The sequence below is a fragment of the Helianthus annuus genome, chromosome 13, assembly GCF_002127325.2.
Source record: "Helianthus annuus cultivar XRQ/B chromosome 13, HanXRQr2.0-SUNRISE, whole genome shotgun sequence".
NCBI lineage: Eukaryota > Viridiplantae > Streptophyta > Magnoliopsida > Asterales > Asteraceae > Helianthus > Helianthus annuus.
The window spans coordinates 165159888-165231976 of NC_035445.2; the positions used below are offsets into that span (position 1 = coordinate 165159888).

At 36.6% G+C, this 72089-nt stretch overlaps 3 protein-coding genes across 3 annotated transcripts; 1 reads left to right on the top strand and 2 right to left on the bottom strand.

Moving 5' to 3' along the window:
- Positions 1-17473: 17473 nt before the first annotated feature.
- Positions 17474-17905, bottom strand: LOC110902330. The gene has a single exon (XM_022149018.1). The coding sequence runs from the start codon at positions 17903-17905 to the stop codon at positions 17474-17476; it is 432 nt and encodes a 143-aa protein (XP_022004710.1).
- A 15183-nt stretch (positions 17906-33088) lies between these two features.
- On the top strand, positions 33089-34878 carry LOC118485926. The gene is made up of 5 exons (XM_035982452.1): positions 33089-33291; positions 33366-33841; positions 34301-34525; positions 34595-34769; positions 34862-34878. The coding sequence occupies exons 1-5, from the start codon at positions 33093-33095 to the stop codon at positions 34876-34878; spliced, it is 1092 nt and encodes a 363-aa protein (XP_035838345.1). The 5' UTR covers positions 33089-33092.
- Positions 34879-44934: 10056 nt separating this feature from the next.
- Positions 44935-59696, bottom strand: LOC110902329. Its single transcript, XM_022149017.1, has 2 exons — positions 59609-59696; positions 44935-45371 (listed from the first exon to the last, which is right to left on the bottom strand). The coding sequence occupies exons 1-2, from the start codon at positions 59694-59696 to the stop codon at positions 44935-44937; spliced, it is 525 nt and encodes a 174-aa protein (XP_022004709.1).
- Positions 59697-72089: the final 12393 nt, after the last annotated feature.

Sequence of the window (72089 nt, forward strand, 5' to 3'; positions counted from 1 at the left end):
GCTTCGCTTCAAAAAGCTAGAACTTTAGCTGGAATAAGAAAAATGCAGAAACTATATATAGTTATATACACATTTTTTTAGTTTGTGTATGTTGAATATAATGACATTGCTAATCTATAGTCCTTTGGGTCATTCTGTAAGTTATTTCTTCTTGAAAAGCTAAATTATATTTTCTTAAAAAGAAACTCATCTTTATATTGTATTTCTATGGTGCAGCTATATGCGTAGGCATGTTCTGTTTCCACCACTTCACATCGTACAACACAAATTAGAGATGATCAAATACATAACACGTAACTAGACTTGGTAATAGATGATGCAGATGCATAACACTGGACTTGGACTTGATCAAATACATAACACCTAATTTGGAAATGTTTTTAAGTTTCTAGGTGGTGGAACTCTATTGTTTATATAGAGCATTCTGTTAAAACAACTTTGGATACTGGTTGTACGGTATGTTAACTTAGCAATCTATTCATCATCTGTTTCCACAAGTTCTTCCTACTGGTTTTGTTTTTGTCGTTATAACAATCCTGATTTTACAATCTTAACGTAGGTAGCAAGGTGCGTGCTTAATTGATGAAAAGAAACGTGTCATCAAGGGATAATCAAGGATGAGCTTGGTACCAACCGGTACCGGAAAATCCCAAAAAATGGGTACCGGTACCGACCGGTATTTGAAGGTAAAAACCGGTGCCGAACCGGTACCGAAAACACAAAATGTCGGTACCGAAAATCAAGTAGTTTGGGAAATTTGGTACCGGTTCTGAACGGGTACTGGTACCATTTGCTCATCCCTGCCTACGTGAAGCACAAGTGAAGTTTGCTATAGAACGTGTGACGTGCCTTCGGATAATATAACTTCCTTTTCGATCAGTTGATATGTTTAATACCATGGGAGAGAAAAGTGAGTACTATTTTTTTTATCTTTTTGTACCATTGTAGGTTTGTACCTGATTGTTGTTGGTTTAATTTGGTAATTGACTTTTTTTATATTAATTCAATCTAATAATTAGTGAAATTTATTTATTGTTACTTAAATAAAAAGAACATTATTGTATCATAAATTTACTGTGTATCACATAAATCATTTCTATAATAATATTTATATTATTATTTATAGATGTATACCTGAACCCATCATGATCCGAACCTGTTCTGGCTTATTTTAAAGCGACTCGATCTGACATGAACCTTTCTGACATGTCGCCCTGTCCAATCTGGCGCACCCTTTTTGTTAAGTTTAAAATATTCCACCCTGCAGTTGCTTATTCTTTCATGTTTACATCTAATACATTAATGTTGACGACTTGAATATGTACATATCCATATATATAGGACGTGAGCAAGCAGTTGTAATCATGGATGCTTATGCTTCATGCTGCAAGGTTGTAATCGTATTTGGTTTCCAAGACAAACCTCCACTTAAATAGGTCGTTTTTAGTACAAAGGCTTCAAAGTTACCTACTTGGAGGTGCATGATTTATTAGTGTAATGCTTTCACATATGACAAAAGTCTCAATAGTAAATAGAGCTTAAATAATATCGATATCAAACTCATGATCTATACATAATAAATAGTAATCATTTAATATTTTTTTTTCAAATATGTGTAATACACAGCTTTTTAACCCGGAGTATATGGTGATCCAACATTCATTATCGGGTGGAAAACAATGGTTGATGACCTCCACGTTCATATTATGTATTTGTGTTGTTTATTACCAATTATAACCCTTTTCATGGTGATTTGTTTTAGTTTATGTTTATGATATGTAAAAAGTTAGTTTTTGCTTATGATATATAACAACTTAGTTTTTGAACCAATAGGTTACACCTTTAATGTTTTAATTCATGTTTAAAGATTAATACGGTCTAACATAATGCATTGAATGTTACAAAAATCAGGACCTTTAATTCATAAATTTACATCCTAATTTTGGAATAAGGCGATCATGTATAAGCATTTTTAGACTAATTATTTGAAAAATTATTTCGTACCACAACTAATTTTGTAGTTCTTTTATTATTTCTGATACCTTATCAAAATTAAATTGTTCAACCCGTGTATCACACGGGTAGATAACCTAGTAACAATATAATTATAACACTCCCCCTTTGTTATCAACTTGATACGCTTGGAGATGTTTCCTCGTTAAAAACATTGCCAGGAAAACCCAGTGGGACAAAACCTTAGCTAAGGGAAAAAGAGTACAGCCCGTATTATCTCCCCCTGATATTCTGGATCATGTACGTTGACTCATTAAAAACCTTACTAAGAAAACGCAATGGGATAAAACTTAGTGAAAAGAAAAAGAGTGCAACTTGTGTAAAACTCCCCCTCATTATGATATGGTATCATTTAATTAACAGGTGCCAATCTTCTATGAAAGTTGCTGAAAACTTTTGTAGTAAGTAATTTCTCGCTTGATCTCTTGATACATTGATGTATGATCTTCATGTGAAAGTTTAATTGCCTCCTCTTGTAAGCAGATATTATAAGATCCATGGATGTGTTTTGCTATAATCTCCGCATTTACAAAACTAACCAAACTTGTTGATGGGTTAGTAAAATATGAACTCCTATCTTTCGTACCTTAAGGGTATAGAAAATATATGTTTTACCCATTACGCTATCTCATCACTGTACACAAGTTATATCTTGCAAATGAATTTAATGATATATGTTCATGTATAACTAGCAAGATATATTAATACAATTTGTATTGAACTATGGTACTTCAGGACCAAAGATCTTTGCTTCTTTGATAGAAGATGTTAAAATTCATTTTTTTATGTATCAAATATTTGGATATCATTAAATGTACTTACACCATAAGCTTGGTCCATATAAAAATGCCCACCATTTTCTAGATGTATTATGATTGATGGATATTAATAAATGTATGTTTTACATATCGAGCCATAAATTTGCAATACCATATTTCATTTGCAAATTCTTGCTTTAATTGAGCTCATTTTTTCTCTTAGGGAGATTCAGTGACATCATCAGCTTCATATAGTACGTTCTTGAGTTTTTAATATCAATGTTTTTGGCATCATCAATCCACGAGGGAATTTTTTCCATCTTACCTAAATATGCATGTGCGTTCACTCTTCAATGGTTTTGCTACATAAACTTGCTCATGTAACACATAGATTTCTATATCATATGCAAAAATGGCATGGACACTTGCTTTTATCTCCAAAATACATATTATACCATGCGTATACACTATTTATCGACATATCACAATCACTTGGTACAAGTTTTCTATGTATGTTTATTGGTGCACAAGAATTACATCGTTTTTCAATTCACCTTTAGGGAACTCAATTGCTTTAGGAAACTCATCAAGAGTTCAATCGTATTCAAAATGAATCTATATACAATGATCATATTGTTCTCAAGAACTTAACTTACATGATTTTAATCATTCAAATCCTTTGGGGACCTTTATGTATACTTTTAGTATCAAGAAATACATAACATTCATAAGACGCATGTCTATTCTCTCTCTATATTACCAGACAAATAAGATATTGGAAAGTCATTGCATCCACCACTAGAGAATGTGTTTCTTTAATATCAATCATTAGTTTTTGCGAAAATCCTTGTGCCACCAATTTTTCCTTATCTCATTTAGTTTCATTTTCACATGATTCGCATAAAAGACCCATTTGTATCCAACATACTTTACAAATTCAGTTGTATGGATTGTTGGTTCGCGAACTTTCCATTAGAGAATTCAACTCTGCCTTATTTTGGTCCTTTCGCTTTTGGCCAATCATTTATATGTATTAATTCATAGGCGTATCTTAAATTATGATCATCGTCATTTAACCATTTCAAGCGCTACATTATATACAAAAGTATAACGACGTCGATTTTAAAATTGCGATTCCATATATTTCTAGACATGATATAAACTATTGAGATCTCTTTCAGGTACCTGAGATCCTTCTTGAACCTTGATGTCTAATGTCTCTTAAGGAGACCCTTTTACATACCTCGACTTGACCATCTTCATTCCTTACTCCCTTTCTCAAGGATTTTATTTTTGGAATCGACTAGTTTACCATGCTTCAGGCATGCCATAGACTCATAACCAATATATGTTGTCCTTTTGAGACAATTATCTTAATCGGAGCATTAGTAGTTGGCATATATGACTCAACTAGTCATTCTTTCAGGTCAGTGAATGCGTCTGGTGTGACACCCCAGGAAAACCAGGAAACCAACGCAACTTAACTAGCTTCCTCAGTAACCACGTGCTAAATTTCGGGACGAAATTCTCTTAACAGGGGGAGAATGTGACAACCCTCATAATTTCATGTATCCGTACGATTTATTTATGTTAATTAAAGTGCTTGATGCCTGTGCTGAATTACTTAACTGCTTTCTGATTACTGTGTCATACTTACATGTGCTTGTTAACATACTAGTCTTGCGTAGAAAAGTTACTAAATAGTCTTGTATGCTTTCCTGAGTGTTGGGAATTAAAAGTGTTACAAAAAGTTACCTAAAAGACAATATATGGAATAACTTAGCACTTTAACGGAACGGCATTTAACCGAACAATCGGACATTACCCGGAACACTAAATTATTGTTAAAAACTTTTTTTTTTTATTTTTCTAAGCTAGTCTTGGTCCCCGAACACTTAAACACACTACATGATACGTGTAACACACTAAACATTAGATTTTTACATCTAACACCCCACTAATTATCATTTACCAAATAATTTTCATTTAACCCCCCCCTCTTTTATAACCGGCCCATGGAGGGGCCCCACTCCAAAATTTTCTAATCTTCTAAATCCTTCCAAAGTGATATGAGCTAGATTGTGTATGTACTCTTGTAGACACATGGACCAAAGGGTATTAGTGAAGTTGGAATATAAGATAAACTAGAGGTTCATCATTCTCATCACCACACCACTCCTTTCTTCTCCTCCATTCTCGGCCGCCCCCTCATCACCACACCACCACCATTTTCTTGCAAGCTCCATCCATTCCAAGTGTACTTCAAGGTGTTAGGAGGTTTAGTGTTCTCGGAACTTGAAGGACCACCTTCGTTTGCTTTTATCCTCTACATTTTCACTTGTTTCTTGGTGCAAACCGCCTACGGCGGTTTGGGTCATCGTCCGGGCCGAAAAAACGCTTATTTCTATTACTTATTTAAGTTTTTATGTTTTTTGAAGTATTTTGGGCATTTTGTTTGTGGGATTGTATTTGGCCCGTTATCTATTTTAGGCCCATTTCGAATTTCTGTCTCTATTTATGTGTTGTTCTAGTCATTTGAACAATCAGACTTGAATTTTGAAACTACTCAATTTTTCAGTTCAAATTTCGTGCCCTTTGGGTTGCAATTCGGCCCGGACGATGACCCAAACCGCCGTAGGCAGTTTGCAGCAAGATGGAGCTCGTTCTCACGTTCGTTTCGCCTGGTCGTACGCCCAAAACGGACCCCCGTAGCCCAAGTTAGAGCCATTTTAGTGAAGCTCCTTTTGTTACAAGATCTTGGGCCTCCAAATACAAAATGTCCCGCTCCTCCACACTTGGGCCCACATCAAATAGTCACTAACATAAATGCACAAAACTAATTTCTAACAAAGTAACTTTTCATTCCATTTTCAGGAACCTATTTTAGACCTTATAAAGATAACCAATTTGCACACTTTGGGTCTCTTTTAAGAAATACACACGTCTTTTGACAAATATTCATACAAAAAGCATTACTCATACTCAATCTATTATATATATTAAAACAATATATTTTGATGCCACTTGGCATAATTTTAATCCACTAATTGCCACTTGGCAAGTTAATACTCCTCTCAATGTTGATTTGGGCGGCAATATACATTTTAAGCTTTCTATATTTTCTCTCAATCAATCTCACACAAAACCCTAAATCTCAACCGTATGGACATCAGCTATTCATCTCGTATCGATGATGAATACTTTTCAACAGAGGATAGTAAATCACGTGCTCATCTGATTTTGAGGATGGCAATGTGACGAGGATGATGACGACAAATTACTTTCCAATTTCTCTCTTCAAACCCTAAATGCTTGAGCCGTTTTCCTCTGCAATATTCAAATCGACGATTTAGAGATCTGATTATCCACGATTCGAGGTAAGTTTGTGTTTCTAATTCGTTTTTGATTGCCCTTTAAAGCTCTGCGACCAGATTACTTTTTTCTTTCAAGAATTAGGGTTTCTAGGTGACGGGGCGATGGCAGCGATATGAGGGATGGTAGTGTTTATAGTTTCAATAAAGGTTTGTAGGGGCGGTTGTTGGTGGCGGCAATGATGGGTATTGTAGGCTAGGGTTAACGGCGCGAGCCTAACTCTTGTGACTCACTACCATTCGAACCTTTGGTGGTTGACAACAATGAGTATTCTGGGGTAAGCAACCAAGCGCTCTTCTTTTTTTCGCTGATTATGATTCTAATTTTCACTCATTTTGATTCTAATCTTTGGTGGTAGATTGATGAGTTAATTTGATAAATATCATGTGATACTTGACTTTGATCTTTGATACAGATTAATAAACTAATGGCTTTGAATAAGCTAAGTTTGCTGTTAATTTAATTGTTTTGATGGGGATACTTTATTTCAGATGTTATATAGTTTCTCGGATCTCTTGATAAAGTGTTTTGGCTAAGTAGCTTCTTAATTTTTAATCGTCTATCCATTTTTTTTTCTAAAAAAAGGAAAACCTTCTAGACATATTCTATTGTGCAATCGATTATACCAATGCGAACACATGGGCCATAATTTATGTCATCATAGCTCGTGGATATTTAAATATCAATAAAATCATGTTTTTATATATATTTTTTTGTTTATGCAATAGATACTTCCCATTTAGAGTAGATGGGATGCTTGCAGGTTCTTCTACAAATATATTATGAAATGGATCAGCCAACGGAATTTATGGGCTGTTACAAAAACACAAGAAGACCAGCCAAGTTAAGTTCTTGATTTTTTACTTTGCGCCTATGTTGTCAAAAGCGCAAAAAGTGCGCGCCTAGACGCCCGGGCGCACCAATAGGCTTAAAGTTGGTGATTCTGTTTTGTTTGTCAGGTATTCTTCTTTTCAAAATAGTCAAAATATGAATTCAAATTCATGTAGCAAGTTTGATTTTACATGTAATTTAATATAGCTTTTTTTCTAAATATTATAAAAATATCTAAAATGTTTATCTATGAAAACAAGGGGCAAAATGGTAATATTACATTTAAACAAAAGATTTATGGTGTACAGCAAGATATGATAATAATAGGTTTATAGCATTTTTTATACTTAATACTTTTATTAGAAAAGTAAAATGATGCAACATTCATAGACAAGAAACTACGTAAGATGACTAAGATCATGTGTTTTATCTTATTATTTGATAAACATAATAATTTTCTTTATAGTGTTTATAGATAAGTGAATCAGATTAGATCAATGTAGGTCGTTTTCAGTTTTAAGGGGTTAGAATATATTTATATCAACCCGTTTACGTAAGAATGAGTCAATTTGGGTTATGTTATGCACAACGGGTCAAATTGGTAAATTTTTTTAAAAAATAGCTAAAACTGTAACGGGTCAAATGGGACGATCCAGGTATGCTCTAATAGTAATGGGTCACACTCTGGTAAACTCTAAAATGAGCTAAATACTGAAATGGGTTACACGGGCAAAAGTTAGCTTCTGTTGTATGTGTGTCTTAGATCTCCAAAGATAATTTCAATTGCTGGTTAGAATTTTGGATTAGTAAAAGCTTTACATAGGTTTAATTGTGTGGCTTATTCAAATGTACTTATTTAAAGGATGATTGAAAGAATCGTATTTGCAGATATAACTCTTTTGATGTTATACGAATCGTTCGAAAATTTTGGTGGGCATCTGAATTGTTGATGAGATAATGGAAAAGTTTAAATCCAATTATTTGAATTTCACTATGTGATAGCGATAGCGATGCTGCCAACACAATAGTGAAATTAAGTTTCGGTAGTGCTTTATATTGATTTGATTATTGGACTTACTGAGATTTGTTTTGAACCAGGTCATCATGAGTATAGGTTGAAATGGGCCAGTCTGACTTTCAACCATGTTTTTTTTTTATTTTCATAAATATTTAAGTCTTAATTGTAACTACAAAAACAATATAATAATTATGCCCATGGCTTTGAATCTGTCAAGCATTATGCTGTCCTATCCACGACTGTGTCTCCCGTACGGTTTTTTCTTTCATAATTTGTAGGCTCTAATTGGAGATTTTGGGATGTATATTGTTTCATTTGATCCACCTGGTTATGGAGAGAGTGACCCGGATCCTAAACGGACGTTAAAGAGTTTTGCTTTAGATCTGAAGAAGTTGCTGATCAACTAGAACTCAGTCCCAAATTTTTTGTGGTCTGGTTTTCTATGGGCAGGCAAGTGATTGGTCTTATTTGATCTACATTCCTTACATGTATGTGTGTAAGTTAGCATTCTAAAGTATCATTAACGTCTCTATTATAGCATTATAAGTTTGAGTCAAGAATACAATACATTTGTTGCTGAATTCAAGAGGAATAGTGTGTGTAGAGGTGGAATTTCGGCCCATTTTGCTTATGAATAAATTTGGTTTTGTTGGATGTATTTTTTTTTACCTATAAGTTATAACCTCCTTAATCATTTTATATAGACTTTAGATTATGGTACAAAGATGATACTAGAAAAGGGGTACAATGGAGACGGTGTGCTTTAGCTCTTTAGTCGACTAACTTAGAACCGTTCTACCCTTCGATTGTTATAATAATGGTCATATTTTTAGGTTGAAAAAGGGTAAACCCCAATAGGTATGTTTGAGCCTACAAAAGAATGAGGCTTAATAGCCTGAGGGTGTGAAGAAAATAATTATCAAGGCTTTACTTTTCAGTTGTAGGTAGGTCATGTTTTGGTATGGTTGTAAACTAACAAATTAGAAATTTGATCATATGGCCATTGGTGCAAAGATTATTATATAACATTTCCCATAGTTAGGATACAAAGTGTTGCATATGTTCAGTACTTTAATTATTCTTTTATTTAAAAAAGAGTGTTCATATTTTATGCCCTCGATCTGTAGCAAAGACATAAAAACCTTGGGGTTCGTATTGGATTTTGTGCAGATGGTACTAAAAGGTAGTGATGGCTTGCATCGGGGGCTTATTTTCATCTAAAGGGTGGCAAATAGAATTGGGTTATGTTCATCTAAAGGGCTCAAGCACGTCAGTCAAGGTATTGTTTTCAAGGTTTTAAACAAGAGTTCAAGGGTTATGTTCGTTAAGTTTCATATATATTTAATGACTCTGAATCTCTGATGATGTTGTTAAAAGAGACTAAAGTGCAGTATATATGGCTCGATCAAATGAACAAGAATATCTGAACAAGTATTTTGAAAGTTTAGATCAAGAAACAATTGTGAATCTTGATAAACAAAAGTTGCAGACCCACTTGGAAGGTTATTATGCTATCTAATCAGGTAACCAGTTTAGAACTTGGTAAATAGAGAGTTCATGCTTATGTAATATAATGTAATGTGACTTAACTTAAAGTTTACTTATTTTATGTAATATTAATGTAACTTCATTTTTTTTATTATATGTAACATGTAATGTAATTCATATAGGGAATTATGAATTATAAAGTTTGTTGTTACTCAGTTCATGTTTTGCTGGGATATCAGAGATTCTTTCATTTCAAAATATCATGTACGGACTTCTAAATTATATAATTAGCATTGTGTAACATGTGTAGCATACGGGTACTTAACTATATATAATTAGCATGGGTTGAACTTGAAGCGATAACACGAAGGTATATTTTTGTCGTAGTGGGCCTTCGGGCGGCCTTTTGATAGTGGGCTTAGGCTACTCATTTATCCATAATTTTTTATTTTAGCATCATTTTTATACGTTTATATTTAAATGTTTTTTCATTACAAAGTTCATCTCAATGCCGGTAGATACTATATGTTTGTGTTAAGCCACCCGCGAAACTCGCGGGATCTTAAACTAGTTGAAACATATATTAACCCTTGTTTATAATTAATCTGATTAAGCATTTTACGCACACCATATTGACAACAAAAGAAAACGCTTTATCAAAATCTAAACCTCCCATGTCATCATAGCCTTCATTACTAATCTAGTTTCATTTTATCTATTTCACCTGATGACTTATAATTTATTCCAAAATTGCACTTACAACTAATAGTTCTTGTTCATTGGGAACATTAGTTAAGACCCAAGTATTATTTCTATTAAGTTTCATTCCCTCGTTCATTGTTCTTATCTAATTTTCATCACAAACAACTTCCTCTAAAGACTTAGATTAAGCATGTTTAATAAGAACAAAAGCAAAACAAAAATTATCAAGATTCAAATTACGATAGTTAACAACCATTTCAATATTATACTTTACGTCCCCCCTCAACAACGTTATCACTTAATTTCTTTATAAAAGATACAACTCCATATATGAATGAAATCCCCTATGAAACCCTCAGAGGGAACAATTGCTTCTAATAACTAATCAATAGATGTCACAAAGTGACAACTGATGTTTGTTGTTTTGACGATTACCAACATTTTATTTTATTAAGTATAATTTATAACATGAGAACCATATCCTTTCATTTATTTTTACACTATGAACTATAAATATCCTAATGTTAGTGTTAAGGAAATAATATATATGTTAAAAAGTTTGAAAATATATATTTGATATTATACTTTTATTTAGGTATATACAATTATGTACCAACTTTTGATTAGAATATATAAATTTGTCCCTTTTAAGGATGGGTCAAAACTACAAACTCATTGAGTATGAGTTATTAAGAAACAATATTGCTATTTGTTCCTTCATTTCAAATTTGAAAATAAGCGCATCACGCATGAGACCTTATCTAGTCTGAATGTTGTTTGGTGCAAATACATGTTTTAAAGTGAGAGTAATTAGGATGGCGAACTTGAATCAAGATTCATATGACAAAGATTTCCATGTAATGAGAGATCAAAATGCTTGAAGTCATAAGGAATGAAAACAATAAACAAAAAATGGAATGGAGTAATTCCAAGACTATCTGGCCCATTTGCAAGGGTTATTGAAAAAGCATGTAGCTTAAAGACCAAATTGATGTATATTATGGTTAGATAACCAAAAAAAAAAAAAATTGTATGAAGCAAACTCAAGATTGGAGGCATTAGTTTTATATTTATATTCATAAGTAGTGTGAGATTCATTGGGGAACACTAAAAAAGTGGGGAACAGTGGGGAACCGACTCAAACGAACTCCGATTGGACTCATTCCAGCGGCGTTGAAACCGTCTCGTCGAACCCTAACTAGGATCTCTTAACCCTAAATCATAACCCCTAAATATATTAGGGTTTGGCTTTTAGGGTTTAGCTTTAGGGTTTAGTGTTTAGCTTTAGGGTTTAGCTTTAGGGTTTAGTGTTTAGCTTTAGGGTTTAGGGTTTAGCTTTAGGGTTTAGCTATAAGGTTTAGCTTTAGGTTTAGCCTTTAGGGTTTAGTTTTTAGGGTTTATAGTTTAGATTTTACGGTTTAGCTTAGGTTTTAGCTTTAGGGTTTAGAGTTTAGGAGTTAGGATTTAGGGTTTTGGGTTAAGAGATCTTAGTTAAGGTTCGACGATCCGGTTCCAACGCCGCTAGAATGAGTCCAATCGGAGTTTGTTTGAGCTGGTTCCCCGCTGTTCCCCACTTTTTTAGTGTTCCCCAATGAACCTTACCCTTCATAAGTATATGTGATAAAAAAATTAAGTTCCTAGTTAAAGTTGAGATAAAGCTTGAATCATGTGATTTCAAATTATAATTGTTAAGGTTACTAGAAATATAACTCGTATGTTTGGAAAGTTCATATTAGGTTATAGTGTGTTGTAATCTAATACAAATGTTTTGGTGGTGACATTTAAGAAGCATACAACTGTTACGAGACTAACATATACGTGGAAATATGTCGTGTAGACATGATCATAGTCCATGTATATTATACACATGGTTGTAAAAGTCTCATCTAGGCTTCAAGAACTCCCTGTGTACTCGTTACAAGGTAGGCTGCCGAGGCCCGAGTACTGATTGTCTAGGTCGATAACTCCACGAGTAATTTCCGCCTAGGCCGAGTACTCTCAAATCCGACTAGGGAGCGCCTAGCGACTTTTGCAACCATGATGATCCATAGATCATACACAACCTTTTGTACATTTCATGAGTACCTTCATGCCAACATGTATCTTATCTTTGAATAAATGTGTAAAATCAACGATAACTCAAATTAACACGTGTTACGAATTTCAAATCCCATACGTAATGTGAATCAACAATTGGCTAATGGGAACGAAACTTTCATATACTATGTTGAAATGAGTCATAAATCCATGTTAGGTGTATTGAGATTGTTGGATCAGTTCTGTTTATACATGAAGGAAAACATGAAAACATACCTGATTGCATCAGCACAAGCCAACAGAGAATCCAGATGGAGATGTAGTAACAGTGTTTAACATAGTTGTCAGTTTGGTCTGGTTCCTCCTTAGGGTGCAATCTAATGATGGTGATGAAGAAACCGAATAAGGGAGTTCGGTTATGGAGATGAGGTCGATTTGATGTTATGAGTAATTAGGTTATATGTCTAACCCTAGAACCTCAACATAAGTCTCCTTATATATGCACACAGGAGGAAACCCTAATTAGTTAATAATAGTAATAAGGCCCATCAACAATTACCAACTAATTATTTAATGGATTGTTATATATTTTGATCCATATAATGTAAATGATTATAATGACCATATATGAATAAATATATTATTTATTTATTCTTACAGAGATACCTTAGTAAGGTGTTTTAAAATGTTATTAAAGTTCCATATCACATCTAGTGATTTGGTAAAACTATTAGCTGGATTGGAATATTTGCCATACTTTGTCAAATATAAAACCCAATATATGTTCACAAAATATGTAGTGTACTCCCTCAATTTAAACTTAGTTTTTTTTGTGAACATGGTTGTTAAAATTTGTTAACATTCTTAGAAAAAACTATCTTTTTGAAATTCTAGGATCCGATCTTGTTTATAATGTATAAGATGTTCAACCAATAACAATTGATTATATGCGGAAACTATAATCAATTCTTAGAAAGAACTTATTTCTGTTAGATTTCACAAGAGTTTGGTTACAATTTGATGATAACGAGATTTGAGTTTTATCTGGCAAAGTTGTGACAAATGAACGAGAAACTCTCTATTGGATACAACAATAATGGCAAATGAATGTAAATAAATGGCAATTTTGAAATTAAACTTTAAAAGAAAGGCAAACTTTTTACTGAGAGTGAAGATAGTTAGATAACCTCCAGATGCCAGTCATGAGTGACTTGGAAACTTGCAGTGTTGTTAACACTTCATCATTTGTCATTGTATAAAATTCTTAGAAAGAACTTATTTCTGTTAGATTTCGCAAGAGTTTGGTTACAATTTGATGATAACGAGATTTGAGTTTTGTCTGGCAAAGTTGTGACAAATGAACGAGAAACTCTCTATTGGATGGCACATTCTATTGAAAATTCAAAAGAATGGCATAATCCCTTGACTTTTCAAGAGAATGGCACAATCCCTTGAATTTTCTCATTAGTTTGACTTTTGAAAAGTCAAACAAATGACTCATTCATGTGTCTCAAATAACCAAACTCCAATATATAAACCACGAAATACAAACAAGACCAAAACATTATCTAATTAAGATATCTTAGGCGATTGGCACCTAAAATGCATTAACAATCTCCCATTTGACAAAAGCTAGAGATCTTTTATCTTTGGTCTTTATTTGTGATTACTTCATCATTTTGGAACGTTAGCCTCTAGATGTATCAACAGACTCCCCATAGGCTGATGCTTCCAAAAATTAATTATTTTTCAATCTTCCAAACTTGTTTGCTTCAAAAGACGTAAGACTGTAAGAGGAGGATCCTAACTCAGTATCTTTTGTTAATTGAGAAACATGTTCACGTTTGTACATTGTCAGTTGTTGTGAGGTGTTGAAGTATTTCATAATCTTCATGAGTTCTTTACTCTAGTGAATATCTCGAATTTCGCACCTCGTGCATTTTTCAGCAACTTAGCAACTTATCTGTTCACTACCACAAACAATTTCTTGAAAATCTCGTTAAACTCATTCACATTACAAGACAAACCCGTGTTTGTCTCAAATAATCAAACCATAATATCTAAAGAACCACAGAACACAAACAAGACCAAAACATTATCTAACTAAGTTCTCTGAGTTGATTGACACCTAAAATGCACTAACACTCCCACACACACATATATATCAAAACACATAGACAAGGTTTGATAATTGGGTTTGGATTTTGTTTATGGTCTTATGAGAGCCTCATGAGTTTGAATTAAAACAAGTAGTTAAGTTTATTGGTGTTTATCTCTATTTGATTTTCCGTAATTCGAGAGGATCATGTGGTATGAATCGGCTGTGATCATCATCCAACATTGAAGTGAGCTAGTATATTTTCAAGGGAAAAAAATGGGTACACACCAACATATTGTGTTTTTACACTTGCATGTTTTTTGCGCTTGAATTACAATTTGTTGTCTTTCGCGTACTTTTTGATAACGTTCGTACACACCTTTGATACTATGTTGTGTCGTAAAGAAACACTAGGTTAAACGGGCGGTGTTAGACTAGGTTCGATAAGTTGGAGATTCTTCCGATCACTGTGGGTTCTTGAGAATATTTTGATCTGTAAACTAAAACCACTGTTAGGCTCGTTACGGGAAAGGGAAGATGTGGGTTCTTCTTGTAACCACCATCCAACGTGAGCATTAATAGGAGAATTTGAAGGACTTTCGAAATATCCTTTTATAGCACTTATATAAAATTAATGAGCATTTACACTTCATATAAAATTAATGAGCATTAATAGGAGAATTTGAAGGGCTTTTGGTAAGACAATAATCGGAAACTCTATATATATGGAGACAAGACAACTAATATTGGTGTAGAAGACATCTTACATTTTACAGTTTCTGTTGCTATCTTTTAAAAATGGTGAAAACTTCATTGACGATGGTTTTCGTGATCGCCTTATATCTGTCCTTACCCGGTAAGCTTGGTTACATTCGTCCCTAATTGTTGTAACGTTGTGTTTTGAGTTTACACTAAAGAATTACGATTTGTAGGTTGGCAAGTCTCATGTGGTTTGGATGACAAAGGATTGGGAATGAGCCAGCAAGAAATTTATAAGAATGATGGTGTGACTTCCATGAAAAAACTTCAAAGCGTTGGTGATCCTTGTAAGTTGCCTGATGATTGCCAGATGTATTGCAAACGTGGCGTGCCAGCATGTTGTAACGAGCTATGCGCGTGTAGTTGTGACTTCTTTTGCAGCTGTCCTCCTAATTACTAGTTAGCCCACTGGGCATTAAGCTGTCCTCCTAATTACCATCAGCGTGTATTCTTACTTGCATGATCTTTATAGTTCAAGCACATTGAATAGTTGTGACGTGTTCAAGTGTGCTTTAATAACCCATGATGTGATTGAAATATGATATACAATCATTTGTGCGTCTTAAACTGACACTAATCAACTACTGTATTTAATCTCTGCTTATTAGAATAACCCTAATTAGTAACGACTTGTAAAAGATGTTTTTGCTCCAGTTTTAAAACTCACAACACATTTGTTTTGTATGACCAACTAGTAGATGCCCCGTCCGTGTTGCGGGACGATAGCCGAATAATTTTCAACCAATTAAAAAAAGACCATTATAATTTTGCTAGGGGAAAAAAAGAAAACAATGAGAAGACCGTAATTTTGAGGTCAGGGCAAAAGTGTATTTTTTCAGAACTAATGAGTCAGTGTTAGGCAACTCCTTGACACGAAAAAAAATAAAATCGAGTAAACCAATTAAAACAAAAAACCTTTATAGTTTTGGTAAAAAAAAAAAAAAAACTAAATTGATGGGGAAAACGTAATTTTTAACTGAGGGCGAAATCATAATTTTAATTCAGGGATAAATTGTAAACTAAATGGACCAACGGGCGAGTGCCAGGAAGTTGTCGGCACGACTGTGATTTTGCACTGGGGCAAACTTGTAATGTCACCAGGAAGGCAAAATGTTAATTTAAGTTGAGGGCAAAATCGTAACCTGGTTGTGAGAAAAAAAACTAACGGCGAAAGTATAAATTTATACGGGGCAAAATGGTAATTTTGAGCCGAGGGCAAAATTAGAATTTTTAGCCGGGAGAAAAAGCGTAAATTAATTTTTTAGCGTGGCCAAAAACATAACTTTGACCTGATGGCAAAATCGTATTTTTAAGGGGAAAAAACTAATGGCAAAACTGTAAATTGAAACCGGTCAAAATCGTAAATTTTAACCGGGGGCAAAATCGAAATATTTAGCCGGGAATAAAAGCGTAAATTTATTTTTAAGCGGGGGCGAAAACATAAATTTGAACTGATGGCAAAAGTGTAAATTTAAAGAAGGACAAAATCGTAATTTTATTGGACCAATAGGGAAGTGTCAGACAGCTGCTTGAAAAAAAAAACAAAATCTGCCGCCCTTTTTAGCCAATTGAGAGGAGAAACTATTAAATGATGATGTCATCATCTTATAAATGTAGTAGTTTAAATGTATGACCAATGGATAAAAAGAGATCAGTATTTTCATTTCCTTACAAAGTGGAGTCTCTCATGTGTATATGGAGTTTCAACCCCCATAAAGAGAAAAATGCTCGGATAGTTCCTGTGGTTTCGCCTTTTTTCACCTATAGTCTCCAACTTTCTAAAACTATCTGAATAGTCCCTAAGTTTTCATTTTTTGTTCCCGGATAGTCCCTGGGTCTAACTTCAGTTACTTTTCTCTGTTAAAATGATGTGAAATGACAAAAATACCCTTTCCTTAAAAGGCCAAACCACAGGGATTATCCGGATATCTTCTTCATTTTTATTTATAAAACCCCACCACCACACTTCATCTTCATCCTCCACCCACCATCACCCTCCTCCACCCTCCACCATCACCGCCACAGTCACGCTGCCTTACTCCCCTGCTTCTCCGGTCGGTACAATCGGAAGACGAAACCACAGTAATCTCAACGATAAGCATCTCCAATCTCAGACGACAAGCAACGGGAATTAAAGAAGAAAATAACTGAAATAAGTTCAAATTTGTTGAAGCATTTCATTCATTGAATCATTGCCACCACTCAAAAGTATCATAGAAACTAAACACGAATCCGAATATTTAAATTATATACAGTCCACTCATACATCACGCAAATATTAATTTCTTTTGCATTTTTTCTCCATATATTACCGTTTGAATTACGCCTCTATTAAATGTGTAATTGGTTTTTTCTTTATGTATTCACAGCACCAAAGTTGAGTTGTTTTTCCAACTGTTATTGCCAATTGCTCCCATTAGGAACAAGGCAAAACCTATTGGAATTTCGATAAGCGTAGCACGGAACCTTTCCAGCTGATTTGTTGTAGCACAACGGAAGATTTAAAGGCGATTTTGACGACGTATACACACACCGATTACTGACTGACAGAGGTGGTGATTTCGGTGATGCTTCGGGTGTACCAGTGGAGGAACTAGATCCACAAGTACTAGACCCAGAAGCGGTTGAATGAGCCGGTGAGCATTTCTTCGGATTTGATAGAAATGCTCGGATTTTAATCGATTGCAGCGAAGCTGTTCGATCATATTCCTGAATGAGATTCGTCAAATCCTCATCACATGTTATGGTAACAAGAGCATCTAGATCTTCTGTAGGCAACTGACACCTCAAACTCACTATCTTCCCGCACAATTCACCGAGTTTCGCCATCAATTCTGTAAATCACAAGTAAATCACAATTAGTTAACGATTACTCTCGTTTACCTGTCACCCGATTGTACCGACCGGAGAAGCAGGGGAGTAAGGCGGCGTGACTGTGGCGGTGATGGTGGAGGGTGGAGGAGGGTGATGGTGGGTGGAGGTTGAATATGAAGTGTGGTGGAGGGGTTTTATAAATAAAAATGAAGAAGATGCCCGGATAGTCCCTATGGTTTGGCCTTTTAAGGAAAGGGTATTTTTGTCATTTCACATCATTTTAACAAAGAAAAATAACTGAAGTTAGACCCAGGGACTATCCGTGAACAAAAAATGAAAACTTGAGAACTATTCAGGTAGTTTTAGAAAGTTGGGGACTATAGGTGAAAAAAGGCGAAACCACAGGGACTATCCGGGCATTTTTCTCCCCCATAAATTTAACTAGTTTAGAAAGAAATGAGAAATTATAAATTTATAAATGTTAGTAAGAATAATACCATAAAATTCTTTCCAAAAATCCCGTTAAAAACTATTACCTCATTTATAATGTTGACCGTATTTAATTTCCATCTCAATATCGATATTAGGCCACCTGGTATACTCTAACATCCGTTGGTGTTAATCCTAGTTGGCATCCGTTAACAGTTGTTAAACCGCTCCTGAAGGGTGTTAAGAGGCATTAAAAACTTCACATGTTAAGATGTTAACCAGGAGAGAGAGGGAGAGAATCAAGCATTGAAAAATTTGTACACACACAACAACATGCTAGATATATGTATTTTAATTAAGGAAAATTGGTATTTAATAAACCAACATTTAACCAGTTGGTAAATAATAATCCAACCTACAGAATTGGTATATAATAATCCTACCTATCAACATGTTGGTACTCAATGAACTTCCGTTAATTTTTTTTAACTGAAGTTAGTTTTTAAGTTTTATTTACTACACAAACAGTACCAGTAGTTGTAATTTACTAGTTTTAACTATTTTATAAACCTCAAATCGAGGAAAGGGGGGGATTTTCGAGTGTTTTTTTTTTTGTTTCATAAAAGAGTTAAAACTAGTAAATTACAACTACAGGGATTGTTTGTGTAGTAAATAAAACTTAAAAACTAACTTCAGTTAAAAAAATTAACGGGGGTTCATTGAGTACCAACATGTTGATAGGTAGGATTATTATATACCAATTCTGTAGGTTGGATTATTATTTACCAACTGCTTAAAGGTTGGTTTATTAAATACCAATTTTCCTTTAATTAAATTTAAGGGGAGTTAATGGGGTTAAACCATTTCCTTGGTGTGTTATGAAGGTGAAAGAGGATCAAGTAGGTGATGTGGTGCCTACACGTAGTTAAAGGGCGTTAAAGTATACCCAATAGCCTTAATTATGTTATCTTTGTTTTCCTATACTAATTAATAAAAATACACTTGTTGTAAAACTAGCCTAAAAACACAATAAGGGAAAACAATAGAGATAAAAGCTAGATTTCATTGAATGAGATGTTTTACATTGAGACACAATAGGGGTATATATATTAGTACAAAATTTGGAGAAGAAGCTAATTTATTTTTGGTGTTGATAATTATAATCTTATCTTACTATTATAATAAAGAGAAAAATGCCCGGATAGTCCCTGTGGTTTTGCATTTTTCACCTATAGTCCCCAACTTTCTAAAACTACCTGAATAGTCTCCAAATTTTCATTTTTTGTTCCCGGATAGTCCCTGGGTCTAACTTCAGTTTGTTTTCTCTGTTAAGTGGTGTAAAATGACCAATTTACCCTTTCCTTTAAAAGGCCAAACCACAGGGACTATCCGGGCATCTTCTTCATTTTTAGAGAAAAACCCCACCACCACACTTCATCTTCAACCTCCACCCACCATCACCCTCCTCCACCGTCACCGCCAACGACCTGCCATGTTCTCATCTTTCTTCCAGTCAGATTTAACCCACCTGTTCTCCCATCCATCTATTGAAAAATATTGAATTATATAGATAGATTAGCACAGCAAAAGTTCAACTGAAACACTAAAGTTTACACATGCATTATCAAATATGAATCTGCTGATGATAGTTTTTTTACTAAATTTGACAAATGATTGTCATCGTTGACCGATATTTACCACTCTACTGAGCTGATCTATGATATAAAAACAAACAGATCTATTCACAAATAATCCTAACATGAGAACAACTAGTAACAATACCACCATTAACGATTGCAATCAACATAAATCCTTCTCACAGAGCAAAAACCAAAATATTAAGCTAAAACCTCAGTGACTTATATCAACCTACCTCATATTCTAATCCACAACTACAATTTTACGCATCGATTAACAATCTAACCTAACCGAAACAGATCTGGATCGTAGGCAAATCTGAACAACCTAACAATAACCTAACTCAGACCAGCAAATGAAGATGAAGTGTGATGGTGGGGTTTTTCTCTAAAAATGAAGAAGATGCCCGGATAGTCCCTGTGGTTTGGCCTTTTAAAGGAAAGGGTAAATTGGTCATTTCACACCCACTTAACAGAGAAAACAAACTGAAGTTAGACACATGGACTATCCGGGAACAAAAAATGAAAAGTTGGGGACTATTCAGGTAGTTTTAGAAAGTTGGGGACTATAGATGAAAAAATGCGAAATCACAGGGACTATCCGGGCATTTTTCTCTATAATAAATGAAAGTGTTGGTGGGACACGTGTCTCATTCTCAAGCAATCTTTTTGATGGGTTTTCCGCTCGTATACCCGCCTATCAAATTCATTAAACTTCCTATATGACACAAAACTCTCCTATTTGCAAATCCATATTCAAACCCATCAAAAAAACACTGTAACTATCCTAACGATCCAGTTCTCCCTAATTCATATGCCTTTATTCCATCTGGTTTTCGATTCTTCCTCTTCAAGGTGAGCTTATCTTACTGTTAAGTTTCTTCGTTTCAATTTTGTTACACCGAATTGATGTTAGGATTAGGGTTTCATCGTTATGTTCACGTCAGGGTTTGATTTGGTTCAGATTTGTTTCGATTAGGCTTTTTTAGTCAAATTTATTCCGATTAGGATTTTTTAGTCAGATTTGTTAACACTATTGTTTTTTGTTTTGTTACAAAGATGTCATATTGTTCAAATTAGGGTTTTATTTTGGTGAGATGTTTTTCATCTTTTGATGTTTATCTTACTATTATCTTCCTGTCCATCAATTTTTTTGATCATTGTTAGCCATATTTGTTTATCTTGTGATTGTTTGTGTAGATAGACAAGACCAAAATTCAAAAGAAGATGGAAAAGGGTAAGGTATGATTTTAGATTTTTGTCCTTTTTTTCATGTTCAATACATTTATGGTGGCTAGATTTAGGTTGGTGAATTGTAAACTGGGCAGGCCTTCAAAGGGCTTAATGCTAAAGCTCAAGAGGGAGCTTTGGGAGGTACTTGTCTCAAAAAGAGTGGCAAGAAATGAGTCCTGCAATGGCAGAGGTAAAGTTATTGCATTTTCTTAATTCTTAATGAAATTATCCATGTTTGATAGATTAGAACAACATGATGTATGATGTATTTGTGATAACCCAAATTTATCCTCTTATGTGTTTTATTAAACGTTTCTTAGATGAATACATTTTTGAGTGCTTGATATCTAACATCATGTAGAGCAAATTTTCATAGTAATTGAAGTTAGCATACCGTTGGCAGCTTCGCTTCAAAAAGCTAGAACTTTAGCTGGAATAAGAAAAATGCAGAAACTATATATAGTTATATACACATTTTTTTAGTTTGTGTATGTTGAATATAATGACATTGCTAATCTATAGTCCTTTGGGTCATTCTGTAAGTTATTTCTTCTTAAAAAGCTAAATTATATTTTCTTAAAAAGAAACTCATCTTTATATTGTATTTCTATGGTGCAGCTATATGCGTAGGCATGTTCTGTTTCCACCACTTCACATCGTACAACACAAATTAGAGATGATCAAATACATAACACGTAACTAGACTTGGTAATAGATGATGCAGATGCATAACACTGGACTTGGACTTGATCAAATACATAACACCTAATTTGGAAATGTTTTTAAGTTTCTAGGTGGTGGAACTCTATTGTTTATATAGAGCATTCTGTTAAAACAACTTTGGATACTGGTTGTACGGTATGTTAACTTAGCAATCTATTCATCATCTGTTTCCACAAGTTCTTCCTACTGGTTTTGTTTTTGTCGTTATAACAATCCTGATTTTACAATCTTAACGTAGGTAGCAAGGTGCGTGCTTAATTGATGAAAAGAAACGTGTCCTCAAGGGATAATCAAGGATGAGCTTGGTACCAACCGGTACCGGAAAATCCCAAAAAATGGGTACCGGTACCGACCGGTATTTGAAGGTAAAAACCGGTGCCGAACCGGTACCGAAAACACAAAATGTCGGTACCGAAAATCAAGTAGTTTGGGAAATTCGGTACCGGTTCTGAACGGGTACCGGTACCATTTGCTCATCCCTGCCTACGTGAAGCACAAGTGAAGTTTGCTATAGAACGTGTGACGTGCCTTCGGATAATATAACTTCCTTTTCCATCAGTTGATATGTTTAATACCATGGGAGAGAAAAGTGAGTACTATTTTTTTATCTTTTTGTACCATTGCAGGTTTGTACCTGATTGTTGTTGGTTTAATTTGGTAATTGACTTTTTTTAAATTAATTCAATCTAATAATTAGTGAAATTTATTTATTGTTACTTAAATAAAAAGAACATTACTGTATCGTAAATTTACTGTGTATCACATAAATCATTTCTATAATAATATTTATATTATTATTTATAGATGTATACCTGAACCCATCATGATCCGAACCTGTTCTGGCTTATTTTAAAGCGACTCGATCTGACATGAACCTTTCTGACATGTCGCCCTGTCCAATCTGGCGCACCCTTTTTGTTAAGTTTAAAATATTCCACCCTGCAGTTGCTTATTCTTTCATGTTTACATCTAATACATTAATGTTGACGACTTGAATATGTACATATCCATATATAGGACGTGAGCAAGCAGTTGTAATCATGGATGCTTATGCTTCATGCTGCAAGGTTGTAATCGTATTTGGTTTCCAAGACAAACCTCCACTTAAATAGGTCGTTTTTAGTACAAAGGCTTCAAAGTTACCTACTTGGAGGTGCATGATTTATTAGTGTAATGCTTTCACATATGACAAAAGTCTCAATAGTAAATAGAGCTTAAATAATATCGATATCAAACTCATGATCTATACATAATAAATAGTAATCATTTAATATTTTTTTTCAAACATGTGTAATACACATCTTTTTAACCTGGAGTATATGGTGATCCAACATTCACTATCGGGTGGAAAACAATGGTTGATGACCTCCACGTTCATATTATGTATTTGTGTTGTTTATTACCAATTATAACCCTTTTCATGGTGATTTGTTTTAGTTTATGTTTATGATATGTAAAAAGTTAGTTTTTGCTTATGATATATAACAACTTAGTTTTTGAACCAATAGGTTACACCTTTAATGTTTTAATTCATGTTTAAAGATTAATACGGTCTAACATAATGCATTGAATGTTACAAAAATCAGGACCTTTAATTCATAAATTTACATCCTAATTTTGGAATAAGGTGATCATGTATAAGCATTTTTAGACTAATTATTTCGTACCACAACTAATTTTGTAGTTCTTTTATTATTTCTGATTCCTTATCAAAATTAAATTGTTCAACCCGTGTATCACACGGGTAGATAACCTAGTAACAATATAATTATAACACTCCCCCTTTGTTATCAACTTGATACGCTTGGAGATGTTTCCTCGTTAAAAACATTGCCAGGAAAACCCAGTGGGACAAAACCTTAGCTAAGGGAAAAAGAGTACAGCCCGTATTATCTCCCCCTGATATTCTGGATCATGTACGTTGACTCATTAAAAACCTTACTAAGAAAACGCAATGGGATAAAACTTTGTGAAAAGAAAAAGAGTGCAACTTGTGTAAAACTCCCCCTCATTATGATATGGTATCATTTAATTAACAGGTGCCAATCTTCTATGAAAGTTGCTGAAAACTTTTGTAGTAAGTAATTTCTCGCTTGATCTCTTGATACATTGATGTATGATCTTCATGTGAAAGTTTAATTGCCTCCTCTTGTAAGCAGATACTATAAGATCCATGGATGTGTTTTGCTATAATCTCCGCATTTACAAAACTAACCAAACTTGTTGATGGGTTAGTAAAATATGAACTCCTATCTTTCGTACCTTAAGGGTATAGAAAATATATGTTTTACCCATTACGCTATCTCATCACTGTACACAAGTTATATCTTGCAAATGAATTTAATGATATATGTTCATGTATAACTAGCAAGATATATTAATACAATTTGTATTGAACTATGGTACTTCAGGACCAAAGATCTTTGCTTCTTTGATAGAAGATGTTAAAATTCATTTTTTTTATGTATCGGATATCATTAAATGTACTTACACCATAAGCTTGGTCCATATAAAAATGTCCACCATTTTCTAGATGTATTATGATTGATGGATATTAATAAATGTATGTTTTACATATCGAGCCATAAATTTGCAATACCATATTTCATTTGCAAATTCTTGCTTTAATTGAGCTCATTTTTTCTCTTAGGGAGATTCAGTGACATCATCAGCTTCATATAGTACGTTCTTGAGTTTTTGATATCAATGCTTTTGGCATCATCAATCCACGAGGGAATTTTTTCCATCTTACCTAAATATGCATGTGCGTTCACTCTTCAATGGTTTTGCTACATAAACTTGCTCATGTAACACATAGATTTCTATATCATTTGCAAAAATGGCATGGACACTTGCTTTTATCTCCAAAATACATATTATACCATGCGTATACACTATTTATCGACATATCACAATCACTTGGTACAAGTTTTCTATGTATGTTTATTGGTTCACAAGAATTACATCGTTTTTCAATTCACCTTTAGGGAACTCAATTGCTTTAGGAAACTCATCAAGAGTTCAATCGTATTCAAAATGAATCTATATACAATGATCATATTGTTCTCAAGAACTTAACTTACATGATTTTAATCATTCAAATCCTTTGGGGACCTTTATGTATACTTTTAGTATCAAGAAATACATAACATTCATAAGATGCATGTCTATTCTCTCTCTATATTACCAGACAAATAAGATATTGGAAAGTCATTGCATCCACCACTAGAGAATGTGTTTCTTTAATATCAATCATTAGTTTTTGCGAAAATCCTTGTGCCACCAATTTTTCCTTATCTCATTTAGTTTCATTTTCACATGATTCGCATAAAAGACCCATTTGTATCCAACATACTTTACAAATTCAGTTGTATGGATTGTTGGTCCGCGAACTTTCCATTAGAGAATTCAACTCTGCCTTATTTTGGTCCTTTCGCTTTTGGCCAATCATTTATATGTATTAATTCATAGGCGTATCTTAAATTATGATCATCGTCATTTAACCATTTCAAGCGCTACATTATATACAAAAGTATAACGACGTCGATTTTAAAATTGCGATTCCATATATTTCTAGACATGATATAAATTATTGAGATCTCTTTCAGGTACCTGAGATCCTTCTTGAACCTTGATGTCTAATGTCTCTTAAGGAGACCCTTTTACATACCTCGACTTGACCATCTTCATTCCTTGCTCCCTTTCTCAAGGATTTTATTTTTGGAATCGACTAGTTTACCATGCTTCAGGCATGCCATAGACTCATAACCAATATATGTTGTCCTTTTGAGACAATTATCTTAACCGGAGCATTAGTAGTTGGCATATATGACTCAACTAGTCATTCTTTCAGGTCAGTGAATGCGTCTGGTGTGACACCCCAGGAAAACCAGGAAACCAACGCAACTTAACTAGCTTCCTCAGTAACCACGTGCTAAATTTCGGGACGAAATTCTCTTAACAGGGGGAGAATGTGACAACCCTCATAATTTCATGTATCCGTACGATTTATTTATGTTAATTAAAGTGCTTGATGACTGTGCTGAATTACTTAACTGCTTTCTGATTACTGTGTCATACTTACATGTGCTTGTTAACATACTAGTCTTGCGTAGAAAAGTTACTAAATAGTCTTGTATGCTTTCCTGAGTGTTGGGAATTAAAAGTGTTACAAAAAGTTACCTAAAAGACAATATATGGAATAACTTAGCACTTTAACGGAACGGCATTTAACCGAACAATCGGACATTACCCGGAACACTAAATTATTGTTAAAAACTTTTTTTTTTATTTTTCTAAGCTAGTCTTGGTCCCCGAACACTTAAACACACTACATGATACGTGTAACACACTAAACATTAGATTTTTACATCTAACACCCCACTAATTATCATTTACCAAATAATTTTCATTTAACCCCCCCCCCCCCCTTTTATAACCAGCCCATGGAGGGGCCCCACTCCAAAATTTTCTAATCTTCTAAATCCTTCCAAAGTGATATGAGCTAGATTGTGTATGTACTCTTGTAGACACATGGACCAAAGGGTATTAGTGAAGTTGGAATATAAGATAAACTAGAGGTTCATCATTCTCATCACCACACCACTCCTTTCTTCTCCTCCATTCTCGGCCGCCCCCTCATCACCACACCACCACCATTTTCTTGCAAGCTCCATCCATTCCAAGTGTACTTCAAGGTGTTAGGAGGTTTAGTGTTCTCGGAACTTGAAGGACCACATTCGTTTGCTTTTATCCTCTACATTTTCACTTGTTTCTTGGTGCAAACCGCCTACGGCGGTTTGGGTCATCGTCCGGGCCGAAAAAACGCTTATTTCTATTACTTATTTAAGTTTTTATGTTTTTTGAAGTATTTTGGGCATTTTGTTTGTGGGATTGTATTTGGCCCGTTATCTATTTTAGGCCCATTTTGAATTTCTGTCTCTATTTATGTGTTGCTCTAGTCATTTGAACAATCAGACTTGAATTTTGAAACTACTCAATTTTTCAGTTCAAATTTCGTGCCCTTTGGGTTGCAATTCAGCCCGGACGATGACCCAAACCGCCGTAGGCAGTTTGCAGTAAGATGGAGCTCGTTCTCACGTTCGTTTCGCCTGGTCGTACGCCCAAAATGGACCCCCGTAGACCAAGTTAGAGCCATTTTAGTGAAGCCCCTTTTGTTACAAGATCTTGGGCCTCCAAATACAAAATGGTCCGCTCCTCCACACTTGGGCCCACATCAAATAGTCACTAACATAAATGCACAAAACTAATTTCTAACAAAGTAACTTTTCATTCCATTTTCAGGAACCTATTTTAGACCTTATAAAGATAACCAATTTGCACACTTTGGGTCTCTTTTAAGAAATACACACGTCTTTTGACAAATATTCATACAAAAAGCATTACTCATACTCAATTGAAACATATATTAACCCTTGTTTATAATTAATCTGATTAAGCATTTTACGCACACCATATTGACAACAAAAGAAAACGCTTTATCAAAATCTAAACCTCCCATGTCATCATAGCCTTCATTACTAATCTAGTTTCATTTTATCTATTTCACCTGATGACTTATAATTTATTCCAAAATTGCACTTACAACTAATAGTTCTTGTTCATTGGGAACATTAGTTAAGACCCAAGTATTATTTCTATTAAGTTTCATTCCCTCGTTCATTGTTCTTATCTAATTTTCATCACAAACAACTTCCTCTAAAGACTTAGATTAAGCATGTTTAATAAGAACAAAAGCAAAACAAAAATTATCAAGATTCAAATTACGATAGTTAACAACCATTTCAATATTATACTTTACGTCCCCCCTCAACAACGTTATCACTTAATTTCTTTATAAAAGATACAACTCCATATATGAATGAAATCCCCTATGAAACCCTCAGAGGGAACAATTGCTTCTAATAACTAATCAATAGATGTCACAAAGTGACAACTGATGTTTGTTGTTTTGACGATTACCAACATTTTATTTTATTAAGTATAATTTATAACATGAGAACCATATCCTTTCATTTATTTTTACACTATGAACTATAAATATCCTAATGTTAGGGGCTGTTTGGTAGCCTCTTAATGACTATTCAGATGCTACCTCTTAATGGTTTAAAATCTCTGAATGAATAAGAGGTAACCTCAAGTCTGAATGGTTAAGAGGTAACCTCTGAATGGTAAATCATCACATATCACATTCTTCTACCTTTTCATTCGTAAAATTCTTAATGCTTCCATTAAGAGGTAGCCTCTTAATAACCATTCAGAGGCTACCAAACAACCCCTTAGTGTTAAGGAAATAATATATATGTTAAAAAGTTTGAAAATATATATTTGATATTATACTTTAATTTAGGTATATACAATTATGTACCAACTTTTGAGTAGAATATATAAATTTGTCCCTTTTAAGGATGGGTCAAAACGACAAACTCATTGAGTATGGGTTATTAAGAGACAATATTGCTATTTGTTCCTGCATTTCAAATTTGAAAATAAGCGCATCACGCATGAGACCTTATCTAGTCTGAATGTTGTTTGGTGCAAATACATGTTTTAAAGTGAGAGTAATTAGGATGGCGAACTTGAATCAAGATTCATATGACAAAGATTTCCATGTAATGAGAGATCAAAATGCTTGAAGTCATAAGGAATGGAAACAATAAACAAAAAAAAACGTAATGGAGTAATTCCAAGACTACCTGGCCCATTTGCAAGGGTTATTGAAAAAAACATGTAGCTTAAAGACCAAATTGATGTATATTATGGTTAGATAACCAAAAAAAAAACTTTGTATGAAGCAAACTCAAGATTGGAGGCATTAGTTTTATATTTATATTCATAAGTAGTGTGAGATTCATTGGGGAACACTAAAAAAGTGGGGAACAGTGGGGAACCGACTCAAACGAACTCCGATTGGACTCATTCCAGCGGCGTTGAAACCGTCTCGTCGAACCCTAAGTAGGATCTCTTAACCCTAAACCCTAAATCATAACCCTAAATATATTAGGGTTTGGCTTTTAGGGTTTAGCTTTAGGGTTTAGCCTTAGTGTTTAGCTTTAGGGTTTAGGGTCTAGCTTTAGGGTTTAGCTATAGGGTTTAGCTTTAGGTTTAGCCTTTAGGGTTTAGTTTTTAGGGTTTATAGTTTAGATTTTACGGTTTAGCTTAGGTTTTAGCCTTATTTTTTAGCTTTAGGGTTTAGAGTTTAGGAGTTAGGATTTAGGGTTTTGGGTTAAGAGATCTTAGTTAAGGTTCGACGATCCGGTTCCAACGCCGCTGGAATGAGTCAAATCGGAGTTCGTTTGAGCTGGTTCCCCGCTGTTCCCCACTTTTTTAGTGTTCCCCAATGAACCTTCCCCTTCATAAGTATATGTGATAAAAAATTAAGTTCCTAGTTAAAGTTGAGATAAAGCTTGAATCATGTGATTTCAAATTATAATTGTTCAGGTTACTAGAAAAATAACCCGTATGTTTGGAAAGTTCATATTAGGTTATAGTGTGTTGTAATCTAATACAAATGTTTTGGTGGTGACATTTGAGAAGCATACAACTGTTACGAGACTAACATATACGTGGAAATATGTCGTGTAGACATGATCATAGTCCATGTATATTATACACATGGTTGTAAAAGTCCCATCTAGGCTTCAAGTACTCCCTGTGTACTCGTTACAAGGTAGGCTATCGAGACCCGAGTACTGATCGTCTAGGTCGATAACTCCCCAAGTAATTTCCGCCTAGGCCGAGTACTCTCAAATCCGACTAGGGAGCGCCTAGCGACTTTTGCAACCATGATTATACATAGATCATACACAACCTTTTGTACATTTCATGAGTACATTCATGCCAACATGTATCTTATCTTTGAATAAATGTGTAAAATCAACGATAACTCAAATTAACACGTGTTACTAATTTCAAATCCCATACGTAATGTGAATCAACAATTGGCTAATGGGAATGAAACTTTCATATACTATGTTGAAATGAGTCATAAATCCATGTTAGGTGTATTGAGATACCTTAGTAAGGTGTTTTAAAATGTTATTAAAGTTCCATATCACATCTAGTGATTTGGTAAAACTATTAGCTGGATTGGAATATTTGCCATACTTTGTCAAATATAAAACCCAATATATGTTCACAAAATATGTAGTGTACTCCCTCAATTTAAACTTAGTTTTTTTGTGAACATGGTTGTTAAAATTTGTTAACATTCTTAGAAAAAACTATCTTTTTGAAATTCTAGGATCCGATCTTGTTTATAATGTATAAGATGTTCAACCAATAACAATTGATTATATGCGGAAACTATAATCAATTCTTAGAAAGAACTTATTTCTGTTAGATTTCACAAGAGTTTGGTTACAATTTGATGATAACGAGATTTGAGTTTTGTCTGGCAAAGTTGTGACAAATGAACGAGAAACTCTCTATTGGATACAACAATAATGGCAAATGAATGTAAATAAATGGCAATTTTGAAATTAAACTTTAAAAGAAAGGCAAACTTTTTACTGAGAGTGAAGATAGTTAGATAACCTCCAGATGCCAGTCATGAGTGACTTGGAAACTTGCAGTGTTGTTAACACTTCATCATTTGTCATTGTATAAAATTCTTAGAAAGAACTTATTTCTGTTAGATTTCGCAAGAGTTTGGTTACAATTTGATGATAACGAGATTTGAGTTTTGTCTGGCAAAGTTGTGACAAATGAACGAGAAACTCTCTATTGGATGGCACATTCTATTGAAAATTCAAAAGAATGGCATAATCCCTTGACTTTTCAAGAGAATGGCACAATCCCTTGAATTTTCTCATTAGTTTGACTTTTGAAAAGTCAAACAAATGACTCATTCATGTGTCTCAAATAACCAAACTCCAATATATAAACCACGAAATACAAACAAGACCAAAACATTATCTAATTAAGATATCTTAGGCGATTGGCACCTAAAATGCATTAACAATCTCCCATTTGACAAAAGCTAGAGATCTTTTATCTTTGGTCTTTATTTGTGATTACTTCATCATTTTGGAACGTTAGCCTCTAGATGTATCAACAGACTCCCCATAGGCTGATGCTTCCAAAAATTAATTATTTTTCAATCTTCCAAACTTGTTTGCTTCAAAAGACGTAAGACTGTAAGAGGAGGATCCTAACTCAGTATCTTTTGTTAATTGAGAAACATGTTCACGTTTGTACATTGTCAGTTGTTGTGAGGTGTTGAAGTATTTCATAATCTTCATGAGTTCTTTACTCTAGTGGATATCTCGAATTTCGCACCTCGTGCATTTTTCAGCAACTTAGCAACTTATCTGTTCACTACCACAAACAATTTCTTGAAAATCTCGTTAAACTCATTCACATTACAAGACAAACCCGTGTTTGTCTCAAATAATCAAACCATAATATCTAAAGAACCACAGAACACAAACAAGACCAAAACATTATCTAACTAAGTTCTCTGAGTTGATTGACACCTAAAATGCACTAACACTCCCACACACACATATATATCAAAACACATAGACAAGGTTTGATAATTGGGTTTGGATTTTGTTTATGGTCTTATGAGAGCCTCATGAGTTTGAATTAAAACAATTAGTTAAGTTTATTGGTGTTTATCTCTATTTGATTTTCCGTAATTCGAGAGGATCATGTGGTATGAATCGGCTGTGATCATCATCCAACATTGAAGTGAGCTAGTATATTTTTGTTGATGCAACAAACACGGGACCAAGGATGGTAGCTGGACTGGTCAGGCAAAAGGGCTGAAAGGTTTGATTTTGCCTAACGCAGGTCGCGGGGTCCCTCCACGTTTGCAAAACGTGGAAGGAGGTTCACTAGTATGTTTGAGTTATTTGCTTTGAAGTCCTTTCTCCAAGGTTGACTCGGATCCAGAAAAGAAAGCAAATAGAATGAATGAGATGAATCTGATGAAGAGTTATTTGGAAATGACAAGAACTCTTCAAATGACAAGAGATTAAGGAATCTCTCTGCTTTTTGGAATGTCCTTGAAGTGTTATCGAGCTGTCTTCTTATAGTGGAAGACACTTCTCGAAATGGCATGGACTATACTAGTGAAACCTGTTTGCTTATGGAGGGTTTCCCCTTTTGGGGTTGAAGGCTTTGGACCCCTGGTTAATAGAGTGTGCCTGTGCAGACCTGCTCTGACTTTGTGAGTTGGTGAGCGTGAGTTGGTGGGACGAGTTGGTGGACGTGACTAGTTACTGTTCCTCGATTCCCTCATTATACAGCTTTTCATCCGCTGAACCTTTCAACCTTTTAAGCTCTTTGCACATTAATGATTTTATTTGTCTTTGGGCTACCCCCGTCGTCAGCCCCCCCAAGTCAGAGGTTTTTGGGGTATTATGCTCAAAGACTTCTGACTTTTATGCATGTCCTTTAAAGGCTTCAAGGGTTCGTTGTTTGGAGGCTTGAAGGATTTGAGGCGGTTACTTTTTTGAATTTTGAAATTTAATCGATTTGACAGTTGATTTGACATGTGTCAGGCGGCGGATTGGCAGAGATTTTTATTTTTATCTTTAATACCCTTACTTTACTCTTATATTCATTTTTACAGTTACAAAACTTCATCATTTTCCCTTCAATCATTCACAGTTTTTCCTTCCCCAGGTTAGTTTTCTTCTCCATTTTCACTTTTACTTTGTTCGATCATGGGTGCCCTTAAGGATTTAGCAAGGTCATTTTCTCGGATGACACAAGAGGAGGTAGACCTGTTTTGCCTTGAATATGGTATTGATAAACAGTATAATCCAACCGCCCCTGCTTGCGATGCTTCTATTGACAAACCGATTCCTGGTTTTATTGCTTTGTATTGTCGGCATTTTGAGTGGTCTAATCTTCGTTACCCTTTTTCGTTTTTTGTTCTAAATTTGCTTGAGTATTATCGAGTGTCTTTTGGGCAAGTACATCCGAAAGGAATGGCTAGGGTTTTGCACTTTGAAGTGCTGTGTCGTGCTTTAGGTTATGATCCTTCATTGTTGCTCTTTCGGAGGTTTTTCCGGTTAGCCAAAAATGGTGATTGGTTTACTTTTGAGAACACAAAGGTTGATACTTGTCTCGTTTCATCCATGGTTACAACCCTTGGATCATGGAAGAATACGTTTTTCTGGGTTTCTGAATCTATCATTCCTTTCAAAATGGTGTGGAGGCATCCGGATGCTGTTCTCAACGATCCGGAGCCTTCCGAGTCTGAATTGAATGATGCCTTTCTTTCAGCCATTCGGGGGTGCCCTTCGAGGGTTCGTCCTTTTCCCGAACATTTGTTAGTGCTTTTAGGGGTTAGTAATATTTGGGCAAAAGTTGATCGGGATCCGGTGTTGATGAGAAATGGCCTTGGTATGCATTTTCACCCTTATGCCTTTTTATTTTACTTTGTTTGTGACTTATTTTCTTTATTTGTTTTTTGGCAGTTATGTCTGCTTTGGACTTCATCAAGAGTGACGACACGTCCGATGTGGTTTTTGAAGATGCTCCAACTGTTTCGGGTGAGAATGTTGTGGTGAGAACTTCTGAGCAAAGGTTTGGGGGTTCGGGTTATGTCAGTGTTGCAAATGTGAAGGGTTTTACCAAGTCTAATGTTCCCAAGCCTTCAACTCGCCGGTTATCTCGTCGTTTACTGAAAGCTGCTCCTCAATCCACTTCCACTGAGCCAGTGGATTTGAGTGATGATATCGAGGCTTCTGAGGATCAGGCTGAAGTGGAGGCTGAAAAGGAGAAGGAGTTAGTTGTCCATGGTAAGAAGGTTCGAGGGAAGAAGGGTGTTGCTACCCCTGTTCAAGGATCGTCGAGCAAAGATGCTGAAGGGTTGAACCCTGAGGGCATTTATGTGCCTGCTTGGCAAGTGAAGAATGATGATACTTTCAAGGATGCTGCCGTCTGTGAGGATGTTCTTAGTCATCTTGCTCCTCCCTCTGTTCGTGAAACCATTGCTGAGATGGATGATGACTTTATGTTATCTCGCATGGTTCTAACTACTTGCAACCTTGCTGCCATGCTTCCTCAAGGGATTACACGCTTTCGCCAAAGGATGCGGGAGTATGAGGATTTTTCTAAGAAGAAGGACAAAATGAAATCCTCCCTAGCATCGATGAAGAAGGAAGTGGCCGGGTTTGCAGAGAAGGAGGCAGCGTGGAAGAAGGAGGTTGATGATCTGAAGAAGATGCATGCCATTGAGATGGGTGACCTGAGGAAGAGTTTTGAAGCAAATTTGTTGAAGCTGAAGGCTGATCGAGAGGCCTTGTCTGTCCAGCAGCAGGCTTTTCGTGAAGAAAAGGAAGGGTTGAAAGCTTCAGTTGGTCAGGTGACTGCTGACAATCAATGGTTGATCGAGCATGGTTTCCAGCAGGTGGTTACTTACCTTTTGCATTCCAAGGAATTTAACTCTGCCCTTGGTGATGTTTACACAAAGCTGCTGAACCTGGGGAAGCATCAAGGCCTTACTGCTGGCTATAAACTTCATGAATCTGGGCAGCCTTTGGAGAAGTCACCCATGTTTCGCCCTGAGGCTTCTGATATCTTCAAGGCTTCTGTTGAGCAGATGGAGAGGCTGACCTATCCCTTCATTCATGAGGTATCCTCTTGTTTTGGTAAGCCTTTGTCTGTTTTACAGGGGTTGAAGCCTGAGGGGTTAAATGAGAAGGTTTGTGCTGAGGTTTTGGGTTCCTTGTCAAAGAAGAGGTCCTACTCTGGGGATAGTGATGATACCCTTTCGAGCCTGCCTGAAGCCTCGAAGGATGCCGGTTTGGAAACCTCTGCTGTTGGTGGTGAAGAAGGTCCCAAGGTGAAGAAGACCAAGAAAGCCAAAAAGTCTAAGGGTGAAAGTTCTAAACCCTCTGATAACCGACATTTATTCGTAGCTTTCTTAGCAAACATTTTATGTTTTGTAATGTTTTTAAACAATGTTTAGGTTTTGGGGACCCTTAAGGTTCCTATGGTTGGTTGGTTGGGCCTATATGGCCGTTGAACACTAGTTTTATTTGCAAGTCACTAGGGCTTGCTTTAACTGTCTTATGAAGGTCTTTTATGGCCTTTCTAACTATGACATGATGGTTGTTGTTGGTGTTTTTGTTTGTTTCATTTGCTCGGTTTGCTTTGTGGTGTTTCAACCCTTCAAGCCTTTTGCATAGCTATTGATGGGTTGAAGCCTTTAACCTTTCAGGCTTAGCACCTATTGGTTGAACTTTGTGTGGCTTCTAGTTTGGTTTGTATGTTTGGTTGATAGGCTTGTTTATTTATTCTTGCCTTGTCTTTGTTTACTTTGTCTTTATGTTTTTTACACTTTAAAGGGTTCAGTGCTGCAGTCACTTTGCCTTAGTGTTTATCATCAAGACGCAGTATCTATCCTTTTCATTATTTCTTTGTGATTTATTTGATTTCATAAGTCTATTTGTTCATTATATTTTTTAGACTTAAGGAACGATTGGTGTAGGCTGTTCAAACCTGTCTATGAGACATTGTTGTTTTTCTTTGATAAGTCTCATGGAGTTGTATTGATTTAGGAACTCACCCCTTATATAGGTCCATTCAACCCTTGAACCTATTGAGCGATGTGGCCTGGGAGCTCATCCCCTTACATGGCCCTTGCCATGGAGTTTTTTGCTAGGTTCTCAACCTGATATTAGGATAGAAAGACAAGTTTGACAAAATGATTTCATTCATTCAAGCAGTATCTGCTTTTACAAAAGGTTTCTTGTTTTCATACAAACCAAAGTTTCTAGACATAAAACCTTCTAAGGGTTTTTCCATTCCAATGCCTTGGAAGCCTTCTACCTTCTGAGTCTGCCAGCTTATAGGATCCACCTTTGTGTGCTTCGAGGATGGTGTATGGTCCCTCCCATTTTGGGCCTAATTTTCCTTGGTTTTCCATTTTGCTGGCTTCATTGTTTCTGAGGACTAGGTCCCCTGGCTTGAATCGTTCATTCTTGACCTTTTTGTTGTAATATGCTTCCATCTTTTGCTTGTATTTGGCCTCTTGTATTGCTGCTTGATCCCGGGCCTCTTCTAGGAGTTGTAAGTTCAACATGGTCTCTTGTGTGTTTACTTCGGGATCCATGTTGACAATTCGTTGGGTTACAACTCCTATTTCAGCAGGGATTACGGCTTCGGATCCAAATACCAAGCTGTAGGGTGTCTTTCTGTGACTTGCTTTTTCTGTTGTTCTGATTGCCCATAAAACGCTAGGCAATTCTTCCAGCCAATTACTTTCATATCTCCCCAATCTTGTCTTGATGCCTTCCACTACGCTTCTGTTGGTCCTTTCAACCTGACCGTTTGATTGCGGGTAAGCCACTGAGCTGAAGATTTGGTTGATCCTGTACTCCTTGCACCAAAGGCTGAAGGGTTTCTCAGCGAATTGTTTCCCATTATCGGTCACAATTACCCCTGGCAGCCCATAGCGGCATATGATATTCTCCCATACAAAGTCTATGATTTGCTTTCCTGTGATCTTGGCAAGGGGTTTGACCTCTGGCCATTTGCTGAAGTAATCAATTGCTACCAACAGGAATTTTACTCCCCCTTTGCTTGGAGGGAATGGTCCAACAATGTCCATTCCCCATTTATGGAATGGCCATGCTGAAGTTATGGGGACCAAGTCATGTTTTGGACTTTTTGGTATTGGGGAGTGGATTTGGCAGGCATCGCATTTCTTCAATTGCTCGACGGTATCCCGATGCATTGAGGGCCAGAAATATCCCAAGTTCATGAGTTTTGCAACCACCGACCTAGCTCCGAAATGAGCTCCACATATTCCTTCATGCCCTTCTTTAACCAAATACTTGCTTTGTTCAGGGCTCACACACCTTAGCAATGGTGCAAGGTATCCTTTTTTATAGAGGATTTCTCCTTGCAACACATACTGTCTTGCTTTGATCTTTACCCTTTCAGCTTCTGTTTGATCGCTGGGTAGTTCGTTGTTTTGAAGGAATTTCTTTATGGGAGTCATCCAATTTGGATCTTCCTCGGTGACCACATCTTGTACTTCCAATTCGTCAATTGAACGAGCCTTCAACACTTCAACCAACACCTTTTTTGTGAGGTGGGCGAATGTGAGGGACGCTAACTTGCTTAAGGCGTCAGCCTTTTTGTTTTGGGATCTTGGAATTTGTTTGATGTTGCATGCCTGGAAGGTGTTCATTAATTCCTTCGATTTTTCTTTGTACCTTCTCATGTTGGGCTCCTTGGCGACATAGCTGTCATTGACTTGGCTTGATACTAGTAGCGAATCAGTGAACACTTCAAGCTTTTTGACTTTCATTTCTTTGGCTAGCCGGAGGCCAGCGATCAGTGCTTCGTACTCAGCCTCGTTATTAGTGGTCTGAAAGTTGAAACGAAGAGCATATGTGAATTCTAGCCCCTCAGGGTTGATTAGGATTACACCAGCTCCTGACCCTTCAACGCTTGAAGCCCCGTCGGTGAACAGTTTCCAGGCTTCAGGGTTGGAGGGTTCAGTGGTTGTGGTGTTTACTTCTTCAGTCTTTTGGCTTGAGACTTCTACTAGAAAGTCAGCCAAAACCTGAGCTTTGATTGCTTTTCGTGGGACGTAGGTGATGTTATATTCACCTAGTTCCACTGCCCATTTTGCCAATCTACCTGAGTTTTCAGGCTTTTCAAGCACGTTCTTGACAGGTTGGTCGGTGACCACTTGTATAGGATGTGCTTGAAAGTATCTTCTAAGCCTTCTGGCTGTTTGGACCAAGGCTAGGGCTAATTTTTCAAGTGGAGGATATCTGGTTTCAGCTAGTTTTAAAGTTTTGCTGAAAAAATAGACGGGTACCTGAGCCTTGTTCCTTTCAATGGTGAGGACCGCACTGATGGCTTCGTCGGCGACTGAGAGGTACACCGATATGAGCTCCCCCGTTTCTGGTGCTGCAATATCTGGTAATGAAGCAAGGTGCTGCTTCATTTGATTGAAAGCTTCCTCAGCCTCCTCGGTCCATCTGAAGTCTTTCTTATCTGAACAATTCTTGAGCGTTTTGTAGAATGGTAGAGACCTTTCGGCCAGTTTTGAGGTAAAACGCTTCAAGGCTGCAAGCTTCCCGTTTAAGCTTTCAACCTCCTTCTTGGTTCTTGGCGATTTAGCTTCGAGAACAGCTTTTACTTTGTTGGGGTTGGCCTTGATGCTTTGTTTTCCAACAATATGACCCAAGAATTTTCCTTCATCAAATCCGAACGAACATTTTTCCGGGTTAAGCTTCATGTTGATTTTTCTAAGATTCTTGAAGGTTTCTTGGATGTCATCAAGCATCTGGTATTCCGTTTTGCTTTTGATCACCAGGTCATCGACATACGCTTCCATGTTTCTTCCAATTTGGCTTTCGAAGGCTTTATCAACAAGTCGTTGGTAAGTGGCTCCCGCGTTCTTGAGGCCAAAAGGCATCTTTTGGTAACAGAAAATGCCCTTGTCTGTGTGGAAAGCCGTTTTTTCTTCATCCTCTTCTTTCATGAGGATCTGGTGATAGCCTTTGTATGCATCAAGAAAGCATTTGAATGGGTATCCCGTGAGGGAATCAACCTTAAGGTCAATTTCTGGAAGCGGGTAGCAATCTTTAGGACAAGCTTTGTTAAGATCCTTGAAATCTATACACATTCTCCAAGAGTTGTCGGGTTTCCGGACCATGACAGGATTAGCAATCCATGATTGATACTTAACTTCTCGGAGAATGCCAGCTGATACAAGCTTTTCAACCTCTTGGCAAGCTGCCAGGCTTCTTTCAGGTGCCAAACTTCTTTTCTTTTGAACCACTGGCTTGACATTCGGTGGTATTCTTAGCTCATGTTCAGCAATGCTTCGAGGGATCCCGGTCATGTCTTCGGGAGACCAGGCAAACACATCGCTGTGATGTTTTAGCAACTTTTCAAGGTATGAAAGAGTATCTTGAGAGAGGTTGGGATTGACCCTTATCCGTTGTTCGGGGTACTTAGGGTTGATGACTAACCCCTGCTTGTCTTCCTCGTCATTAGAACTCTCTCCTTCGATCAGGTAAGCTTCCTGAGAGGGTTGAAGGGTTGCAATTCCTCTCTCAGTGGGAAACTTGACGGTGCCATGGCCAACAGATACAGCCATGTAAAATGCACATTGTCCGGGCCTCCCTATGATTACGTCGTAATTGGAAGGGATGTTGATAACCACGAAGGTTAATGATCGGGTTCTTTCCTTTGATCCCTCCTTAAGACAGACATCAAGGGTTATTTGCCCCAAAGGCTTCAGGGTTATGTCAGCGATACCCTTTATGGAGGTCCCGGAGGGTTGAAGCCTTGAACGCTCCTCGTTGCTTAGTTGATTGAAAAACTTCTCGAACATGATTTCAGTGGCTGCTCTCGTGTCTATGTATGCTTTGCATGTTTGTAAGGTACCCACGATGGCTTCAACCACAAGGGGGCCAGGAAGGGGGTCCTTCTTTGTTGGGGGGAAGCAGACACACTGAAGCTCCCAAGCTTCTAGACGTTGTTTCTTGTAAGGGGCCTTGTCATCAGAGTACACCATGTTTACTTCCTTCCCTTTACTTTCAGCCATCTTGTCTCGAACCCCTTTGACCAAGTGGGCAAGTTCTCCTGACTTGACGGCCTCTTCAATTCTCTTTTTCAGTTGGAAGCAATCATTGGTGTGATGTCCCTTTTCTTCATGGAATTCACAGAACTGAGTGGAGTTCTCGTTTTTCCGACTTTTGGGGAGAGGCCTGTGAGGTCTGAAGTTTTGCTTGACCTCTTCCGTTGCCAGGATTTCTTGAGGGGTTTTGGTGAGAGGAGTGAAACTCATACTCTTATCTCTGCTTGGAGGGTTTCGCCCTTCAACCCTTCGAGGGTCTGAACCCTTTGAGCGTCTGTCGTAAGAGTTAAAGTTTCCTCTCTTTCTGGCTGGGCTGCTGCTTCGCCAACCGGAACCCCTTTTTCTTTGTTCTTTGATATCAACAGCTTCCTCTCCTCGGATGTGAGCCTCGGCTCTTTCAAGAGCTTCTTCCAAGGTTTTGGGTAGAGATTTGTTGAAATCTCGTGTGAGATACTTAGAGGTTATGGCGTTCATAAAACCGGCAACCCTCATTTTCTCATCAGCCCCCACGTAGGTTAGCCCTTCTTTCTTGTACCGTTCAATGAATGCTCGTAGGCTTTCATCATCTCGCTGTTTTATCTGGAAGATCACTGTCGCGTCTTTAACGTATCTCCTTTGTTGGGAGAAGTTTGCCAGAAAACCTCTGCTGAGATCGTTGAAGCTTCGAATGCTTTGGGCAGGTAGATCGTTGAACCAGATTCTAGCGGATCCAACAAGGGTCTGCATGAACATTAGGCAGCATTCAGCGTTCGTCCACTTTTCTATTCGAGCAGCTCCAGTGAAGATCTGAAGATGATCTTCGGGATCTTCAGTCCCATCATACGTTCTGATGTGAGCTGGCATCTTGATTTTAGACTGAAAATCATAATCAGCTATCTGTCTAGAAAAGCATGAAAGGTTACTTGGCTTGTAAGGTTTAGCCAGGTCTTCTTCATGTCTTGTGTCTACGTTGTTGTTGTTGCCAGGGTTTCCCTGGGTGGCAAGCACCTGATTGATGAAGTGTTGCCAGGGGAAGTTGGCCATCATTTGAGACATCATGTTGGGTATGAAATTGAAACCTTGAAGGCTTCCCGGACCAACTGAGCAACTTACCCCGAGGGGGGTGCTGGCCACAGCACTTCGTGCTAAAGGGAGCACGGATAGGGCATGCTCCCATGTGGTAGTTAGAGAAGTGGGACAACTGGTCACCGGGGATTGTAGGAGTTGGTCGAGTGTTAACTCGTGCCCCAGAGGAGTACCACTAACAGTTGGTTAGGAAGAGAGAATGGGATGAACAGTGGGGTTTGTCACAGTGGACAGATAAGGGTGAAGGTTTGAAGGGTTGCTGGGACCGGCTTCACTTCTTGTAACGAAGGGTGGTAGAGGTGGTCCAGGAGATAACGTTGGCTCAGGCTCGTCGTAATCTAGACGAATCCTTACACCCTTTTCCCTTTCTCTGTTCACATGTTGGTTAAGAAGTGATCTTAGCTCAAGGAAGTTATTAGCGACCCCCTCGGGGGTAAGTTCAACGCGTGTCGGAGTGTCAGACACACCAACGTTGGGAGACGGAGCTCCAGATCTGGATGGGGTTGGTGTGTTAAAGGTGAGGAACTCGGGTGTACTCCCCGGAGTTGAAAAAGGCGTTGTTATTGTTGTGTGAGCTTGACCACTTCCCGGGGTAGAGGTGTTAGGGATCTGGTTTACCTCTCCCGGAGATCCACTTTCTGACATAGTGGTTTGGGATGGAAGGAGCTACACGTACCAGGTCTCTTTTGAGGAGAAACAGCGGCGTAGCCCCACGGTGGGCGCCAACTTGTTGATGCAACAAACACGGGACCAAGGATGGTAGCTGGACTGGTCAGGCAAAAGGGCTGAAAGGTTTGATTTTGCCTAACGCAGGTCGCGGGGTCCCTCCACGTTTGCAAAACGTGGAAGGAGGTTCACTGGTATGTTTGAGTTATTTGCTTTGAAGTCCTTTCTCCAAGGTTGACTCGGATCCAGAAAAGAAAGCAAATAGAATGAATGAGATGAATCTGATGAAGAGTTATTTGGAAATGACAAGAACTCTTCAAATGACAAGAGATTAAGGAATCTCTCTGCTTTTTGGAATGTCCTTGAAGTGTTATCGAGCTGTCTTCTTATAGTGGAAGACACTTCTCGAAATGGCATGGACTATACTAGTGAAACCTGTTTGCTTATGGAGGGTTTCCCCTTTTGGGGTTGAAGGTTTTGGACCCCTGGTTAATAGAGTGTGCCTGTGCAGACCTGCTCTGACTTTGTGAGTTGGTGAGCGTGAGTTGGTGGGACGAGTTGGTGGACGTGACTAGTTACTGTTCCTCGATTCCCTCATTATACAGCTTTTCATCCGCTGAACCTTTCAACCTTTTAAGCTCTTTGCACATTAATGATTTTATTTGTCTTTGGGCTACCCCCGTCGTCAATTTTCAAGGGAAAAAATGGGTACACACCAACATATTGTGTTTTTACACTTGCATGTTTTTTGCGCTTGAATTACAATTTGTTGTCTTTCGCGTACTTTTTGATAACGTTCGTACACACCTTTGATACTATGTTGTGTCGTAAAGAAACACTAGGTTAAACGGGCGGTGTTAGACTAGGTTCGATAAGTTGGAGATTCTTCCGATCACTGTGGGTTCTTGAGAATATTTTGATCTGTAAACTAAAACCACTGTTAGGCTCGTTACGGGAAAGGGAAGATGTGGGTTCTTCTTGTAACCACCATCCAACGTGAGAATAAATATTGTTTTCTCTTGAGTATAAGTGGAAGGTGAGAGTGAGAGTAGATGGTATGGAATGAATTACCGGAAAGGGAGAAGTTCAGTATTCAAGCCGGGATGGTGAGAAGGGATCGGAAGAGACGTTACTTTCGAAATATCCTTTTATAGCACTTATATAAAATTAATGAGCATTTACACTTCATATAAAATTAATGAGCATTAATAGGAGAATTTGAAGGGCTTTTGGTAAGACAATAATCGGAAACTCTATATATATGGAGACAAGACAACTAATATTGGTGTAGAAGACATCTTACATTTTACAGAAAAGTTTCTGTTGCTATCTTTTAAAAATGGTGAAAACTTCATTGACGATGGTTTTCGTGATCGCCTTATATCTGTCCTTACCCGGTAAGCTTGGTTACATTCGTCCCTAATTGTTGTAACGTTGTGTTTTGAGTTTACACTAAAGAATTACGATTTGTAGGTTGGCAAGTCTCATGTGGTTTGGATGACAAAGGATTGGGAATGAGCCAGCAAGAAATTTATAAGAATGATGGTGTGACTTCCATGAAAAAACTTCAAAGCGTTGGTGATCCTTGTAAGTTGCCTGATGATTGCCAGATGTATTGCAAACGTGGCGTGCCAGCATGTTGTAACGAGCTATGCGCGTGTAGTTGTGACTTCTTTTGCAGCTGTCCTCCTAATTACTAGTTAGCCCACTGGGCATTAAGCTGTCCTCCTAATTACCATCAGCGTGTATTCTTACTTGCATGATCTTTATAGTTCAAGCACATTGAATAGTTGTGACGTGTTCAAGTGTGCTTTAATAACCCATGATGTGATTGAAATATGATATACAATCATTTGTGCGTCTTAAACTGACACTAATCAACTACTGTATTTAATCTCTGCTTATTAGAATAACCCTAATTAGTAACGACTTGTAAAAGATGTTTTTGCTCCAGTTTTAAAACTCACAACACATTTGTTTTGTATGACCAACTAGTAGATGCCCTGCCCGTGTTGCGGGACGATAGCCGAATAATTTTCAACCAATTAAAAAAAGACCATTATAATTTTGCTAGGGGAAAAAAAGAAAACAATGAGAAGACCGTAATTTTGAGGTCAGGGCAAAAGTGTATTTTTTCAGAACTAATGAGTCAGTGTTAGGCAACTCCTTGACACGAAAAAAAATAAAATCGAGTAAACCAATTAAAACAAAAAACCTTTATACTTTTGGTAAAAAAAAAAAAAAAAAACTAAATTGATGGGGAAAACGTAATTTTTAACTGAGGGCGAAATCATAATTTTAATTCAGGGATAAATTGTAAACTAAATGGACCAACGGGCGAGTGCCAGGAAGTTGCCGGCACGACTGTGATTTTGCACCGGGGGCAAACTTGTAATGTCACCAGGAAGGCAAAATGTTAATTTAAGTTGAGGGCAAAATCGTAACCTGGCTGTGAGAAAAAAAAACTAACGGCGAAAGTATAAATTTATACGGGGCAAAATGGTAATTTTGAGCCGAGGGCAAAATTAGAATTTTAAGCCGGGAGGAAAAGCGTAAATTAATTTTTTAGCGTGGCCAAAAACATAACTTTGACCTGATGGCAAAATCGTATTTTTAAGGGGAAAAAACTAATGGCAAAACTGTAAATTGAAACCGGTCAAAATCGTAAATTTTAACCGGGGGCAAAATCGAAATATTTAGCCGGGAATAAAAGCGTAAATTTATTTTTAAGCGGGGGCGAAAACATAAATTTGAACTGATGGCAAAAGCGTAAATTTAAAGAAGGACAAAATCGTAATTTTATTGGACCAATAGGGAAGTGTCAGACAGCTGCTTGAAAAAAAAAACAAAATCTGCCGCCCTTTTTAGCCAATTGAGAGGAGAAACTATTAAATGATGATGTCATCATCTTATAAATGTAGTAGTTTAAATGTATGACCAATGGATAAAAAGAGATCAGTATTTTCATTTCCTTACAAAGTGGAGTCTCTCATGTGTATATGGAGTTTCAACCCCCATAAAGAGAAAAATGCTCGGATAGTTCCTGTGGTTTCGCCTTTTTTCACCTATAGTCTCCAACTTTCTAAAACTATCTGAATAGTCCCTAAGTTTTCATTTTTTGTTCCCGGATAGTCCCTGGGTCTAACTTCAGTTACTTTTCTCTGTTAAAATGATGTGAAATGACAAAAATACCCTTTCCTTAAAAGGCCAAACCACAGGGATTATCCGGATATCTTCTTCATTTTTATTTATAAAACCCCACCACCACACTTCATCTTCATCCTCCACCCACCATCACCCTCCTCCACCATCCACCATCACCGCCATAGTCACGCTGCCTTACTCCCCTGCTTCTCTGGTCGGTACAATCGGAAGACGAAACCACAGTAATCTCAACGATAAGCATCTCCAATCTCAGACGACAAGCAATGGGAATTAAAGAAGAAAATAACTGAAATAAGTTCAAATTTGTTGAAGCATTTCATTCATTGAATCATTGCCACCACTCAAAAGTATCATAGAAACTAAACACGAATCCGAATATTTAAATTATATACAGTCCACTCATACATCACGCAAATATTAATTTCTTTTGCATTTTTTCTCCATATATTACCGTTTGAATTACGCCTCTATTAAATGTGTAATTGGTATTTTCTTTATGTATTCACAGCACCAAAGTTGAGTTGTTTTTCCAACTGTTATTGCCAATTGCTCCCATTAGGAACAAGGCAAAACCTATTGGAATTTCGATAAGCGTAGCACGGAACCTTTCCAGCTGATTTGTTGTAGCACAACGGAAGATTTAAAGGCGATTTTGACGACGTATACACACACCGATTACTGACTGACAGAGGTGGTGATTTCGGTGATGCTTCGGGTGTACCAGTGGAGGAACTAGATCCACAAGTACCAGACCCAGAAGCGGTTGAATGAGCCGGTGAGCATTTCTTCGGATTTGATAGAAATGCTCGGATTTTAATCGATTGCAGCGAAGCTGTTCGATCATATTCCTGAATGAGATTCGTCAAATCCTCATCACATGTTATGGTAACAAGAGCATCTAGATCTTCTGTAGACAACTGACACCTCAAACTCACTGTCTTCCCGCACAATTCACCGAGTTTCGCCATCAATTCTGTAAATCACAAGTAAATCACAATTAGTTAACGATTACTCTCGTTTACCTGTCACCCGATTGTACCGACCGGAGAAGCAGGTGGAGGTTGAAGATGAAGTGTGGTGGAGGGGTTTTATAAATAAAAATGAAAAAGATGCCCGGATAGTCCCTATGGTTTGGCCTTTTAAGGAAAGGGTATTTTTGTCATTTCACATCATTTTAACAAAGAAAAATAACTGAAGTTAGACCCAGGGACTATCCGTGAACAAAAAATGAAAACTTGAGGACTATTCAGGTAGTTTTAGAAAGTTGGGGACTATAGGTGAAAAAAGGCGAAACCACAGGGACTATCCGGGCATTTTTCTCCCCCATAAATTTAACTAGTTTAGAAAGAAATGAGAAATTATAAATTTATAAATGTTAGTAAGAATAATACCATAAAATTATTTCCAAAAATCCCGTTAAAAACTATTACCTCATTTATAATGTTGACCGTATTTAATTTCCATCTCAATATCGATATTAGGCCACCTGGTATACTCTAACATCCGTTGGTGTTAATCCTAGTTGGCATCCGTTAACAGTTGTTAAACCGCTCCTGAAGGGTGTTAAGAGGCATTAAAAACTTCACATGTTAAGATGTTAACCAGGAGAGAGAGGGAGAGAATCAAGCATTGCAAAATTTGTACACACACAACAACATGCTAGATGTATGTATTTTAATTAATTTTAAGGGGAGTTAATGGGGTTAAACCATTTCCTTGGTGTGTTATGAAGGTGAAAGAGGATCAAGTAGGTGATGTGGTGCCTACATGTAGTTAAAGGGCGTTAAAGTATACCCAATAGCCTTAATTATGTTATCTTTGTTTTCCTATACTAATTAATAAAAATACACTTGTTGTAAAACTAGCCTAAAAACACAATAAGGGAAAACAATAGAGATAAAAGCTAGATTTCATTGAATGAGATGTTTTACATTGAGACACAATAGGGGTATATATATTAGTACAAAATTTGGAGAAGAAGCTAATTTATTTTTGGTGTTGATAACTATAATCTTATCTTACTATTATAATAAAGAGAAAAATGCCCGGATAGTCCCTGTGGTTTCGCATTTTTCACCTATAGTCCCCAACTTTCTAAAACTACCTGAATAGTCTCCAAATTTTCATTTTTTGTTCCCGGATAGTCCCTGGGTCTAACTTCAGTTTGTTTTCTCTGTTAAGTGGGTGTAAAATGACCAATTTACCCTTTCCTTTAAAAGGCCAAACCACAGGGACTATCCGGGCATCTTCTTCATTTTTAGAGAAAAACCCCACCACCACACTTCATCTTCAACCTCCACCCACCATCACCCTCCTCCACCGTCACCGCCAACGACCTGCCATGTTCTCATCTTTCTTCCAGTCAGATTTAACCCACCTGTTCTCCCATCCATCTATTGAAAAATATTGAATTATATAGATAGATTAGCACAGCAAAAGTTCAACTGAAACACTAAAGTTTACACATGCATTATCAAATATGAATCTGCTGATGATAGTTTTTTTACTAAATTTGACAAATGATTGTCATCGTTGACCGATATTTACCACTCTACTGAGCTGATCTATGATATAAAAACAAACAGATCTATTCACAAATAATCCTAACATGAGAACAACTAGTAACAATACCACCATTAACGATTGCAATCAACATAAATCCTTCTCACAGAGCAAAAACCAAAATATTAAGCTAAAACCTCAGTGACTTATATCAACCTACCTCATATTCTAATCCACAACTACAATTTTACGCATCGATTAACAATCTAACCTAACCGAAACAGATCTGGATCGTAGGCAAATCTGAACAACCTAACAATAACCTAACTCAGACCAGCAAATGAAGATGAAGTGTGATGGTGGGGTTTTTCTCTAAAAATGAAGAAGATGCCCGGATAGTCCCTGTGGTTTGGCCTTTTAAAGGAAAGGGTAAATTGGTCATTTCACACCCACTTAACAGAGAAAACAAACTGAAGTTAGACACATGGACTATCCGGGAACAAAAAATGAAAAGTTGGGGACTATTCAGGTAGTTTTAGAAAGTTGGGGACTATAGGTGAAAAATGCGAAATCACAGGGACTATCCGGGCATTTTTCTCTATAATAAATGAAAGTGTTGGTGGGACACGTGTCTCATTCTCAAGCAATCTTTTTGATGGGTTTTCCGCTCGTATACCCGCCTATCAAATTCATTAAACTTCCTATATGACACAAAACTCTCCTATTTGCAAATCCATATTCAAACCCATCAAAAAAACACTGTAACTATCCTAACGATCCAGTTCTCCCTAATTCATATGCCTTTATTCCATCTGGTTTTCGATTCTTCCTCTTCAAGGTGAGCTTATCTTACTGTTAAGCTTCTTCGTTTCAATTTTGTTACACCGAATTGATGTTAGGATTAGGGTTTCATCGTTATGTTCACGTCAGGGTTTGATTTGGTTCAGATTTGTTTCGATTAGGCTTTTTTAGTCAAATTTATTCCGATTAGGATTTTTTAGTCAGATTTGTTAACACTATTGTTTTTTGTTTTGTTACAAAGATGTCATATTGTTCAAATTAGGGTTTTATTTTGGTGAGATGTTTTTCATCTTTTGATGTTTATCTTACTATTATCTTCCTGTCCATCAATTTTTTTTGATCATTGTTAGCCATATTTGTTTATCTTGTGATTGTTTGTGTATATAGACAAGACCAAAATTCAAAAGAAGATGGAAAAGGGTAAGGTATGATTTTAGATTTTTGTCCTTTTTTTCATGTTCAATACATTTATGGTGGCTAGATTTAGGTTGGTGAATTGTAAACTGGGCAGGCCTTCAAAGGGCTTAATGCTAAAGCTCAAGAGGGAGCTTTGGGAGGTACTTGTCTCAAAAAGAGTGGCAAGAAATGAGTCCTGCAATGGCAGAGGTAAAGTTATTGCATTTTCTTAATTCTTAATGAAATTATCCATGTTTGATAGATTAGAACAACATGATGTATGATGTATTTGTGATAACCCAAATTTATCCTCTTATGTGTTTTATTAAACGTTTCTTAGATGAATACATTTTTGAGTGCTTGATATCTAACATCATGTAGAGCAAATTTTCATAGTAATTGAAGTTAGCATACCGTTGGCAGCTTCGCTTCAAAAAGCTAGAACTTTAGCTGGAATAAGAAAAATGCAGAAACTATATATAGTTATATACACATTTTTTTAGTTTGTGTATGTTGAATATAATGACATTGCTAATCTATAGTCCTTTGGGTCATTCTGTAAGTTATTTCTTCTTAAAAAGCTAAATTATATTTTCTTAAAAAGAAACTCATCTTTATATTGTATTTCTATGGTGCAGCTATATGCGTAGGCATGTTCTGTTTCCACCACTTCACATCGTACAACACAAATTAGAGATGATGAAATACATAACACGTAACTAGACTTGGTAATAGATGATGCAGATGCATAACACTGGACTTGGACTTGATCAAATACATAACACCTAATTTGGAAATGTTTTTAAGTTTCTAGGTGGTGGAACTCTATTGTTTATATAGAGCATTCTGTTAAAACAACTTTGGATACTGGTTGTACGGTATGTTAACTTAGCAATCTATTCATCATCTGTTTCCACAAGTTCTTCCTACTGGTTTTGTTTTTGTCGTTATAACAATCCTGATTTTACAATCTTAACGTAGGTAGCAAGGTGCGTGATTAATTGATGAAAAGAAACGTGTCATCAAGGGATAATCAAGGATGAGCTTGGTACCAACCGGTACCGGAAAATCCCAAAAAATGGGTACCGGTACCGACCGGTATTTGAAGGTAAAAACCGGTGCCGAACCGGTACCGAAAACACAAAATGTCGGTACCGAAAATCAAGTAGTTTGGGAAATTCGGTACCGGTTCTGAACGGGTACCGGTACCATTTGCTCATCCCTGCCTACGTGAAGCACAAGTGAAGTTTGCTATAGAACGTGTGACGTGCCTTCGGATAATATAACTTCCTTTTCCATCAGTTGATATGTTTAATACCATGGGAGAGAAAAGTGAGTACTATTTTTTTATCTTTTTGTACCATTGCAGGTTTGTACCTGATTGTTGTTGGTTTAATTTGGTAATTGACTTTTTTTATATTAATTCAATCTAATAATTAGTGAAATTTATTTATTGTTACTTAAATAAAAAGAACATTACTGTATCGTAAATTTACTGTGTATCACATAAATCATTTCTATAATAATATTTATATTATTATTTATAGATGTATACCTGAACCCATCATGATCCGAACCTGTTCTGGCTTATTTTAAAGCGACTCGATCTGACATGAACCTTTCTGACATGTCGCCCTGTCCAATCTGGCGCACCCTTTTTGTTAAGTTTAAAATATTCCACCCTGCAGTTGCTTATTCTTTCATGTTTACATCTAATACATTAATGTTGACGACTTGAATATGTACATATCCATATATAGGACGTGAGCAAGCAGTTGTAATCATGGATGCTTATGCTTCATGCTGCAAGGTTGTAATCGTATTTGGTTTCCAAGACAAATCTCCACTTAAATAGGTCGTTTTTAGTACAAAGGCTTCAAAGTTACCTACTTGGAGGTGCATGATTTATTAGTGTAATGCTTTCACATATGACAAAAGTCTCAATAGTAAATAGAGCTTAAATAATATCGATATCAAACTCATGATCTATACATAATAAATAGTAATCATTTAATATTTTTTTTCAAACATGTGTAATACACAGCTTTTTAACCTGGAGTATATGGTGATCCAACATTCACTATCGGGTGGAAAACAATGGTTGATGACCTCCACGTTCATATTATGTATTTGTGTTGTTTATTACCAATTATAACCCTTTTCATGGTGATTTGTTTTAGTTTATGTTTATGATATGTAAAAAGTTAGTTTTTGCTTATGATATATAACAACTTAGTTTTTGAACCAATAGGTTACACCTTTAATGTTTTAATTCATGTTTAAAGATTAATACGGTCTAACATAATGCATTGAATGTTACAAAAATCAGGACCTTTAATTCATAAATTTACATCCTAATTTTGGAATAAGGTGATCATGTATAAGCATTTTTAGACTAATTATTTCGTACCACAACTAATTTTGTAGTTCTTTTATTATTTCTGATTCCTTATCAAAATTAAATTGTTCAACCCGTGTATCACACGGGTAGATAACCTAGTAACAATATAATTATAACACTCCCCCTTTGTTATCAACTTGATACGCTTGGAGATGTTTCCTCGTTAAAAACATTGCCAGGAAAACCCAGTGGGACAAAACCTTAGCTAAGGGAAAAAGAGTACAGCCCGTATTATCTCCCCCTGATATTCTGGATCATGTACGTTGACTCATTAAAAACCTTACTAAGAAAACGCAATGGGATAAAACTTAGTGAAAAGAAAAAGAGTGCAACTTGTGTAAAACTCCCCCTCATTATGATATGGTATCATTTAATTAACAGGTGCCAATCTTCTATGAAAGTTGCTGAAAACTTTTGTAGTAAGTAATTTCTCGCTTGATCTCTTGATACATTGATGTATGATCTTCATGTGAAAGTTTAATTGCCTCCTCTTGTAAGCAGATACTATAAGATCCATGGATGTGTTTTGCTATAATCTCCGCATTTACAAAACTAACCAAACTTGTTGATGGGTTAGTAAAATATGAACTCCTATCTTTCGTACCTTAAGGGTATAGAAAATATATGTTTTACCCATTACGCTATCTCATCACTGTACACAAGTTATATCTTGCAAATGAATTTAATGATATATGTTCATGTATAACTAGCAAGATATATTAATACAATTTGTATTGAACTATGGTACTTCAGGACCAAAGATCTTTGCTTCTTTGATAGAAGATGTTAAAATTCATTTTTTTTATGTATCAAATATTTGGATATCATTAAATGTACTTACACCATAAGCTTGGTCCATATAAAAATGTCCACTATTTTCTAGATGTATTATGATTGATGGATATTAATAAATGTATGTTTTACATATCGAGCCATAAATTTGCAATACCATATTTCATTTGCAAATTCTTGCTTTAATTGAGCTCATTTTTTCTCTTAGGGAGATTCAGTGACATCATCAGCTTCATATAGTACGTTCTTGAGTTTTTGATATCAATGCTTTTGGCATCATCAATCCACGAGGGAATTTTTTCCATCTTACCTAAATATGCATGTGCGTTCACTCTTCAATGGTTTTGCTACATAAACTTGCTCATGTAACACATAGATTTCTATATCATATGCAAAAATGGCATGGACACTTGCTTTTATCTCCAAAATACATATTATACCATGCGTATACACTATTTATCGACATATCACAATCACTTGGTACAAGTTTTCTATGTATGTTTATTGGTGCACAAGAATTACATCGTTTTTCAATTCACCTTTAGGGAACTCAATTGCTTTAGGAAACTCATCAAGAGTTCAATCGTATTCAAAATGAATCTATATACAATGATCATATTGTTCTCAAGAACTTAACTTACATGATTTTAATCATTCAAATCCTTTGGGGACCTTTATGTATACTTTTAGTATCAAGAAATACATAACATTCATAAGATGGATGTCTATTCTCTCTCTATATTACCAGACAAATAAGATATTGGAAAGTCATTGCATCCACCACTAGAGAATGTGTTTCTTTAATATCAATCATTAGTTTTTGCGAAAATCCTTGTGCCACCAATTTTTCCTTATCTCATTTAGTTTCATTTTCACATGATTCGCATAAAAGACCCATTTGTATCCAACATACTTTACAAATTCAGTTGTATGGATTGTTGGTCCGCGAACTTTCCATTAGAGAATTCAACTCTGCCTTATTTTGGTCCTTTCGCTTTTGGCCAATCATTTATATGTATTAATTCATAGGCGTATCTTAAATTATGATCATCGTCATTTAACCATTTCAAGCGCTACATTATATACAAAAGTATAACGACGTCGATTTTAAAATTGCGATTCCATATATTTCTAGACATGATATAAATTATTGAGATCTCTTTCAGGTACCTGAGATCCTTCTTGAACCTTGATGTCTAATGTCTCTTAAGGAGACCCTTTTACATACCTCGACTTGACCATCTTCATTCCTTGCTCCCTTTCTCAAGGATTTTATTTTTGGAATCGACTAGTTTACCATGCTTCAGGCATGCCATAGACTCATAACCAATATATGTTGTCCTTTTGAGACAATTATCTTAACCGGAGCATTAGTAGTTGGCATATATGACTCAACTAGTCATTCTTTCAGGTCAGTGAATGCGTCTGGTGTGACACCCCAGGAAAACCAGGAAACCAACGCAACTTAACTAGCTTCCTCAGTAACCACGTGCTAAATTTCGGGACGAAATTCTCTTAACAGGGGGAGAATGTGACAACCCTCATAATTTCATGTATCCGTACGATTTATTTATGTTAATTAAAGTGCTTGATGACTGTGCTGAATTACTTAACTGCTTTCTGATTACTGTGTCATACTTACATGTGCTTGTTAACATACTAGTCTTGCGTAGAAAAGTTACTAAATAGTCTAGTATGCTTTCCTGAGTGTTGGGAATTAAAAGTGTTACAAAAAGTTACCTAAAAGACAATATATGGAATAACTTAGCACTTTAACGGAACGGCATTTAACCGAACAATCGGACATTACCCGGAACACTAAATTATTGTTAAAAACTTTTTTTTTTATTTTTCTAAGCTAGTCTTGGTCCCCGAACACTTAAACACACTACATGATACGTGTAACACACTAAACATTAGATTTTTACATCTAACACCCCACTAATTATCATTTACCAAATAATTTTCATTTAACCCCCCCCCCCTTTTATAACCGGCCCATGGAGGGGCCCCACTCCAAAATTTTCTAATCTTCTAAATCCTTCCAAAGTGATATGAGCTAGATTGTGTATGTACTCTTGTAGACACATGGACCAAAGGGTATTAGTGAAGTTGGAATATAAGATAAACTAGAGGTTCATCATTCTCATCACCACACCACTCCTTTCTTCTCCTCCATTCTCGGCCGCCCCCTCATCACCACACCACCACCATTTTCTTGCAAGCTCCATCCATTCCAAGTGTACTTCAAGGTGTTAGGAGGTTTAGTGTTCTCGGAACTTGAAGGACCACCTTCGTTTGCTTTTATCCTCTACATTTTCACTTGTTTCTTGGTGCAAACCGCCTACGGGTCATCGTCCGGGCCGAAAAACGCTTATTTCTATTACTTATTTAAGTTTTTATGTTTTTGAAGTATTTTGGGCATTTTGTTTGTTGGATTGTATTTGGCCCGTTATCTATTTTAGGCCCATTTCGAATTTCTGTCTCTATTTATGTGTTGCTCTAGTCATTTGAACAATCAGACTTGAATTTTGAAACTACTCAATTTTTCAGTTCAAATTTCGTGCCCTTTGGGTTGCAATTCAGCCCGGACGATGACCCAAACCGCCGTAGGCAGTTTGCAGCAAGATGGAGCTCGTTCTCACGTTCGTTTCGCCTGGTCGTACGCCCAAAACGGACCCCCGTAGCCCAAGTTAGAGCCATTTTAGTGAAGCCCCTTTTGTTACAAGATATTGGGCCTCCAAATACAAAATGGCCCGCTCCTCCACACTTGGGCCCACATCAAATAGTCACTAACATAAATGCACAAAACTAATTTCTAACAAAGTAACTTTTCATTCCATTTTCAGGAACCTATTTTAGACCTTATAAAGATAACCAATTTGCACACTTTGGGTCTCTTTTAAGAAATACACACGTCTTTTGACAAATATTCATACAAAAAGCATTACTCATACTCAATTGAAACATATATTAACCCTTGTTTATAATTAATCTGATTAAGCATTTTACGCACACCATATTGACAACAAAAGAAAACGCTTTATCAAAATCTAAACCTCCCATGTCATCATAGCCTTCATTACTAATCTAGTTTCATTTTATCTATTTCACCTGATGAACTTTATTCCAAAATTGCACTTACAACTAATAGTTCTTGTTCATTGGGAACATTAGTTAAGACCCAAGTATTATTTCTATTAAGTTTCATTCCCTCGTTCATTGTTCTTATCTAATTTTCATCACAAACAACTTCCTCTAAAGACTTAGATTAAGCATGTTTAATAAGAACAAAAGCAAAACAAAAATTATCAAGATTCAAATTACGATAGTTAACAACCATTTCAATATTATACTTTACGTCCCCCCTCAACAACGTTATCACTTAATTTCTTTATAAAAGATACAACTCCATATATGAATGAAATCCCCTATGAAACCCTCAGAGGGAACAATTGCTTCTAATTACTAATCAATAGATGTCACAAAGTGACAACTGATGTTTGTTGTTTTGACGATTACCAACATTTTATTTTATTAAGTATAATTTATAACATGAGAACCATATCCTTTCATTTATTTTTACACTATGAACTATAAATATCCTAATGTTAGTGTTAAGGAAATAATATATATGTTAAAAAGTTTGAAAATATATATTTGATATTATACTTTAATTTAGGTATATACAATTATGTACCAACTTTTGAGTAGAATATATAAATTTGTCCCTTTTAAGGATGGGTCAAAACGACAAACTCATTGAGTATGGGTTATTAAGAGACAATATTGCTATTTGTTCCTGCATTTCAAATTTGAAAATAAGCGCATCACGCATGAGACCTTATCTAGTCTGAATGTTGTTTGGTGCAAATACATGTTTTAAAGTGAGAGTAATTAGGATGGCGAACTTGAATCAAGATTCATATGACAAAGATTTCCATGTAATGAGAGATCAAAATGCTTGAAGTCATAAGGAATGGAAACAATAAACAAAAAAAACGTAATGGAGTAATTCCAAGACTACCTGGCCCATTTGCAAGGGTTATTGAAAAAAACATGTAGCTTAAAGACCAAATTGATGTATATTATGGTTAGATAACCAAAAAAAAAACTTTGTATGAAGCAAACTCAAGATTGGAGGCATTAGTTTTATATTTATATTCATAAGTAGTGTGAGATTCATTGGGGAACACTAAAAAAGTGGGGAACAGTGGGGAACCGACTCAAACGAACTCCGATTGGACTCATTCCAGCGGCGTTGAAACCGTCTCGTCGAACCCTAAGTAGGATCTCTTAACCCTAAACCCTAAATCATAACCCCTAAATATATTAGGGTTTGGCTTTTAGGGTTTAGCTTTAGGGTTTAGCCTTAGTGTTTAGCTTTAGGGTTTAGAGTTTAGCTTTAGGGTTTAGGGTTTAGCTTTAGGGTTTAGCTATAGGGTTTAGCTTTAGGTTTAGCCTTTAGGGTTTAGTTTTTAGGGTTTATAGTTTAGATTTTACGGTTTAGCTTAGGTTTTAGCCTTATTTTTTAGCTTTAGGGTTTAGAGTTTAGGAGTTAGGATTTAGGGTTTTGGGTTAAGAGATCTTAGTTAAGGTTCGACGATCCGGTTCCAACGCCGCTGGAATGAGTCCAATCGGAGTTCGTTTGAGCTGGTTCCCCGCTGTTCCCCACTTTTTTAGTGTTCCCCAATGAACCTTCCCCTTCATAAGTATATGTGATAAAAAATTAAGTTCCTAGTTAAAGTTGAGATAAAGCTTGAATCATGTGATTTCAAATTATAATTGTTCAGGTTACTAGAAAAATAACCCGTATGTTTGGAAAGTTCATATTAGGTTATAGTGTGTTGTAATCTAATACAAATGTTTTGGTGGTGACATTTGAGAAGCATACAACTGTTACGAGACTAACATATACGTGGAAATATGTCGTGTAGACATGATCATAGTCCATGTATATTATACACATGGTTGTAAAAGTCCCATCTAGGCTTCAAGTACTCCCTGTGTACTCGTTACAAGGTAGGCTGTCGAGGCCCGAGTACTGATCGTCTAGGTCGATAACTCCCCAAGTAATTTCCGCCTAGGCCGAGTACTCTCAAATCCGACTAGGGAGCGCCTAGCGACTTTTGCAACCATGATTATACATAGATCATACACAACCTTTTGTACATTTCATGAGTACATTCATGCCAACATGTGTCTTATCTTTGAATAAATGTGTAAAATCAACGATAACTCAAATTAACACGTGTTACTAATTTCAAATCCCATACGTAATGTGAATCAACAATTGGCTAATGGGAATGAAACTTTCATATACTATGTTGAAATGAGTCATAAATCCATGTTAGGTGTATTGAGATACCTTAGTAAGGTGTTTTAAAATGTTATTAAAGTTCCATATCACATCTAGTGATTTGGTAAAACTATTAGCTGGATTGGAATATTTGCCATACTTTGTCAAATATAAAACCCAATATATGTTCACAAAATATGTAGTGTACTCCCTCAATTTAAACTTAGTTTTTTTTTGTGAACATGGTTGTTAAAATTTGTTAACATTCTTAGAAAAAACTATCTTTTTGAAATTCTAGGATCCGATCTTGTTTATAATGTATAAGATGTTCAACCAATAACAATTGATTATATGCAAAAACTATAATCAATTCTTAGAAAGAACTTATTTCTGTTAGATTTCGCAAGAGTTTGGTTACAATTTGATGATAACGAGATTTGAGTTTTGTCTGGCAAAGTTGTGACAAATGAACGAGAAACTCTCCATTGGATACAACAATATTGGCAAATGAATGTAAATAAATGGCAATTTTGAAATTAAACTTTAAAAGAAAGGCAAACTTTTTACTGAGAGTGAAGATAGTTAGATAACCTCTAGATGCCAGTCATGAGTGACTTGGAAACTTGCAGTGTTGTTAACACTTCATCATTTGTCATTGTATAAAATTCTTAGAAAGAACTTATTTCTGTTAGATTTCGCAAGAGTTTGGTTACAATTTGATGATAACGAGATTTGAGTTTTGTCTGGCAAAGTTGTGACAAATGAACGAGAAACTCTCTATTGGATGGCACATTCTATTGAAAATTCAAAAGAATGGCATAATCCCTTGACTTTTCAAGAGAATGGCACAATCCCTTGAATTTTCTCATTAGTTTGACTTTTGAAAAGTCAAACAAATGACTCATTCATGTGTCTCAAATAACCAACTCCAATATATAAACCACGAAATACAAACAAGACCAAAACATTATCTAATTAAGATATCTTAGGCGATTGGCACCTAAAATGCATTAACAGTCTCCCATTTGACAAAAGCTAGAGATCTTTTATCTTTGGTCTTTATTTGTGATTACTTCATCATTTTGGAACGTTAGCCTCTAGATGTATCAACAGACTCCCCATAGGCTGATGCTTCCAAAAATTAATTATTTTTCAATCTTCCAAACTTGTTTGCTTCAAAAGACGTAAGACTGTAAGAGGAGGATCCTAACTCAGTATCTTTTGTTAATTGAGAAACATGTTCACGTTTGTACATTGTCAGTTGTTGTGAGGTGTTGAAGTATTTCATAATCTTCATGAGTTCTTTACTCTAGTGAATATCTCGAATTTCGCACCTCGTGCATTTTTCAGCAACTTAGCAACTTATCTGTTCACTACCACAAACAATTTCTTGAAAATCTCGTTAAACTCATTCACATTACAAGACAAACCCGTGTTTGTCTCAAATAATCAAACCATAATATCTAAAGAACCACAGAACACAAACAAGACCAAAACATTATCTAACTAAGATCTCTGAGTTGATTGACACCTAAAATGCACTAACACTCCCACACACACATATATATCAAAACACATAGACAAGGTTTGATAATTGGGTTTGGATTTTGTTTATGGTCTTATGAGAGCCTCATGAGTTTGAAGTAAAACAAGTAGTTAAGTTTATTGGTGTTTATCTCTATTTGATTTTCCGTAATTCGAGAGGATCATGCGGTATGAATCGGCTGTGATCATCATCCAACATTGAAGTGAGCTAGTATATTTTCAAGGGAAAAAAATGGGTACACACCAACATATTGTGTTTTTACACTTGCATGTTTTTTGCGCTTGAATTACAATTTGTTTTCTTTCGCGTACTTTTTGATAACGTTCTTACACACCTTTGATACTATGTTGTGTAGCAAAGAAACACTAGGTTAAACGGGCGGTGTTTAGACTAGGTTTGATAAGTTGGAGATTCTTCCAATTACTGTGGGTTCTTGAGAATATTTTGATCTGTAAAACTAAAACCACTGTTAGGCTCGTTACGGGAAAGGGAAGATGTGGGTTCTCCTTGTAACCACCATCCAACGTGAGAATAAATATTGTTTTCTCTTGAGTATAAGTGGGAGGTGAGAGTGAGAGTAGATGGTATGGAATGAATTACCGGAAAGGGAGAAGTTCAGTATTTCAAGTATTTCAAGCCGGGATGATGAGAAGGGATTGGAAGAGACGTTACTTTCGAAATATCCTTTTGGTCTTCTTTCTCCTAATCATTAGTGGTAGCAAAGGAGGGTGTGAATCCGCAGAACGTCATTGGCCAGACGTCACTATCAAGATGCCCTTGTGGTCTCTATGTGATAACCGCTAGTGTTAAGGAAATAATATAAATGTTATTAATTTGTAAATAAATATATTTGATCTATTATACCTCTGTTTAGGTAAATATAATATTTGTATCAACTTTTGAGTAGAATTGATGTATATTATGGTTTGATAAGACATTAGTTTCATATATATATAAGTATATGTAGACATTATGGAAAATACACCTTTGGTGTGTAATGATGATAGACTTGCGTAATAATAATAAATGTTGTTATTACTATATGAGGAATGAAGTGGAGACTTTAAAATTGTGTCAATCTCGCATTGAATAAGTGGAACAGTAATAAAATAGAAAACCACACGATTAAATGTGAGACTAAGTGATGGATTATGACATATCTACTTTGACAATTGTGTCTTTACTAATGTTATTATAATTTTTTTTTAAGAACAAACTTCTATGAGTAAATTGTCATTTTAATTCTTGAGATTTGACTAAAATTGTCACTTTAATCTAAATAATTTTTTTCTTGCTATTTTAATCCAAATAGTTTTGTTTTCTGCCATTTTAGTCTCAGACGTTTGTCATTTTTTGCCATTTTCATCGACCACCACCACTACCTACCACCACCCATCACAACCTTTTATCATCGTCACCGCCTGCCTGCACCGTCACCACTCACCCACCCACCCCACCACCAACACCACCCACCATTTCCACCACCACCGGCCACTTTTCCGCCATCCACGTCATCAACCAACACCACCGCCATCATCGTAAAACCAACAACCACCGCCATTATCTTCACTGTAAACCGGCACAGCACCTTCCCCATACCATCGCACTTGCAAAAAAAAAAAAAGAAAGAAAATTGTAGTTTGACCAAAATTCACCTAAGTTAACTAATTTTTTTTAATGAAGTTAGTGAGTTGGATGAAAATAGCAAAAATGACAAAAGTCAGGGACTAAAATGGCAGAAAACAAAACTATTTGGACTAAAATGGCAAGAAAAAAACTATTTGAACTAAAGTGACAATTTTGTCAAAACTCAGGGATTGAAATGGCAATTTACTCAACTTCTATTCTCACCTACACCTTTTTGTTGTATGGGCCGTATGGCTGAGGTTTAGGCTTTAGCAAGAAATAAATTGGGCCTGCGGGAGCCCAGACATAATGCCCACTTTAATTTTTTAAGGAGACATCTTGAAAATTATCAATGAGTTGTACGTATTTATTTGTGTTTTGTAATCATAATTCATATATATTTGTAGCAACCAGAAACACCCAGAAAATATCTATTTTATATCATATTTTTACTAAGAAAATTTTAAGAGTTTAAACGAGTAGAGTCGATTTTGGATTTGAGACATGCTCACTAAAAACACAAAAAAAAAAAAAAAGTCAAGGTTAAGGAAGCTCGAACACGAGCTTGAGTTTGAGTTTCACATCCCAAGAGTGACTAGATCGGAGAGTATAAACGGACTTATAAGTTATATACATATAATAAATTTTATTTCTATACATTACATAATAGATGTTATTACAGGGGAATATTCGATTCTCAACACAAATTAATGCGAGAACATAGAGACAGGGTTGTAAACGGACCGAAAGAACACGGACAAAGCTTTGTACGTGTTCATTCACTAAGGAATGATCTTGTTTATGAACTATTCACGAATGCTTCCCGAACGGGATTTCTTGTTCATGTTCATTCGTTAAGGAAATGAACGTGTCCATGAACTGTTCACAAACACTTACCAAACGCAAATGAACTCAAAAAATGTTCATGAACATAAATGAACACAAATACCGTTTACAAACACATGAGAGAGATCCACTCTATAGGAGCTTCCATCCAAGCATGGAAACATGAGCAAAGATGTGGATGATGAAGGAAATCACATGTAATAATCTTTATGGAAGCACTTATGCAATTATGGGAAAACTTGGGGGTGAAAGAAGCAAATTTCATACTAACAAATAAAGCCTAATGATGATGAGGTAAAACTATACCAAATGGGCATGCATATACCATTCCAAACTTCAAGTATCTTTCTTGCTCCCCTTTGTTCTTTGATCACCCTCAATCTTCTAGCATTTGTGATTGGGATCTTTAAAATGACATTTCATAAAGAGTATGTTGACAAGATTATCATACAAACTTTCCTCGAGTTTTACTTTTACATCACTTGGATGGGTTATCGGGTGCTTGGAGGTATGATGTTGAGGAAGGATTGTGCCGAGTGTAAGTTGCTACGCTGTTATATTTTTTGTACTCTTTTTTTTTTCTTTTCAAAAACTTCTTGTTACGTATAAGTTGATCTTAAACGAATAAAACATATTTTACAAATCTATCAAATACAGAAAATGTATTTGTATTTCATTGATATGTAACTATTGTGTTGTATTTCATAAGTTGTGTATACAAGATTTGAATGTCATAGTCCTTTTTTTATACAAAGTAGTTCAAGGGCATATTCTAGTTAACATAGCCACACACACAAAAAAAAAATAATAAATAAATAAATAAACAGCCTTCTATCCTACTGAACCCTTGCTGTGGATTATATGAAATCAATTTGGAACAATTCAAGTAATACACTAGAGTTTTAAGGCACCAAATTCATAAAGACATTGTAAGTACATGTGTATGTGAATTTTGTTGCAAATCTTTTGACTTTTAAACACCAGATTCATCATTTCTACATATACTAAGGCACCTTTTCATGAACCATTGCAACGGTACATAAAAAGTGAAGCCATTTCATCATTACGGTTACACCCTTTAATGAAAGTTAAAACATCTTCAGTCTACGGTTACACCCTTTTCATGAACCATTGCAACGGTACATAAAAAGTTAGCCACTTCATCATTATGATTAAACCCTTTAATGAAAGTTAAAACATCTTCCGTTTACGGTTACACCCTTTTCATGAACTATTGCAACGGTACATAAAAAGTCATTTTAATCAGTTTTGTTTTGAGTTTTAACTTTTAATAATAGGATCAGAGTAGAAACGGGTTGCTTAAAAAATACCATGTTCATTTTTGTTCGGTTCATATTTATCGGATCCAAGAGCTTCACGCATAAATAAACATGGGAGGATATTTCATATTATCGAGTATAGTTTTTTTTTTTTAAATATACACGACTGTAATGTAATATTAATCAATTAATTAAGGAGTATTGCCCTGTAATAATTCGAACTAGACGTCATTGACCATTGTCAGTCCCACATTTGAATGTTCCCCATGCCAGTCCCACCTTTCACCTATTTTTCCTTAACCGGTCCTCAGTTAAAAAGACCTAACGGAGTTAAGTTTTTTTCGAATTACAAACTGACGTATTAGGGCTTTTGATCAGAACGAGGATACGAGTCTATTGATGTAAAACTTACCTTGAACGGTGCTCCAAACGACTTGATTTTTGCTAATTGTAAGTTTAAACACTGTTTTCATCGTTTGGAGCATAATTTCAAGGTAAGTTCTGCATCATTCAACTCGTATTCTCGTTCTGATCAAAAGCCCTAAAACGTTAGCTTATAATTCAGAAAAAAACTTAACGGAATTAAGTTTTTTTAACTGAAGACCGTTGGAGGAAAAATAAGTGAAAGGTGGGACTGGCATGCGGAATATTCAAAGGTGAGACTGGCAAGTGGCAATGGCTAATAACGTCGAGTTGGAATTATTACAGGTCAATTCCCCATTAATTAATGTGGTATGGTCGATCCATTTATCCTTAGCAAGAAAACAAGCACTAGAAGAACATAATAAACTCCAATAATCTACAATATCCATTGGCATTTGCAATAATAAAAGCAACTGGTATACAAAAAATGACCTAAAGTTATGCCCACCCAAGCTTACTTTATGAATCCCAATGTGAAAGTTGAAAAACATGTGAATTATAAAAGAACACAATAAAGTATAAACTGATCTTTCTTTGCCACATGTGTCCTAAATCAAAAAATAGAAAGAGCCCATCTTCTTTTACTCTGCGTTTGCGTTAATGTTAGCTTCATTCCATTTCTAGAGCTCCTTGCTTACGTTTGGTTTCGCACCAAGCATTTTGATGTTTAGCGATAGTGGTAGCGAATTGAGAAAAAAAAATGAATATTGGATTTTGATAATCTCAACTATTCGCCGTTGGCCGCCACCACTCTTAACTTCAAAAATAACCACGGGCACCGGCAGTCCCAACTATTAACATACTGGTCTTCAATGGACCCTGACTCACAGAACCATAACACCGTTAGTCTCTGGTCACCAGAAAAACGTATTTAGCCAGAAAACTCATTTTTGGCCGGAAAACTCAACATTTTCGTCTCAAACCTCTTTGTAACCTTATTACGGACCTTTTGGAACCTTTTTCTAGTAAAAACCCCAATTAATGAAGTCGTTGGAAGACTCCTTTTTTGCCGGAAAACTTCGTTTTTGGTTGGAAAGCTCAACTTTTTGGCCAGAAAACTTAATATCTCCATCCCAATCTCTTTGTAACCTTAGATCGGACCTTTAGAAACCTTTTTCTGGTCAAAAACAGTTTTCTGGCGACCGGAGACTAATGACATTAGGGTTCTGTTAATCAGTGTCCATTGGTGGCCAATATGTCAATAGTTGGAACTGACAGTGGTTATTTTTTAAGTTGGGACTGTTGACGGCCAGCGGCAAATAGTTGAGATTATTAAAATCCAATATTAAAAAAACAACAAAATCGTTTTAAACAAGACTGATCTAAATGATCGTTACGGGGGTACCTTATCCATTAAGTTGTCAACACGGTGAAGCAACTACGCTAATGTCGATCTAAGTTTATTTTTTTTTTTTTTGGTAGGTAGTTCTATGAGATCGACGTTGCTGAAAATGAAATATAACTAAAAGGTTAGTACAGGTATATATAGACATGTGCACACACATGTTGAGTCGTTAACACACGTGCAACACATGCACAAATTTGTGTTTAGGTTCTTTATCTAGATTGTTGTGAATTTGAAATTGATACCAAATACTCACATCTTGTTATTCCCATATATAAATATATAAATAAGTAACTTTTTCATGCATAAACATTTGTAATTTGTGTTTTGGGGATTTTTCAAAAAAAAAAAAAAAAAAAACTTGATTTTTTAGTTTTAACCCAAAGGTTTTTACCTTTTGCAATTTTAACCCTACAAAATTTGTTTTTTTTAAGTTTAACTCAAAACTTTTCATTATTTGCAATTTAATTTCACAACTTTTGTTAATTATACTTTTCGTCTTTGGTTTAACGTTTTTACGTTTCGTTACGTATAGTTCTAAATTTTTCGAGTTATTTATATTATTCCATATATAAATAAGTAACTTTTTCATGCATAAACACTTGTAGCTTGTGCTTTGGGGATTTTTCAAAAAAAAAAAAAAAAAACTTGATTTTTTAGTTTAGTTTTAACCCAAAGGTTTTTACATTTTGCAATTTTAACCCTACAAAATTTGTTTTTTTTAACTTTAACTCAAAACTTTTCATTATTATTTGCAATTTAACTTCACAACTTTTGTCAATTATATTTTTCATCTTTGGTTTAACGTTTTTACGTTTCGTTACATATAGTTCTAAATTTTTCGAGTTAATACGACGCAACGTACGAGTGTGGTTCAACTTTTTTATGTTTTGTTTCAAATTTTACAAGTTAACACGGCACAACGTGCATGTGTGGTTCAATGTTTTTACCTCTATTTTTTCATGTTTGACAGGTGCGTTGCAACACGCAGATCCTATATCGAGTCAGTGTTGGTGGTCGATCACGTGCGTGTATGGGTGAACGTTTTTACATCGTCTATTTTTTCCCGTTTGACAGGTTTAACATAACGTGCAGGTCCTAGGTCGACTTAGTTATAACTAAAGAATCCCCGCCGCATTGTGGCGGGTCTCAATTCTAGTTTATTATAGAATTAAATATCATTTTAGTCTCTGGTTTGTGTCATTTTGTCAGTTTAGTCTAAAGGTTTTATTTTTTGCCTGTAGGTCCAAAAAGTTTTCATCATTGCCATTTTAGTCTACTGGGTTAATTTCATCCATATTTTCTGTTAACGAGAAGGGTAATTCGGTCATTTTATATGTAATTCTGTTAAGTAGAAGAGTAATTTGACCATATAAAATGACCGAATTACCCTTCTCATTAACAGAAAAAATGGATGAAGTTAACAAAGTGTGGACTAAAATGGCAAAGGTGAAACCTTTTTGGACCCACAGGCAAAAAATAAACATTTGGACTAAACTGACAAAATAACCCAAATCACATGGACTAAAATGACATTTAACTCTTTATTATATCTTGTAGGTGGGTTTGTAAATGGCTTGCTTTGAAGTTTGTACACGAGTCGTCAGCCTAGCCCGAGCCATGGTTGGCTCACTTCTTGGCGTTTGTTTCGCTTGCTTAAATTAACTCATCCTTTTAACATCATATAGACCAAATAATAACCTTTTTTTTTTGTTTTTTAAGCCCAACTTTTCATCATTATCCGGTCCACGACTTCTTTGGATGAATACATCTCCTTTCTTCTAAGTTCTAACAATGTAAGCGAGCCAAACCAGGTTGTCACAAAGTGAACCAAATCACACAGTGACAAACCGAGCCATTTTTTTAAACCAAGTTGGGATTGAGCTCAAGTTTTCAACTTGGTTGAAAATCGAGTCGAGTCGAACTCGAGTCAGCGTGGCTTGAATCAGATCGAGTCGTGAACATTGTTATTTGTTATAGTTCTTTTTTCTAAGATAAGAACTCCTTATATTCAATAGAAATGAATGTAGTCCTTTACTTCTTTTTTTAAAGGTTTTCTTTTGGTGCTACAAGTTAAAAATATCATTTATTTATTTTAACCAAAGAGATGGTGGTCCATTAGTAAAGACAAAATCTTTAAATATCTGAGTTTGAGAGGGAGATGCCTTGAGTTCAAAGTCCCACAGATGACAGAGTTTAAAATGAAATTTGCCGTTAAAAAACTGTTTATTTCACATTGAACAAACTTATAAAATTGGACCAAATATATGATGTATGAGGTTTAATATGGTCATAAGTGAACCATGTTACTTCCATGTTCCTAGAGTTTTGTGTGTTGTTGGAATTCAGTCCTAACTTGAATGGGGTGTTTGGTTCGCAGGAATTTAATGAAATTTAAGAGAATTGGAATTTGAATTCCATCTCTTAAGATGTTTGGTTCACATAATTTGATGGAATTGGAATCCCAATTCCAATCTTCATGTGTTTGGTTGACAATGGAATTGGAATTAGGCATGAATTCCTTCAAATTCCTTTAACTAAAGGAATTCAAGATCCTTCCCATATGTGAAGGAATTAAAGGAAATTCATCGGAATCTTCGACCGTTTCGACCCGCACCGTTTCAACCCATATCGTTTCGACACATACTGGTTTTGATCCAAACCGTTTTGACCCATACCATTTTGACGCGATGTCACACCCCGATTTCCACGTGTATCACCGGTGGGCCCGATGGGGGATTACCGTGACGATGTTGGCAACAATATAGTCAAACCACACAATTATATAAATGCACAGCGGAAGCTTAAAGATAAATATATACTTCAACCTCTGGTTGTAATATCAAACGTATTACAGAAGTCGAATGTATCCACAGGGGGATCAAAAATAAGCATAAAGTATTGTTCAATCAGATACTGCATCAAGCTTGCGAGACTTATCACGACGCTAGGGAGCTATTACCAGCCAATTTACGTATAGTACCTGCACTTAATCTTTTTGGGGAAAATACGCCAGTTTACACTAGTAAATACATTCAACTGACACATTTGAAAATGTTTGTAAAAATTGATTTGAATGCACAAGGCACAAACTCTTTTATAACTTGGGAAAATAATAATAATCTTGTGAACGTATTACATGTTCTTTTATGCGTTCAGTAGCCCGGGTCGTGCCGGGTTAAAGATTAATAGACACACCACATTGCGTAAAACCGTAGTATAGAAACCAACGGCTACGTCTTTTAAATTAAATGTCGACAATATATACCGGGTGTACGCCTACACCGGGATGTCGAATGTCGTGGCCATTTCGTAAAATGATGCCAAGGATATCCGGGACAACGGTCATTAACCCCCCAAAGGCTTTTAAGAAACAAAACTGTTTAAATGAGCCGATCACATTATTCAATTAACCACCTCAGCGATAGAAGATATGATGCTCAATCAAGCGGTATTAATATACAGTAACCAAGCCCGTATAGGGGAAATAAGTTAAAAGTATTTACCTTTGCAAGTATATTCCTTAATTTGATTAAATCACCAATAGCTTTTACTGGGGCTCCTAATCTGGAACGAAGGTTTTAATTAACCTCTTAGAATCCTAACGGGTCTTTATATTAGCCGTAGCCTAGACCGGTTGGTTCCGATATATATAGATATGGTTTAATCGCGCGAAAAGGCGAAAACCGAGAATGGAGTGTGATTCTGACCCAACAAGTTCAGAGACTTGTTTTATATGGGTTTATTGTTCACACTCTGGATTTTAGGGTCCAAACAATATAATTTGACCCATATCGGCTAATTTATGAAAACTAGTTTCATAAGCCGAACCGTGCGCGCAATAGGCGAAACGGTTAACCATGAGAGTCTTACGCTTATTTCCTAAGTCAATATGCCTTAAAGAGGTTGTGGTATCAGTAGGATACCTTCCGTGATGCCCGTAACGAGTTTAAGTTAATATTATGCCCCGTAGGGGCTTTTCGGTCATTTTAAAGACTTTTAAAGTGTCACACCCCAACCGATGGCGGAATCATCGAGGCGTGGCACTGAGCGAAACAGATTGTTCAGAAGTTTCCACAACAACTATCATACAATTTAGTTTTATAACACGTCCCATACCGTGTCCCAAATAATAACAAGTTATCATAGAAATCAACTAAACAAGTTTAGAGCTGTTTCGCGACGATTTTCGGTATTTCGGCCTAGAACGATGATTTGAGGATGATAGAATTCCCTAATCAAATTACTTTTAGTCCCAACTACTATATCTACATACAAGCATCCTTACACCACGTTTTGGATTCGATTTCGATTGAGTTTGATTCACCTTGAGTCTCGATTTGATTTGATGGATTCATCACACATTACAACGTAAATAAACATGCACAGATAACACGTAAGGCACACACACACGTATAAAAAGCGTTAAAATCTCCACACTTGAGTTCGACGACTGATTCGATTGGCTTTGACTATTGATCGATTAACTTTATCGCATTGTTACTTCCCATTATTCACAGTCGGTCGATTATTGATCCGCGGTTGGATTATTGGTCGATTAGTTTGATTACACAACACTTACTCCACATAGTATGACAATGAAAATCAAAATGAAACTAAAATAAGATAAAACATATCTAAATTCATCTTTAATTCCAGTAACAGTCCGTATTTGACTTTGACTTTGACATTAGTAAAATACGGGGTGTTACAGCCTCCCCTTCTTTAGGGAATTTCGTCCCGAAATTAGGCTGAGAGCCGTACATCGCCTGTGATTTTACCAATTTGATGCTTCAGATCTATGTGAACAACTGCGGGTACTTGGCCTTCATGTCACTTTCGAGCTCCCAAGTGAACTCCGCGCCTCGTTTGCCTTCCCATCGGACCTTCACGATCGGGATGCGAGAGCGCCTGAGTTGCTTGGTCTGTCGGTCCATGATTTCGACAGGCTTTTCCACGAAGTGTAGTGTGTCGTTGACCTGAAGATCGTCAAGTGGTACGACTGTATCTGGATCGGCTACACACTTCCGAAGGTTTGACACATGAAAAGTCGGGTGGACATTGCTGAGTTCCTCCGGTAATTCGAGTTTGTAGGCGACTTTTCCGATTCTTTCCAGAATCTTAAAAGGTCCAACAAATCGAGGCGCAAGTTTCCCTCTTTTGCCGAATCGGACTATACCTTTCCAAGGGGATACCTTCAAAAGCACATAGTCACCAACTGCAAATTCGCGGGGCCTACGTCGTTTATCGGCGTACATCTTCTGTCTATCCTGGGCCTTTACCAAGTTTTCCCTGATCTGGTGGATTTTGTCGGTCGTTTCTTGCAAGATCTCGGGACCGGTTAATTGGGAATGACCGATCTCGTGCCATACAATAGGCGAGCGACATCTCCTACCATACAAGGCTTCGAAAGGTGCCATTTCGATGCTGGAGTGGTAACTGTTGTTGTATGAGAATTCGACCAGTGGCAGGTGTTTCCCCCAACTTCCACCAAAGTCTATAACACACGCACGGAGCATGTCTTCAATAGTACGAATCGTTCTTTCAGTCTGTCCGTCGGTCTGCGGATGGAATGCGGTACTCAAATTCAGCGTCGTACCTAGAGCTGCTTGAAAAGTTTCCCACAATCTCGAGGTAAACCGAGCGTCACGATCAGAAATGATGTCTCGAGGCGTACCATGATTCTTAATGATCTCGTCGGTATAGATTTGGGCTAGTTTGGCCACCTTGTAGTCTTCTCGTATTGGAAGAAAGTGGGCTGATTTGGTCAGACGGTCGACTATAACCCAAATACTGTCGTGACCTGATGGCGTGGTCGGAAGCTTAGTTATGAAGTCCATAGCTATACTTTCCCACTTCCATACGGGTATCGGCGGTTGTTCGAGTAAGCCAGAAGGTCTTTGATGTTCAGCCTTAACTCTTGCGCAAGTTAAACAGCTAACAACGTATAGAGCGATATCCCGTTTCATCCCAGGCCACCAGTACTTGTAACGAAGATCCTGGTACATCTTGTCCGCACCGGGATGAATGGAGTATCGGGATTTGTGGGCTTCGTTCATGATAATCTTTCGCAAATCTGTCCTCCTTGGAACCCAGATTCGGTCCAGATAATAGAATATCCCATCGGCTTTGCTTACGAGATGAGCCCCATCGTGATAGATTCTCTCTTTCTTCAACGTACGCTCGTTGAAGCAAGCGTGTTGCGCTTCACGGATGAGAGCTTCGAGGTTATACTGTGCCTGGGTATTTCGAACACCTATCACGTAATTCTTCCTGCTGAGAGCGTCAGCAACTACATTCGCCTTGCCTGGGTGATAACGGATCTCACAGTCGTAATCGTTGAGAAGTTCCACTCATCGGCGTTGACGCATGTTGAGTTCTCTCTGATTAAAGATGTGTTGTAGGCTCTTGTGATCGGTGAAGATCGTACACTTAGTACCGTACAGGTAGTGTCGCCAAATCTTTAACGCAAAGACAACTGCGCCTAGCTCGAGGTCATGGGTTGTATAGTTCTTCTCGTGGATTTTGAGCTGTCGAGAAGCGTAAGCTATAACCTTGTCTCGTTGCATGAGGACACAACCAAGACCAAGGTTTGAAGCATCACAGTAGACAACGAAGTTATCACTTCCGTCTGGCAGCGTAAGAATTGGTGCATGGCACAGCATGTATTTCAGGGTTTGGAAAGCAGTCTCTTGCGCGGTTCCCCACACAAAAGGCTTGTCTTTATGCGTAAGGGAGGTAAGCGGTACAGCAATCTTCGAGAATCCTTCGATGAATCGTCGGTAGTAACCTGCTAATCCGAGAAAAGAACGAACTTCTGACGGATTCTTAGATGTGATCCAACCTTTAACTGCCTCGATTTTTGCAGGATCGACGTGTATACCCTGACTATTCACAATGTGACCCATAAATTGAACCTCCTCCAACCAGAATTCACACTTGGAGAACTTGGCGTAGAGTTGGTTGCCCTGAAGTAACTCGAGAACCAATCGCAGATGCTGCGCATGTTCAGCTCTCGATCTGGAATAGATCAAGACATCGTCGATAAATACAATGACGAAGCGGTCTAGGAATGGTTTACACACGCGATTCATCAAGTCCATGAAGACCGCGGGTGCATTGGTCAAACCAAAAGGCATGACAACGAATTCGTAGTGGCCATATCGGGTTCGAAAAGCGGTTTTGGGGATATCATCTTCTTGAATCCGCAACTGATGGTAGCCTGAACGTAGATCGATCTTGGAGAAGCACTGAGCACCTTGTAACTGGTCAAACAAATCGTCGATTCTGGGCAAAGGGTATCGGTTCTTGATGGTTAGCTTGTTCAAATCCCGGTAATCGATGCATATTCGGAACGACCCGTCCTTCTTTTTGACGAAAAGGACTGGTGCGCCCCAAGGAGAAGTGCTCGGGCGAATAAAGCCTTTTTCAAGTAACTCTTGGAGTTGGTTCGACAGTTCTCGCATCTCAGAGGGAGCGAGTCGGTAAGGAGCTTTGGCAACAGGGTTGGCTCCCGGAATAAGGTCAATTCGAAAGTCGATATCGCGACTGGGAGGTAATCCAGGAAGATCATCAGGGAATATCTGAGGAAATTCTCGGACAACTGGAACATCTTTGACTTCAACTTTCTTTTTCTTGTCCTTCTCCGCTATTACAATATTGGCCAAGAAGGCTCGATATTCTTTACGGAGATATTTGCTGGCTTTGAGGCATGACATGAGTTTGAGGCCTTTCGCAGTAGTTTCACCGTACACACATAGAATATCACCACTAGCTAACACAAATCGAATCATTTTATCGAAGCACACAATTTCAGCATGATTTTCACGAAAAAAGTCCATGCCTACTATGATATCGAAACTTCCGAGCGGCATTGGAATGAGATTGATTGGGAAGATGTGATTGTTGAGTTCAAGAGTACAATCACAGAGCACGGCCTCTTCAATTCTCTTTTTCAGAGTACACCATGTTTACTTCCTTCCCTTTACTTTCAGCCATCTTGTCTCGAACCCCTTTGACCAAGTGGGCAAGTTCTCCTGACTTGACGGCCTCTTCAATTCTCTTTTTCAGTTGGAAGCAATCATTGGTGTGATGTCCCTTTTCTTCATGGAATTCACAGAACTGAGTGGAGTTCTCGTTTTTCCGACTTTTGGGGAGAGGCCTGGGAGGTCTGAAGTTTTGCTTGACCTCTTCCGTTGCCAGGATTTCTTGAGGGGTTTTGGTGAGAGGAGTGAAACTCATACTCTTATCTCTGCTTGGAGGGTTTCGCCCTTCAACCCTTCGAGGGTCTGAACCCTTTGAGCGTCTGTCGTAAGAGTTAAAGTTTCCTCTCTTTCTGGCTGGGCTGCTGCTTCGCCAACCGGAACCCCTTTTTCTTTGTTCTTTGATATCAACAGCTTCCTCTCCTCGGATGTGAGCCTCGGCTCTTTCAAGA

Coding starts and splice junctions, on each gene's coding strand:
- LOC110902330 (XM_022149018.1), bottom strand. CDS start 17,905: ATGGCGAAACTCGGTGAATTGTGCGGGAAGATAGTGAGTTTGAGGTGT.
- LOC118485926 (XM_035982452.1), top strand. CDS start 33,093: ATGGTGTGGAGGCATCCGGATGCTGTTCTCAACGATCCGGAGCCTTCC. Junction 33,292..33,365: donor GTTGATGAGAAATGGCCTTG/GTATGCATTTTC, acceptor GTTTTTTGGCAG/TTATGTCTGCTTTGGACTTC. Junction 34,526..34,594: donor CCTATCCCTTCATTCATGAG/GTATCCTCTTGT, acceptor TTAAATGAGAAG/GTTTGTGCTGAGGTTTTGGG.
- LOC110902329 (XM_022149017.1), bottom strand. CDS start 59,696: ATGGCGGTGGTTGTTGGTTTTACGATGATGGCGGTGGTGTTGGTTGAT. Junction 45,372..59,608: donor GGCCGGTGGTGGTGGAAATG/GTGGGTGGTGTT, acceptor TGTGATTTACAG/AATTGATGGCGAAACTCGGT.